The sequence below is a fragment of the Leuresthes tenuis genome, unplaced genomic scaffold (assembly GCF_036924035.1).
Source record: "Leuresthes tenuis unplaced genomic scaffold, fLeuTen1.0.hap1 SCAF_1, whole genome shotgun sequence".
Taxonomy (NCBI): domain Eukaryota; kingdom Metazoa; phylum Chordata; class Actinopteri; order Atheriniformes; family Atherinopsidae; genus Leuresthes; species Leuresthes tenuis.
In genome coordinates, this window is record NW_027325355.1 from 37,541,903 (window position 1) to 37,613,161 (window position 71,259).

The following is a 71,259-nucleotide window of genomic DNA, read 5'->3' on the forward strand; positions in this document are numbered from 1 at the left end:
AAGTTTACGCACTGTTAACAGGAATGTTGCAGAGTAAGAGTTTTAAACAGGATCAGCAAACCAACATGCCAGGGAACTCCCGCAGGTTCTGAATCACACCCCAACATGTTCATTTAAGCCACAACAAGCTGCTTCATGTCAGAGCTCAGCCGCACCCACACACGGCGCAGGCTTCACATACCAAGCTGCTCACAGTCATCATCCTCCTCCATGTCGCTGCAGAGGATTTAAAAGAAGAAGCCTCTCGGTGTGTTCCAGCAGTACAATCACTGGAAACTGTTCAGTCCACTGTTGGCTGTACATTTACACAGGTTACCGGCTTGTGTTGCACCCACAACACAAGGGCTCAAGCCCCGGGGCCCGACGATGTAGGGGACCAGACGCAAGGCTCGAGAACTTTTTTTGTTTTAAAAAGGCGGAAAAAAAATCATTCACGTGTAATAGCCTATGTGGATGTTTTGTGGTTTTTTTACATTTATGCTCCTGTGTGACCGTTCTGTGTATTAGAGGGCTGCATTGGGATCGGGTCCCACCGGGTCCCGTGGGACCCAACTCAAATCTCGCGGGCGGCTAAAAAAAAAAACACTGCGGGATCGGGATGTATCCTAGCAACAGGATGTCAATAAGTGATGTGTAAAGGAAGCTCAAAGAAGGTCTTTACAGCACAAAGTTTCTCAACTGTCCATGAATCTCTTTATTAAAAGCCTATAAAATGACGTATTTTCTCCTGCGGGACGGGAGAAGACACTAAATCAATGCATTTCTATTATTGTGCGGGCATAAATTCTCAAAGTTTTGCGGGTGGTAATGGTCAGAAATTTAGCGGGAGAGGGATGAAGAAAACAGTCCTGCGCAGGACTCTGAGTATTTTAAAAGAACTTAAAGCGCTCATAGTGTGTCATGAGTTTGTTCATTCAATTTCTGTATAGAGATATGTAGAGCTATGTAAAAATCTTTGACATTAAAAGTATGTTTTGTTATACTGCAGTGATTCTTGAAGCATTATTTTATGTTTTATAAGTATGTGTTCCCGGTGGTGGTGGCGTGGAGGGCCTTGAGAAAGTGGTTAGCCGCGGGGCCCATGGTGCTTTAATGCGAAACTGGTTGCACCTGTGGGAATATTTCTCTGATGGATTGTGTCTTAGCTTGAGCCACAGTCACAAAGTATCAGTGTGATCCAGAATAAATGACCAAACCCAAGGACACAGGGTGTCACTGAATCAGTTTACCAGCAGGTTTGAGCCGTCCTGTTTGGTTGGTTTCATGTTCCCTCTAAGGCTCACCAGAGGTGCACACATCCCATATGTGGTACTTTCACAAGCCAGGCTTATAAAGACAGCATCGTGGCCGGCAGTCTGTTGTTCTTCAAGCCCAACACGTAAACCTAACCATGTTCCTTATTCCCTCTCTGTAACCATTAGTGGGACGCAGAATGGCAGAAGCAGAGTAGGAGAGGATTTGACCCAAAGAGTTTCAGGTCAGAAGTTTACCAGCAGGAGCAGGAGTGGAAATATCATCTGTAGTTTGAGGGGAGCTGTGTTGCCTTTATTGTGAACTTGTTCCATAAGGTTTGGTCCTTTTGACCCTCATAACAAAGGGCTGCCACCCGTTTCTCCTGCAGTAAATATTCAACCTGCTCAGGGCGTAACAGATGATGCTAAATGGCTGTGTGTGACCATTAAATGAATCTGAAATGATTGCACATATTAAGGACTGTGTGTCTGATTTGAAAATGTTGCTTTTTAACGTTTCCATTCATCTATCCACACCTGCTTAGTCCAGTTGTGGGCCGAAGGCAGGGGGCCCCTCTTATGTCCAACGCTGGTGTGGGACACTTTCCACATTAAAAGCTTTCTTCACAGAGAGGACAACGGGTGGGTCCACTCACCTATCTAACTTCTGACAAGGCACAATTCTGCTCATGGTTGTGGTTCTGTTTATTGGCACCGAACACTTTTTGCCTTGACACCAAAAGTCCCAGACCCGGTCCGTGCTGGCTGCTGGGTAATGATAGGTGGGTAGTTTGTTGCAGTGTTGCCACTAGATGTCAGTGAAGCAGAGGAAGTATCTGCTTACCGCTCGCTGGCACAAGTGTTGTGGTTGGAGAGAACCCTGTGGCTCATCCGTGTGACCCCCAGTGTCACCTTTATGGTCCATGGTGACTAGTTTTAGCTAACAGCCACAAAAGCAGAGAATCTACTGAAACATCATAAGAAGCTCAGCTCATGATAAAAAGGTTCAGAAATGATTCAAATGTGATTAAAACAGAAAAATCATTAACCTTCAAAGTCTGTAAAATAAATGTCTGAGAGGGGTGCATGCTGCCTTCATGGACCGATAATAAGCTGGGGAAATCTCATAACATCTTTCACACACAAAAGTAAAAGCGATTTCTGTGCATGGCTCAGTTGAAGAGTGCACGAACTGAAAAGAAACTAAAGGAAACAAGTTAAGGAGTGCGTGCGATCAGCTGCAGGAACAGCTGTTTGTGGGACTGAAAAGAAGAAGCTTCACAGCTCTGAACTAAGGATGGGTCTGAAGCCAACAGCACACACACATCTGAACATCAGCCTGGCTTCGTAGCTTCAGTTTCCCCACAGAACCAGCATCCTACTAGGCTTTGCTCAGAAAACTGTTGGTCATGAGCACATAAATTCAAGCAGGAAAACCAAGTGAATGAGAGAAAGTGAGGTGCACACAGTCTTCCTTTATAAATGAGCTTTAAACCTGCAGTTCACCTGAGCTGCAGAACAACAGAGAGGAGAAGAAGGGAAACGACAACACTGTGAGGAGACATGATTTATTATGTTCTAACACACACACATTTCACTAACATTATGCTGTGTGAGCTTTGCCTCTACAATTAAATAATGAAATATCATATGTGCTGATCCCATCCAATCACAGCTGGTTACATCAGACGCTGTGGTGTTAGGGTTAGGGTGGGACGGTGCACCCAATACATGAAGCTTTAAAAAGGGTTAGGGTTAGGGTGGGACGGTGCTCCCAATACATGAAGCTTTAAAATGGGTTAGGGTGGGACGGTGCACCCAATACATGAAGCTTTAAAAAGGGTTAGGGTTAGGGTGGGACGGTGCACCCAATACATGAAGCTTTAAAAAGGGTTAGGGTTAGGGTGGGACGGTGCACCCAATACATGAAGCTTTAAAAAGGGTTAGGGTGGGACGGTGCACCCAATACATGAAGCTTTAAAATGGGTTAGGGTTAGGGTGGGACGGTGCACCCAATACATGAAGCTTTAAAAAGGGTTAGGGTTAGGGTGGGACGGTGCACCCAATACATGAAGCTTTAAAAAGGGTTAGGGTTAGGGTGGGACGGTGCACCCAATACATGAAGCTTTAAAAAGGGTTAGGGTGGGACGGTGCACCCAATACATGAAGCTTTAAAATGGGTTAGGGTTAGGGTGGGACGGTGCACCCAATACATGAAGCTTTAAAAAGGGTTAGGGTTAGGGTGGGACGGTGCACCCAATACATGAAGCTTTAAAAAGGGTTAGGGTGGGACGGTGCACCCAATACATGAAGCTTTAAAAAGGGTTAGGGTTAGGGTGGGACGGTGCACCCAATACATGAAGCTTTAAAAAGGGTTAGGGTGGGACGGTGCACCCAATACATGAAGCTTTAAAAAGGGTTAGGGTTAGGGTGGGACGGTGCACCCAATACATGAAGCTTTAAAAAGGGTTAGGGTTAGGGTGGGACGGTGCACCCAATACATGAAGCTTTAAAAAGGGTTAGGGTGGGACGGTGCACCCAATACATGAAGCTTTAAAAAGGGTTAGGGTGGGACGGTGCACCCAATACATGAAGCTTTAAAAAGGGTTAGGGTGGGACGGTGCACCCAATACATGAAGCTTTAAAAAGGGTTAGGGTTAGGGTGGGACGGTGCACCCAATACATGAAGCTTTAAAAAGGGTTAGGGTTAGGGTGGGACGGTGCACCCAATACATGAAGCTTTAAAAAGGGTTAGGGTGGGACGGTGCACCCAATACATGAAGCTTTAAAAAGGGTTAGGGTTAGGGTGGGACGGTGCACCCAATACATGAAGCTTTAAAAAGGGTTAGGGTTAGGGTGGGACGGTGCACCCAATACATGAAGCTTTAAAAAGGGTTAGGGTTAGGGTGGGACGGTGCACCCAATACATGAAGCTTTAAAAAGGGTTAGGGTTAGGGTGGGACGGTGCACCCAATACATGAAGCTTTAAAAAGGGTTAGGGTTAGGGTGGGACGGTGCACCCAATACATGAAGCTTTAAAAAGGGTTAGGGTGGGACGGTGCACCCAATACATGAAGCTTTAAAAAGGGTTAGGGTTAGGGTGGGACGGTGCACCCAATACATGAAGCTTTAAAAAGGGTTAGGGTTAGGGTGGGACGGTGCACCCAATACATGAAGCTTTAAAAAGGGTTAGGGTGGGACGGTGCACCCAATACATGAAGCTTTAAAAAGGGTTAGGGTTAGGGTGGGACGGTGCACCCAATACATGAAGCTTTAAAAAGGGTTAGGGTGGGACGGTGCACCCAATACATGAAGCTTTAAAAAGGGTTAGGGTTAGGGTGGGACGGTGCTCCCAATACATGAAGCTTTAAAATGGGTTAGGGTTAGGGTGGGACGGTGCACCCAATACATGAAGCTTTAAAAAGGGTTAGGGTTAGGGTGGGACGGTGCACCCAATACATGAAGCTTTAAAAAGGCATACAGTCACAGCTCCTCGTCCGAAAAGTAAAGAAGGCATATTACTTCACAGGGTTAGGTCTAATATATTCAGGTTATAGTATAAATCACACTTTGATGGCTTATCATTGGAAGTGATGAACTGAACAAGACGTAGAACAAATCAGGAATGATAGTTCCTGTGCCCATGGCTTTATAAGAAATCCTTTGTTTAAAAGCTAAGCAGGTGCGAATGCTCTGAAAACCACCGCTTTGCACCATGAGACAAGGTAATATGAGCTTTTCCGTTCAGCTTGTGGGCGCGGGAGTCCCTGCATGAGGGAACATGCAGTGTCCAGTGAGCTCAGACTGCAGCATCAGGAGGTCAGAGCTGCTGCCACCAGTCCTCATGCGTCCAAAGACATCCAATCCAGAGCGGTTCAGGACCACCCAACTGCAAACGGTTGTGACGTAAGAAACTGACGACAGGATGAACTGCAGGAATAACCAGTGGCTTCTGCTCCAGTGTGAATAACATACAGTGGAACTGCTGCATCTTTAGTAATAAAGAAGCTTTCCTTGAAAGGTGTGGTTAGATATGAAGTTTCACATCTTCTGATAACTATCATTATACCGGGTTCAATCAATCACATGAGAGTGAGCAGACTTTCCCCGAATCCAGCAACAGATTTCCACTCAGTTTTAGTTCAAATTCATTTAACACTTCAGTCCAGTTCATACGGAGCCAATTAAGATAAGGTTTCCCAGCCCAGGAAACCAACAGATTGCACAGAAACTTCTCCCTGACCCAATCCCCCGTCCTGAGCGTGCACGAGGCGACTGTGGGAGGAAAAGCCTCCCAACAGTAATGAAGCTAATCCCTGCATCTAAAATGCACGTGTAGCTGCTCACTCATGCACTGCAGCAACACCAGAGCTCAGTTTAAGGCCATTCACGTGTTTTTCCTACACCACCAAGGTCAACTTTACAGCCCTCCAACTGGAAATGCAGCCCAGAGCGGCTCCACGCCACCACTCAATCCCACAAAAAGATCCATTTTTCACTTCCAAGGGTACAAACTGGGGCGGGGAAAAGGCTCCGTTGCCTGGAGCGCACTGCAGAAAGACCTGAAACTTCATGACATGGTCCCGTTGGAGCCTTTAAATCATCCGTTGGTAGATGTCCTGCTGCTTTTCAGGTTGGAGTCAGTTTGTGTGGGTGCTGACACTGTTGAAGCAGAGATTTTCAATCTCAGTGAGGCTTTTCCTGGTTAAATGATAATAAAAGCAAATGTAAAGTTACATTTACTAATCCTGAAGCATTCCATAGTTAAGCTGCTATAGCCTTAGACTGCTGGGGGACCTCATCTGTCACACCTTTCCTCACTTTGCTCTCTTTTCCCCCTGTTTAATTTCAAAATTGATTTTATGTACATGTGACATTATTGTGGTTATTAACTTGTGTTTCCCTGTTCCAACAGGTATCCTTTGAATGGAGTTATGGTGTTTTTCCCCCCTCTTTTCCCTCTTTTCTGTCTTCTCAAACCCCAGCTGGTCGAGGCGGATGGCCACCCTTCCTGGTTCTGGTTCTGCCAGAGGTTTCTTCCTGGTTCTGGTTCTGCCAGAGGTTTCTTCCTGGTTCTGGTTCTGCCAGAGGTTTCTTCCTGGTTCTGGTTCTGCCAGAGGTTTCTTCCTGTTAAAGGGAGTCGTTCCTTTCCACAGTCCCTCAGGCTCAGGACGGGAGATTGGACTGAAGACAAGTTTCGGTGCAATCTGTTTTTGAATTGGCTCTATATGAATGAATTGGATTATGATTACAATTAATTGAATTCCAATTGGCTTGAATTGGACTATATCATTTAAGTGCCTTGAGATGACAATTGTTGTAATCTGGCGCTATATAAATAAAATTGAATTGAATTGAATTTCTAAACGGTTACTTTGGTGTAACTCATGGTTACTTCAATCAGAGGGAGCCTTTTACGCCTTTCCACTGAACATTTGGACAAAACAACTCGTACTCAGTGTGCTTTCATCTCTGCTCAGTGTGGCACTGATCTGTGAAGGTGAAGCCAGATTTAGAATGGACAGCCAGGCCAACACACCAGCTCCCATGGTCTGCCATAGCCGTGGCCTGAGGATTGAGCTTGTGGCTGGAAGAAGCTGAGTGGAGGTCGGGGAGGTTTAGGGACGGGGCGCCTCCGTCCAGCTCACATTCAACGTGTGGCTGTGGTCACAGGACATCTGATCACTGCTGTAATGTGGACACTGAGGTGGAGGACGTGGAGACAGCAGCTGATTTCAGAGCTGCTCTGTCTGGAGCTCAGCTTACAGAACCATGTTTTTCTCTTTCATTTGGTGAATGACTTTCGTGCCTTTAAACACAGAAGATGAGTGACAGCTGCGAGCTTCTCTCTTTTTGTTGGAAAATGGAATTAGATTTTTTTACACTATCTGTGTGAACAGAGGTGGAGCATCCAGTGGAAGGTGGTGACGTGATGACGGAGGAGGATGTGGAGCGTCCAGCGTGAGGCTGCGTCAGGCCTCCTGAAGGCCCACCAGCTCGCAGCTCTTTTTCCACAGCCGTGCCTGCAGCTCAGAGTCGTAGGAGAGGTCAGAGGACCGCGTCCTCTGGCCGTTGTACAGGTAACAGCCGCCCACCCCTTCCATGTCAGGAGCAGCTGCAGCATAGACGGATATGGATGCTCCCTCTGCTGGCGTCTGAGGGGCACACGGGAAACATACAGCACAAAGTCAGTGGGTCTGTTCTGGAGGACGTGGTCATCACTGCACAGCCACACAGCTCAGTGAAAGAACACGTGCTCCCTGCTTTGTCTTTGAGAAGCGTTTGGATGTGAGCAAGATTAACAGATACACAATCTAAAGTCATGACAGCAGAATTCAAGAAACAGTAAAGCCTGGCCATCCTAAGTGCAGAGCTGAGCTGAACAGAGCCACAGCGATCACTGAGGGAACACGTACCCTGAACAGCGTCTTGGCCACCGGTCTCTTCATCATCTGTGCGAGGGTCCACAGGTTATCGTACAGGGCCGTGTCCACCATGCCGGGGTCCACAGCGTTTACGGTCACGTGGAAGCCGCCGCCCGTCAGCTGCTCCTGCAGGTGGTTGGTGAAGAGGACCAGAGCCAGTTTGCTCTGGGAGTAGGCAGAATGGGAACTGTACTGGACCCTGAGGACAGCAGGGCAGGCTGAGGTCAGATTAGACTTTATTGTCAGTCATCTCAGGGCACTTTGTAATAATCAAGTACCAATTTAACAAATGAGCATCTGAGAAGAAGCTGTAAACTGTATACTCCAAAGGCAGCAGAAGTCTCCCCAGCACACATTTCCTGAGATGTGATACCATACCATAGCACTTTATTTAGAAAGCACCTTTAACAGGGTGCTATACATAAAACCAGAACATAAAAGCCAGTAAGAACATATAACTAAAGAATGTAAGAACAACATAAAAGAGACAACAAAACATAATGAAACAGGTCATTTAAAATAGCTCCCTCGGTGTGAAAAGAGAGTACGTTTCTAAAAGCAGAATGGGAGGCAGAGCCTTCAGTTATCAGGCCCCTAAAAGCAGAATGGGAGGCAGAGCCTTCAGTTATCAGGCCCCTAAAAGCAGAATGGGAGGCAGAGCCTTCAGTTATCAGGCCCCTAAAAGCAGAATGGGAGGCAGAGCCTTCAGTTATCAGGCCCCTAAAAGCAGAATGGGAGGCAGAGCCTTCAGTTATCAGGCCCCTAAAAGCAGAATGGGAGGCAGAGCCTTCAGTTATCAGGCCCCTAAAAGCAGAATGGGAGGCAGAGCCTTCAGTTATCAGGCCCCTAAAAGCAGAATGGGAGGCAGAGCCTTCAGTTATCAGGCCCCTAAAAGCAGAATGGGAGGCAGAGCCTTCAGTTATCAGGCCCCTAAAAGCAGAATGGGAGGCAGAGCCTTCAGTTATCAGGCCCCTAAAAGCAGAATGGGAGGCAGAGCCTTCAGTTATCAGGCCCCTAAAAGCAGAATGGGAGGCAGAGCCTTCAGTTATCAGGCCCCTAAAAGCAGAATGGGAGGCAGAGCCTTCAGTTATCAGGCCCCTAAAAGCAGAATGGGAGGCAGAGCCTTCAGTTATCAGGCCCCTCTCTGTGGAACCAGCTGCCAGTTTGGCTTCAGGAAGCAGACACCCTCTCTACCTTTAAGATCAGGCTGAAACTTTCCTTTCTGATAAAGCTTATAGTTAGGGATGGCTCAGGTGACCCTGAAACAGTGAGTGTCCTGCAGAAGCTTCCCAGCACATCTGATCTGTTGACCTAAGTGAGCGTGACAGTGCGTCAGGGCGTAGCGTCAGGGCGTAGCGGGTCAGAGATAAAACGACCTGAGTGAGCGTGACAGCGCATCAGGGCGTAGCGTCAGGGCGTAGCGTCAGGGCGTAGCGGGTCAGAGATAAAACAACCTGAGGGAGCGTGACAGTGCGTCAGAGCGTAGGGTCAGGGTGTAGCTGGTCAGAGATAAAATAACCTGAGTGAGCGTGACAGCTCGTCAGGGCGTAGCGTCAGGGCGTAGCCTCAGGGCGTAGCGGGTCAGAGATAAAACGACCTGAGTGAGCGTGACAGTGCGTCAGGGCGTAGCGTCAGGGCGTAGTGGGTCAGAGATAAAACGACCTGAGTGAGCGTGACAGCGCGTCAGAGCGTAGCCTCAGGGTGTAGCGTCAGGGCGTAGCGGGTCAGAGATAAAACGACCTGAGTGACTGTGACAGTGCATCAGGGCGTAGCGTCAGGGCGTAGTGGGTCAGAGATAAAACGACCTGAGTGAGCGTGACAGCGCGTCAGGGCGTAGCGTCAGGGCGTAGCGGGTCAGAGATAAAACGACCTGAGTGACTGTGACGGTGCGTCAGGGGGTAGCGTCAGGGCGTAGCGTCAGGGCGTAGCCTCAGGGCGTAGCGGGTCAGAGATAAAATAACCTGAGTGAGCGTGACAGTGCATCAGGGCGTAGCCTCAGGGCGTAGTGGGTCAGAGATAAAACGACCTGAGTGAGCGTGACAGCTCGTCAGGGCGTAGCGTCAGGGCGTAGCCTCAGGGCGTAGTGGGTCAGAGATAAAACGACCTGAGTGAGCGTGACAGCGCGTCAGAGCGTAGCGTCAGGGCGTAGCGGGTCAGAGATAAAACGACCTGAGTGAGCGTGACAGCGCGTCAGAGCGTAGCGTCAGGGCGTAGCGGGTCAGAGATAAAACGACCTGAGTGAGCCTGACAGCGCGTCAGGGCGTAGCGTCAGGGCGTAGCGGGTCAGAGATAAAACGACCTGAGTGACTGTGACAGTGCATCAGGGCGTAGCGTCAGAGCGTAGCGGGTCAGAGATAAAACGACCTGAGTGACTGTGACAGTGCATCAGGGCGTAGCGTCAGAGCGTAGCGGGTCAGAGATAAAACGACCTGAGTGACTGTGACAGTGCGTCAGGGCGTAGTGGGTCAGAGATAAAACGACCTGAGTGAGCGTGACAGCGCGTCAGAGCGTAGCGTCAGGGCGTAGCGTCAGGGCGTAGTGGGTCAGAGATAAAACGACCTGAGTGACTGTGACGGTGCGTCAGGGGGTAGCGTCAGGGCGTAGCGTCAGGGCGTAGCCTCAGGGCGTAGCGGGTCAGAGATAAAACGACCTGAGTGAGCGTGACAGCGCGTCAGGGCGTAGCGTCAGGGCGTAGCGGGTCAGAGATAAAACGACCTGAGTGAGCGTGACAGCGCGTCAGGGCGTAGCGTCAGGGCGTAGCGGGTCAGAGATAAAACGACCTGAGTGAGCGTGACAGTGCGTCAGAGCGTAGGGTCAGGGTGTAGCTGGTCAGAGATAAAACGACCTGAGTGAGCGTGACAGCGCGTCAGGGCGTAGCCTCAGGGTGTAGCGTCAGAGCGTAGCGGGTCAGAGATAAAACGACCTGAGTGACTGTGACGGTGCGTCAGGGCGTAGCGTCAGGGCGTAGCCTCAGGGCGTAGCCTCAGGGCGTAGCGGGTCAGAGATAAAACGACCTGAGTGACTGTGACGGTGCGTCAGGGCGTAGCGTCAGGGCGTAGCGTCAGGGCGTAGCGGGTCAGAGATAAAACGACCTGAGTGAGCCTGACAGCGCGTCAGGGCGTAGCGTCAGGGCGTAGCGGGTCAGAGATAAAATGGAGCTGCACAGGTAAGAGACTTAAAGTGGATCCTAAAATGAAGAAGTGAAGTCAGAAGCTGAGAACTGTCCTGTTTCTTGAACTTGAGTCATTTGGAATTGATTGGAGTCTGTTTGCGTTATAATTAATTGGTTTGAATTGGACTGTATCTTTGAAGTGTTTGATTCAGCGAACTGACGCCTAAACTCTCAGGAAATAGTACATGAAATAGTACATTGATATCAAAGAAAGAAGTTGGAAGTTTCACCAAAACAGATGAAATCTGATCAGTAATGGGCTGAAGGCTTCCAGTCAGCCACCTGCTACATCCTCCTGAATCACAGGGAAAAATAATGAAGATAAAGCCACCGAGGTGTCACAGCGAGGGTTCAGATCGGCTGATTGTTGGGACGTCACAGCCAGAGCTCAGACTGAACCCCCCTCCTCTGCTCTCCCTGATCTTCACCTTCAACCTCAGCTTGTTACTCCCATGTCTTTAGATGGATTCAGAATCAAACAGCTGTTTAACTGTCTGACTGATGCTCATACCTCTTGTTTAGGTCCTCCAGGTTTACAACTCCGGCATAGTGTGTGGCTGAGGACATATTGATGATTCTGGAGCAGCAGCCCTGTCTTCCTGACCTCTTCAGCAGGTCCAGCAGCAGGTTGGTCAACAGGAAGTGGCTGAGGTAGTTGAGGCAGAAGTGGAGCTCGAAGCCTTCCTCCGTCCGTGTCTCAGGAACCAGCATGGTTCCAGCTACATGAGAGGACACAGCAGGAGAGGAGGCTCAGCGGGTCTGATGGAGGGAGGATTCAAAGCGCTCATAGTCACTTCCTGTCTGCTCGCACTGCTCAGCTCATCAGTCCTGGCTCTAAGAAGCTCAGTCTGGCCATAAATCAAGCCTGTTCAGAAGCAGCAGCCTCGTCTTTTTATGAGCTTTTACATTGTCTTACACTGGACATTTTGCTTTGGACTCTGTAACATTACAGAGCTTTGGCAAACAACAGCTGCACCTGGAGAATAAAAACCTGGACGCATAATATGATAGTTCCAACATAATAATGTGGTTATGAGTCTGGCTTTAAACAACTATAAATATCCAAATAGAAAGCCAATTTGAGACATTATTCCCAAATAATGTCTGAATAAGATCATTCACACCCCCCAAAACCCAAAAGACATGCTTTTATTATTAGTAGAGTTCTTCATCCTACCGTTGTTCACCAGAACATGGAGTGGAAGACCTCTGTCTTTGAACGCCTGCACAAACTGCCGCACAGACTTCAGCGAGGTCAGGTCCGCAAACACAAACTCAGCTGGAAGCAGAACAACAAGCAAGTTAGCTCCGAGCCGTGCACACAGCGTCCACACGTGGAACACGGAGGAACTGAGCCCCACACCGTGTGGTTAGTGACATGCAAAACATCCCTTCTGCTTCGCACTGATCCCAGCAGCAGGTGGGCTGGACTCCTGTTTGGTGATGTGCTGGGATGCTGCACAGCTGTGGTCAGAATGCATCACACTGCTGACTTGGGATTTAAAAACAAAGAGCTGCTCAGATCATAAAAACTACAAGAAATAATGACAAAAGAAGATCTGCTGGGATGATGAAGGCTGGGAAGCAGAGACGGCTCTGAATGCCTCAGCACTGGGAGCTGATCTGATAGAGGGAAGCTGCTCCATAATAAAGCAGCAGCGACTTTGAAAGCTGGTTTTGCTTTTAGCCTGGTTCTGGTTCTGCGCACATCAACAAGCAGCTGGTTGGCTGACCACAGCTCGGAAGCTGGGGTTTGTGCATTTCAGAGCTCGACAAAGTAAGTTTGAGCCTGTCCTCCAAAGGCAACAACAGAATTTCAAAATCAACCCTCTGAACCCTGAGGGACCCCACAGGTTAGAGGAGCCTTTCCAGGGGGGTAAACCCACCCAAGTGGACTTCTGTCTGATAAGGAGGACTGAAACCACCTGAGTGCATCAACTTTTTCAAGATGATGGAACGATCTACAGCATCAGAGGCAGCTGTTCAGTCCAAGAGTGCCGGGATGGACGAGTGTCCTGAAGCTACAGTTAGAATCAAATCATCAGGAACTCCTGTGCTGTGGAGGCACTTCAAACCGGACCGGAACGTTTCATTTACATCACGATTAAGTAAAAACTACTTTCTCCAGAATTTTTGATAAAAAGGGGAAATGAGAGGCGGACCTAAAGTCAGAGTAGACAGAGCTCATGGTCCGGCTGGATCAGAGGCATCAGGCCAATGATTGGCTCGGTCACGCTGCCCCTGTCTTAGGTAGCTACTGCCACTCTTGCACTAAGATGCAATGAAATCTTATGTTAGCTGCGGTCCTCTCAGCAATGGTAGACATCAGTTCTCTATAAAGGTGGTAAAATGGGTCGAAAACCATCTGTTGTCATTCTTAAGCAAGTCATAGAGCTGAAGCACACATTTTCAACCACAGCCACCTCCTTCTATTCTTACTCATCCTTCCTTTGTCTCTTTACCATCTGTTCGTGCAGGTAAAGGCTTTGTTCTATCACCTTTACTCCCAGGAAGCTCCTTTGGTACCCCCTCAGTCTGGCCTTTTGTCCCTGTTCAGTGTGTGCTGTGGGTAGAAGCACCACTAACCACTCCTAACATACTCCAAATGCTGGAGGAAAAGTGGGCTTCAATTTCCAGCCCAGTAAAGTGTTAACATGGAGACTGGAGGTCCTGGAATGGAAGCAGCGACTGCCGTTCCTCCTGAGCTGCAGCCCCCACCGCTCTTGAAACCCACCTGTAAAGTGACTTTCCTTTAACTGCAACTGTTTATCAGAAAGGAAAGTTCTAGCCTAGTCTTAAATGTTAGAGCTTATAGTTCGGGATGGCTGAGGTGACCCTGAAACATCAGGTAGATGGCTGTGCTTCCTGGTTCTGATGGAGGTTTCTTCCACTGAAACGGACTGGGTTTGACTGAATCGTGACTGGACTTGAACAGAGTTACAGTTTTAGATCTTTTTTTTTTTTAAGACACACAGCTTTCCATTTGTAGGAACTTTCCCATGTCACCCTGAACCTCTCCATGACTCCACAGGAACAACATCTTTTCCTTTTGAAGTGAATCTGAGGCACTTGGGAACATAACTCACAGAGAGTGAGACACAGATTTGAGCATGAATCCCTGACTATATCTCAGTTTTTTCCTGATCAAACTCAAACTAAATGTTACTCTGGGAGGGAGTTTCTTCACTTTCTACAGCTCTAAGCTCTCTTACTCTTCAATCATACAAAGTTCCCGTGATCTGAATGCACGAGGCGCACATTATCACCACGCAGGACACCAGTTTATGTGCTGGAAAAGGCCCCAGATGTGTTGGGTCTGTAATGTATGCGGCTGCAGCTGGAGTATTTCGCTGTGTGGAATTACCTTTAATTGGGCTCCCTTTTAAACCCTGAAGCAGCAGCTTCTGTGAAATACGGTGACACAGACACACGGTTACCTCTGTCTTGGCCGCACTCTTGGTTAATCTTCCTCATGGCTGTTGAGCCCTCTTCTCTCTCGTTCCCAGCTGGAGATGATGCAAATCAGACAGAAGCTTGTTGGGCTATGAATCCATTTAACCCTCCTGGTTACACTGACATCTGTCCACATCCTGAAACGGACTGACTTCCAAATCTGACCCCTCAGCTAAAGTAAAAACACTGAGTGGATACTAATGATTTGGGAACGTAATAACAAGCATTATTTGGTTGAAATATCACTGCATTTCTTCAGTTGATTTGAATTAGAGCCAACGGTCATTGCATGCAGGGTTACAGATTCTGTGAAGGGAATTTAGATAGAAAACATCCTGTAGACTAAACAAAATGAAGAAACACGCAGATACTGTCATTAAAACTGGACAGGGGAGACGTTAACGGGGGAACTACTGAGCGAGTAAAGGCCTACCTATGATAACACGCATGCCAAGACTTGCCAGGTGCCTCGCCGTCTCAAAACCCATTCCTCTGGTGCCCCCAGTCACAATGGCAACCCTTCCATTTTGCCTGGGTAAGACTGTGTTGGAGGAGAGAGGGCACCACATGAGAAGCTTTCATTTCCAACTCTCATCCAGCAGATAAATACATCAGTGTGAGCAGAATACATTACGACTGGTTTTGTACAGATTGACTTTATTCCATTACATCACACTTTCTGCAAAGACGTGCTGAACTGGAGACGGGCAAAAACTGCAACTACACATAGAAATGAGCCATTCAGAGAAATCAGGGACAGTTAAAACATTCGTTCTGTTCACAGTTAAAATATTAACATGCTGATGAGGAAGTAATGTAGAAAAGGTAAAAACACCCTCACAGTAACAGCAACACAGGACATATGACAGTCTCATTACTTATGAGACACAGAAGCACTGAGGGTTCACTTAGTTTTTCGTAGGTGGTAACTCATTTTAAGGACCTGATGATTTCCGCTATGTTCTGAAACCTAAAAAGAACATGCTCTCTTATGGACTGCAAAATGTACACTATACCTGTGTGATCAGCGCCAATGCCACAGTTTTACATGGTTTATGGACACATTAATACCTGCAGAACCTAAGGCAGACTGTTTGTCAGGATGAGGACCAGCGGAATTGTGTGTGCATTGTAAGCCTTTACATAAATTACATTTTAAACAGGCCCATCACACTGAACACGGCATCTTTCTGTTAATGCCCTACAGTATGCAGGTATGCAGAAACTCTTGGTTACTCTGGTGGCTGCCCCAGAAACCTGTTGCTTTCGCCAACATTGTCCAAATCATCCTCACAGGGTTCTGGATCATGGAGGTCTCGCAAGTTCTCATACAGGAAGACCTGCTGATCCACCAGAGATGGAGCTATGCAGTTCCTTTTCCCACACAGAACAGCCCCCGATGAGCTGAACAGCCTGTGACAGGGAACACTGGTGGCAGGGACACACCAGTACCTCTGAAGCACCTTGGGAAGTGTGGGGAACAAGAGTGCATGACTGGACCACCAAAGCAAAGGGTCCTCGTTCAGACCTAACACCCTCTGTGACTTGTAGTTGCTCAGCTCCTCTACCACCTGAGCATGCAGCTCCTCCTGGCTCTGGTCTGCATCTGACTGGCAAAATATGGCAGCCAGCGGGTTGTCTTGGGTCGAAGTGCTGGTGCCAGATTCTCTGAGAGGTGCCTGCTTTTTGCTGGGTGGCTCGTCAGCTACCAATGACAAATCATCAAGACACGACTGCTCTGAAATTTGCCTCTCCAGGATTGCTTTGGCCTCCTCGATGATGCTGGTCTCAACTTTGGATCGTTCCTGAGTGGTCAGAAAGGGAAGCTTCTTGTAACGGGGATCTAAGAATGATGCGATGTTCAGAAACATTGAGATCTCTTGTGACTGTGAATTCTGTGAATATGTGCTGGACAGGACCTTGGAGATGACCTCTTTGGTCATGCTGATCTCTTTGAGATCCCCCTCTTTAACTTTCAGGGTGGTGTTTAGCAGCATATGAAGCACAGGTCTCACCATGCTAATGGCTGGATGCCTACATGAAGCTACCATGTTTGCAACAACTTTAAATGGCTGAAGGACTTCAATCAAGCCCTCCATCAAGGACCAGTCATTGTCATCAAAGCTGAACTGGTGGCTGCTGGGGACATCCAGGAGCGTTGCAGTTACAGCGACTTGCTGCTCTTTCAGTCTTTGTAACATTGCCAGCGTGGCCAACCAGGGCCTGCCTCTGTCTGTGATGAGGGTGCACTGAGCAAGACCGTGCTGCTTCTGTTTGTCTCTCAGAATGTACATTCCTGGTTCTCTGAAATGATCGATAAGTCTGCGACAACTACCCAAAAAGCTGTCAACTCGAGGCAGCTGGAAGGCTTCATCCACTGCGCGGTTGATGGTGTGCCCAAAGCAAGGCATCTTCACAGACAGCTCCAGGAGCGAGCACGCCTTCACGATGTCCACGGAACCATTTGTGGTGGCTCCACTCACTTTATGAGTTATTCCCCACTCAACAAAGGCTTCATATATTGCTCTGGTGATATTTTCAGCCGTGTTGTCCTCTTGTACCTCAAATGTTTTGAGGCACTTGTCAATCATTGAGAAGCCAGTTGAACTGTTGTAATTAACTGAATGAACAGAGAGTGAAATGTATGTTCTGTTTTGGGTCTGGCTTTGCCAGAGATCAGTAGTGACTCCACAGTTCACGACTGCACCGAGCTCAGTGAATACTACATCCCTGGTACGGCAATATGTCTCAGGAATCATTTTACCTGCAAGGTCTCGTTTGCAAGGGGGCGAATATCCAGGATCGACAACACTCATCAAATTCTTGAACGTAGGCTCTTCAACTATAGACACGGGGTACAATCCCTGACAGATGAAGGTAATGATAGCTCCTGTCAGATCATTATGTCGCCTGTTTTCAAAGCTTAAGTTTGGCCTTAAATTTACATCATGGGACTGCTGCTGTGTATGTGGACCTGTGGGTTCTGTCTTTATTCTTGAAAATGCTGTGGCAAACGCCTCACGCATCTGATCCGTGTTGCTTTTGACAAACTCACTGAACTCTACGGGGTGGTTCTTTTCAAGGTGGTACGACAGGTTGGAGGTGTTTCCAGAGTAGGCGATTTGGCTCATGCATACACGGCAGTATATCCGTTTCCAGTGCAGTATGCACCCATCTGCATCGGTGTCAAAGCCAAAGTACTTCCACACTTTGCTTTTTGCTCGTGGATGTGCAACAAGATTGAGTCCAGAGCATGACGGTCCTGAACTTTTACCCTCCATTGGTTCCCTTGTATGCAATCCCCGTGGGTGCCTTCACTTACAGAGGACCTAACAAGGATAGTGAAATAAACATTTGAGGATTCTGGGAAGAACATTACATGCATGTGAAAGCCTACACTGAGACACAAATGCTAACGTTAAGGAAAGTACTTCCATGATAACAGCTACCCTCAGAAGTTAATTTATTTTAATTTTATTTATATAAAAAAAGCTGGGTGTGCTCATGTTAATGTTTGTTGCACTGATGGCCAGCATTTGTCAACCAAAAATCACTTTAAAGCCATATCATAATATAACAAAGCATGAAAAAACAGGAAATGCTTGTAATGCATGTAAAATGACATTTGTTTTTGGTATCACAGTTTCTACACAGCTTATTTTGTTTTGAGTTTTTAAAGTAAATTAATTTATTTTGAGGGATATGTACAGTTCTACACATGTTACAATAAGGTAAAATCAAAGTATTTTTACTGTATAGAAGGGATGCACCAAATTGCAAATTTGTGATCGAAGCTCTATATAACTGAGTTCAGAAATTTCTACTCTGTAGGCCTTCAAACAAAACCTGCAGTAGAAGTGCATTCCCCAAAAAACTAAAGTGCATAAAAAGTGGATAAACTCACAACAAATTAATTGTCCTTTTGGCACAAGTCTACTTAGTCACAGTAGGCTAACAATGTAAACAGAAAGCTCAGGTAAATCCCGACATGTCTGCTGCATCCTCCCAGCCGGACCGGTAAGGGTCTGCTGCATCTCCCCCACCAGACCAGTAGGGGTCAGACATGTCTGCTGCATCCTCCCCGCCGGACCGGTAAGGGTCTGCTGCATCTCCCCCACCAGACCAGTAGGGGTCAGACATGTCTGCTGCATCCTCCCAGCCGGACCGATAAGGGTCTGCTGCATCTCCCCCACCAGACCAGTAGGGGTCAGACATGTCTGCTGCATCCTCCCCGCCGGACCGATAAGGGTCTGCTGCATCTCCCCCACCAGACCAGTAGGGGTCAGACATGTCTGCTGCATCCTCCCAATCGGACCGGTAGGGGTCCGACAGAGGGTCGGTACATTTTTACTCCCTCTTACAAAGAGCCAGATCGGGGAGTCTGAGCTTTTTGATGACGACAAAAAGACCACAACATAAGTTGAATCCAGACGTTTTTTTATCCACTTCCGAAAAAGACAAAACCTTTGTTTTCTCACTCAATGAGTTTCGGGTCAGTTAGGATCACCAACATGTTTTATCTTTGTTAAATTTCAGAATAAAAACCAACTTTATTCTGTCTTTAAACATTCCAGTCTGAACTTTAGAAGCTTCTAATTGGTTCATTGACATCGTTTGAGTTCATTGGTGACACACTTGTGGATGTATTCTAAGGCACTCCTCCATCACAGAGCTTTTTTATGTGACATCATGGGAAAAATCAAGAGTCTGGTTGAATTTCCAGATGCCTGAATGCCAGCATCATACCGCTAATGAAGGAGACACATTCTGAGTCCTAGAGATGAACGGCTTTTGAGGGAAAAGACCTTGTGAAGATGCTGCTGAAACTGGTCGGATAGGCTCATTATCCAGAGTAAAACATGAGCTGAAAGGCCACTGAGCCATGACTACAGTGTGCAGCTGCACATGGGGACAAAGATCTTCATTTCTGGAGACATGTCCTGTGGTCTGACGAACCTAAAACTGAACTGTTTGGCCTTAATGATCAACGGTATGTTTGGAGGAAAGCTTGCATTACATTAGACCTTATTATTCCATTCAACTGACAGAACAAATGAGTCAATTACAGATTTAAGTTAAAAGATGTTTATATATCGGTCATTTCCTAATAATTCTTTAATAAATGGAGAACTGATCTAATTCCTGCTCCCACATAATTATGTACATATTCTATCTTTATTTATTCATGTTGAGTTTGTGGTTAAAGCATTGGGTTCTTGTTCTGTGTGGACTTATTGCAGCAACACACAGTCAGAACCCAGAGAGCACAATCAGGCTACCACTCCTCCCCCACCCCCACTGACCAGCTAAACATTCTTTGGGAGATTAGAGGCGTATAAACCTAAAATGACCACAAACAGTACTCTTTGTCTGCTTCTTTCTTATGCATTAGGGTTGGCTTTCTCACATGTTCACATTCACATTTACATTCACCCTCTCCTTTACATTCACATTCATGCTAACATTCACGCTCACATTCATGCAAACATTCACGCTCACATTCATGCTAGCATTCACGTTCATGATAACATTCGCGCTCACAGTCACATTCATGATAACATTCGCGCTCACATTCATGCTAACATTCACGTTCATGCTTTGATTTACGCTCACATTCACGTTCATGATAACATTCACGCTCACATTCATGCTAACATTCACGTTCATGCTTTGATTTACGCTCACATTCACGTTCATGATAACATTCGCGCTCACAATCACATTCATGCTAACATTCACGCTCATGCTTTGATTTACGCTCACATTCACGTTCATGATAACATTCGCACTCACATTCATGCTAACATTCACGCTCATGCTTTGATTTACACTCACATTCACGTTCATGATAACATTCGCACTCACATTCATGCTAACATTCACGCTCATGCTTTGATTTACACTCACATTCACGTTCATGATAACATTCACGCTCACATTCATGCAAACATTCACGCTCATGCTTTGATTTACGCTCACATTCACGTTCATGATAACATTCGCACTCACATTCATGCTAACATTCACGCTCATGCTTTGATTTACACTCACATTCACGTTCATGATAACATTCGCACTCACATTCATGCAAACATTCACGCTCATGCTTTGATTTACGCTCACATTCACGTTCATGATAACATTCGCACTCACATTCATGCTAACATTCACGCTCATGCTTTGATTTACACTCACATTCACGTTCATGATAACATTCGCACTCACATTCATGCTAACATTCACGCTCATGCTTTGATTTACGCTCACATTCACGTTCATGATAACATTCACGCTCACATTCATGCAAACATTCACGCTCATGCTTTGATTTACGCTCACATTCACGTTCATGATAACATTCGCGCTCACAATCACATTCATCCTAACATTCACGCTCATGCTTTGATTTACGCTCACATTCACGTTCATGATAACATTCGCACTCACATTCATGCTAACATTCACGCTCATGCTTTGATTTACGCTCACATTCACGTTCATGATAACATTCGCGCTCACAATCACATTCATGCTAACATTCACGCTCATGCTTTGATTTACGCTCACATTCACGTTCATGATAACATTCGCACTCACATTCATGCTAACATTCACGCTCATGCTTTGATTTACGCTCACATTCACGTTCATGATAACATTCACGCTCACATTCATGCTAGCATTCACGTTCATGATAACATTCGCGCTCACAGTCACATTCATGATAACATTCGCGCTCACATTCATGCTAGCATTCACGTTCATGATAACATTCGCGCTCACAGTCACGTTCATGATAACATTCGCGCTCATGCTTTGATTTACGCTCACATTCACGTTCATGATAACATTCACGCTCACATTCATGCAAACATTCACGCTCACATTCATGCTAGCATTCACGTTCATGATAACATTCGCGCTCACAGTCACATTCATGATAACATTCGCACTCACATTCATGCTAACATTCACGCTCATGCTTTGATTTACGCTCACATTCACGTTCATGATAACATTCACGCTCACATTCATGCAAACATTCACGCTCACATTCATGCTAGCATTCACGTTCATGATAACATTCGCGCTCACAGTCACATTCATGATAACATTCGCGCTCACATTCATGCTAGCATTCACGTTCATGATAACATTCGCGCTCACATTCATGCTAGCATTCACATTCATGATAACATTCGCGCTCACATTCATGCTAGCATTCACGTTCATGATAACATTCACGCTCACATACATGATAACATTCACGCTCATGCTTTGATTTACGCTCACATTCACGTTCATGATAACATTCGCACTCACATTCATGCTAACATTCATGCTCACATTCATGCTAACATTCACGCTCATGCTTTGATTTACGCTCACATTCACGATAACATTCACGCTCATGCTCTGATTTATGCTTATATTCACGCTCTCATTCACGTTAACAATCACGTTCACTTTCACATTAATGCTAACATTCACGTTCACATACATGATAACATTCACGCTCATGCTTTGATTTACGCTCACATTCACGTTCATGATAACATTCGCACTCACATTCATGCTAACATTCATGCTCACATTCATGCTAACATTCACGCTCATGCTTTGATTTACGCTCACATTCACGCTCATGCTCTGATTTATGCTTATATTCACGCTCTCATTCACGTTCACAATCACGTTCACTTTCACATTAATGCTAACATTCACGTTCACAATCACGTTCACTTTCACATTAATGCTAACATTCACGTTCACATACATGATAACATTCACGCTCATGCTTTGATTTACGCTCACATTCACGTTCATGATAACATTCACGCTCACATTCATGCTAACATTCATGCTCACATTCATGCTAACATTCACGTTCATGCTCACTTTCACGCTCACGTTTTTACAATTGGTTTTTGGTGTTAAACTGACTAAAGCTGAAAGAATATTTTAATTTAAGATCCACTTAAGCATGGCTTTTAATCCCATTTTAGGGCTGTAAAGTCCTCGTCCACTGCTCAACTTTCTTGGTCGACCAAAATTGTGATGGTCGATTTTTTGCCGTGCTAATTTCATACAGTCTATGGTTAATTTCACCAGGAAGAAAGGACCAAGTGCTAATGGGGAAGTTTTCAGAGCACCCCTGTTTCACAGGCCTGTCTTAGAGAACACCCCCCTTGTTTTCACAATATTGGATTAGCCCAACCCAGGTAGATTGAAGAACCTTCACGTTATTCAACGTCCGGTGGTTTGCTGAATATTTATTTTGAGTGTTTCATTTACAGTGAATCCTCCTCTACCATACATGTCAGAGACATGGCAATGTGGCAGAATTTTACCAAAACAGTGGGAAAAAAGTTGAATGCGCAGTTTACATGTCACAGCTCGAATACAAACATGGCGTATCGTATAAAATCGGTAATATTTCAATATTATAGACTATTAATATCATATTAAACATATTTCAATATTTTAGTCTAATAATCGTTTATTGGTTTTATAACTGCAGGCTCGCAACAACAGCAGCATCCCTCAGATACACCCAGACCACGCTGGATGTTAGGCCTCCTCCATCATCCAAACGCAAGCATGACATCACAGAAGGAATTGTCAATTTTATTGCTCCGGATATGAGGCCCATTGGTGTCGTGGAAGGCCAGACAATCGATTCAATGGACGTTATCTGAGTAGACTGATACCAGTCAAATTGGGTGCATGCATGTACTAATCGCAAAATAGGAGGGAGTCAAAGAGAGAGTTAATACAACACAGCGAGGCACGGGGCTTGACGTTTCTTCAAATGGAGTCCTATAGGACAGTGACTGCCCTTTTCATTGATGGAGACTGGAAAGCACAGAGTCTTGTGCTTGAGACAAAACCAATAGAAGAGGCGCACACAGGAAGAAACATCGCTGCGCGACTGTTGTATGTGACAACAGACACGAATATGGCACTCTGTGTGGAAACACTAAAGGAGTCACCTGAACGGTTGGAGACGCAGGGCGTCAGGTGCGCCGGGCACACTGTGCAGCTCTGTGTTAATGCTGCGCTCAAACGGCACATTTTAAAAAGGCACAAAGCGAAAACTGGGCGAAAGCACAAGCAGGAGCAGCAAAATGTCCCTCAGCATCAACTTATTCCACACCTTGGAACTCAGCATTTTCAATGTTGGAGCGACTGCTGGAGCAACGCTGGCCCATTACCGCAGTGCTGTCTGATCCAAAGTTTACCAAGAAGAGCGACAGCAGTACACTGGAGCTCACTACAACACCCCGGAATGCAGCAGAGCTCACTGACAATGTGCTGAAACCTATGAGAACCCTGCCGGAGCTGCTGACGCGTCCTGTCTGCAACAGTATGCTGGCAAACGTCACCTTCACAGATAAAGACCGCCCCATCACTGAAAACATGAAAAGCAAGCAGGTGAATGATGGGTGTCTACATTACAGCTGCAGTAGGAGACCCTCGCTCTCAGCAGCTGTCTTTTCTGGGTGATGCCAGACGAGGCGAGGCCGATCCAGAAGTTGCACAGGCGGCAGACAGACCGAGTGCACGGCGGCGAGGAGCCCCGTGTCCAACAAACAGAAAGCCGACAGAGACAAGGAGATAGCAACGCTGCTGTGCAGAGATGAGGAAGAAGTGCTTTCTGCAGCATCAGATGGGAGAAAACGGTCTGCAGGACAAAACCAAAGCGGACTCTGGACCATTGGGGTGGTGGAAAAACCCAAGGCGAGCCTGGCCCGAGTAGCAAAGCGACTGCTCTGCACCCCTGCTGCACCCACGCCCCCCGAAGGCATCCAGCCCACGGCAGGACTCCCTGGTCAAGAAGCCGTGTCCTTAGAACATGGATATGCTGGCGTCTGACCCAACTCTCCATTTCATGGTTTTTACATTAATAACATTTGAAAAATACTTGGATTTATTTTTGTATTTGTCCATGTTACTACTTTATTTCCTTTCAGTTTATTGCTAAATAACAAACGTTTATGGTCCCCTTTTATTATTGTGCACATTTATTTCTATTTGGGCACTTTTTGTTGCGTTCACTGGTTGTAGGCTATTGTTTTGAGCCTACGCTTTATCTTTCAGTAATGTACAGCTTTATTTCGTTATTTCGCTTTGACCCGGGATGTTTAATAAAGAGATATTAGTACATTTTCGCTAATCGTGGGCTGGATGCAGGCGCTTTTAGACGACATGTCAGGGCTTCAGTCGAAGCACTTCTTTGGTTGATTACAGCCCTACCCATTTCACAGTCTTCAGCCGCTGAAAACTGGGGCAGCTTAGTGGACTTTGTTTCTGATTTAATACTTTCACAGATCTCCTGATTAAGGACTTCATCAAGCTGGGTGCCAATGAAAAGAGGTGTTAGCAGTTCCTCTGTGAATGACCAAGTTGTGCAGATTAGCAGCAAAAAGCAGAAGAAATCTCTGCATCAATCCATCCTCACAAAGCAGCAAGAGAGAATTAACCCCCCCTGAAACAATCAGGAGGACATGTTTTACACCTGCATACATGAAGCTACGGGAAGAGGAGATGTGCAGGCATTAAGAACTCCTTTTAGAAGATCTTAGCTGCAGGAGCGCACAGACAGGCTGGGAAAAGGTTTCCATGTTGGTCCTCCACCCCTCTCAGGACAGTAGTAATAAAGACTGACACACATCATTTCCTGTGAGCAACGCTACATCTACCTAAAAAAATACGTCCTGTATAAATCAAACGTGCATTTTTATTTCCGGCGTCCAAACGGCACATTTCACCACAGGTGGAGAAATTCTTTTACCCTGCACAGAAAGAGACTTTAGTGAAAGGGAGGGCTGACCTGGGAGCGTGAAAGACTTGTTGAACAGCTGATAGACGAGCACTCTGATTCCGCACAGATACAGCCTGAGGAGAGGCACCAACACCGACTGCAGCCACATCTTTCTGCTTCCGTTCAGGAGCTCGGCGCTACGCCGTAATGAGTCCGGCTCAGACCCTGCTTTACATACACGTGTCCGTGGTTCCGCCTCTACGGGACTGCGTCATGTCACGGCGGTCAGCCGAAAGAAGAAAGCCAGAAAAAAATCCCAGAAGGGGTAACTATAGTTTAAAACCTCCTGCCTTCTGTTGGAGGGCAGCGCAAGCTTTACATAGCCGTTCATTTCTACAGTGGCGAATGGAGAAGTAACACTAAACTACTGCTTTTACGTATGTTCAATTCACCTCTGTAGTGACCAAATGAATAATACATTTTATTTGTAGTGCCCTTTACGTCGCAAGATCTCAAAGGGCTATGTATGGAAAGAGCTTTCATCTTTCATCAGCAATCATCTTACTGCATTCAGAGCACCACAAATGAACATGTATATATTTATCTTTGTATTTGTGGATGGTGTGTCCAAGGCCGCGCATCAGAAGATGTTTCTGTAACTGCTATGTTTTAAATGATTGAAGAACCAATATTAAGAACAAATCTGAGTTGCCAGGTCTTTTTATTTGTATTCATTTAACCAAGGAAAGCCTAATTGAGATTAAAAATCTCTTCTACAAAGTGGCCAAAGTGGCCAAGACGCAGTTAAAAAGTACACACATACATATCAACACACATACTTGTGTCACAAGCAAAACCTGAAAAAAAGGCGGAACATCTATTAACAGATGTATCTGCCTCCAAGTCATTCAGCATTTTCTTAGAAGCCTCCAACAGGACCATGTCATGACATTTCAAGTCTGTTTGCAGTTCGTTCCAGCGTACATGAAAGCCTTTTCCCGTTTCAGCTTGTACCCTTGGAACTGAAAATAATTTTTAAAATATCCTGTGAACGAAGGCTACAAGGTCCGGAAGAAGGCGGAAGAAGGTCGAGAGGTAAGAAGTGAGTAGACCAAGAACAGCCTTGTTAACAGGAATATGCCAGAATCTTAGCCTACGCATTCACAAGGAAGACCATTCAACACGTTCATACAATAAACAGTGATGGGCGAGAGATGTAGAATTAGGGATGAACCTCAGAGCCGCGTGATGCACATTAAACCCCGAGAAGAGGCATGGATGTACAAAACATCCCATCAACCCTAACCCTAGCTGACAGAAAGATTGCAGTAAACAACCTGTTTTCAAAAAGAGGTTGGGATAAGAGGTGTGGTGGTCAACACCCTCGCCTCACAGCAGAGGGTTCCAGGTTCAATTCCCAGCTGGTTCTTTCTGTGTGGAGTTTGCATGTTCTCCCCGTGGTTCTCCGGCTTCCTCCAAAAAAGCCTTATGGTATTATAAAATCATCATGATGTTCCAAAAATAAGCATGACTCGCATGCTTGTATCTTCCATAATTGCAATTAGATTCATATGGGCAGAATTAAAAAGTGCAGGAGCTGAAACATCACATGGACTTTTGTGATTAAAAGCATGTGGAAACAGTGGCTCTTTTTATTCTATATAAGGGCTCATGGTCACATGGACACTTTGTGACCCCAAACTGAATGATTAGAGGGATATGGATTCTGCCAGAAGCAAGGGGTCATATGTTTGCATCATTCCATGTTTTCACTTGTCATATTGATCATGAAGGTCACACTTCTTACTCAATTTCATCAGCAATAGCATAGGATTAAACTGAGTGTCAGTTAATGGTCCTCCTTCGAGTTTAAAAGTCCAATATAGAAGCATAGAAAACCACTGGTTTCACAGCAAGAGAGCAGAAGCCAGATCCAAAGCAAACTGGGGTAAAGCTGAAGGTGAAACCAGAGAAGCCAGTGAAGGCAGAACTATCAAAACTAAAGAAAACTCGTGATATTCCCATCTGACAAACCTCAACACTGAGAAGGTGTCGGCAACTGTTCAGTCTGTCTACCAGTCACACAGTGTTGTTTTCATGCTTTCGCATTCATCATTTTAAAGACAGCACGGTGGATTAAAAGCAATCAGTGAGATTCAGGTGTAAACTGCTCCTCCCACCACATCATTTTTACCAAGATACTGGCAGAAAAAAGCAAGAAAACAAAAACAAGCGGATGACAACTTTGACCTTGAAGACAGTTGTACTTTGGTACAGAGAATAAATAAATACAGAACCCTGTATTGTGCATGGGGAGTTCCTGAAGAGAGCAAACACATTTGTTTGAATAAAAAGTGGTTACCAACTTATTTTGGAGCTTATCAGTTGGGTGAACTCAATTCAACAGTCCTGTAAACTTGGACAGGTTCTGGCCCATGCCCGTTGGTGCTCATGAGTAAAGTAGCCCAAAGAGCAAGTGGCTGAAAAACCTTAATGTAGCGGCCTTGTTTGAGCTGGATTATAATCATGTGCATATTTCCAAGGCTCACATTCTTTGGATTCAGTGTACTGTGGAGCACTGATTTTAGATCCTACTACTGCTGCTTTTTGTATGCTTGTAGTGGATGGTCACAGATAGACATCCGAAATCTCATTTTAATCCTTTAAACAGTGGGAGTTATTTATTAAAAAGAGGGGGTTGGCTCTACCAGCATTATCACCCTACTACCCAACCATGACCAAAATAAACAGAAGAACCACTCAAAAAAAATGTCTGTGAAGGGTCACCAACTTAGTACAAAGAGCTCAAACACATAAGCTACGCCTGGAAAGACTGAACACAAAGGTGCAAAGGACACAAGAAACCCAGGAGTATAAAGGATGTGATGAAATCAGATACCAGGAGCAGAGTAATCTGAAAAAAGTAAGTTTCTGAAATGAATAAAAACAACTGTCCATGTTGTAAATCATCAAATTTAATGTGTGAAATCACTGCAGCTGAAACATAATGCATACCCTGCAGCTATCAGGACACAAACAGAGATCGTCTTTACTCTCTAACCACACAAAAAAACCAAGAATGTTCACGACTATTAAAGAGCAGTTTCACTCCATCACAGTGCTGCAGCACTTTCTCTTTCCTCCAATCAGCTGTTGCTGGAGTACGACCCAGATCCTCAACCTGTGCACCCCCCCACCGCTGGTCTGACCAGGAACATGTCGAGTAAACTTATCACAGAACACTTTTTGTTTTTTGTGGGATTCTTTGCCAATTTTAAGCCAATGTTCTTTAACCAGTAAAACTAGACACACAAATAGCTACATGGATATTATTTCATTTTGTCATTGATCCCCGAACAGTTTTAGTTTTTGTACCTTGTCTTGTTTTATTTTGAATGTTAACTTCTCCTCTCATTTCGGTGAACTTGCCCTTCCTTCCGTGTCATGTGTCTGTGTGTCTCCCCTGATTACCCAAGTGTTTCCACCTGTTCCCCTTGGTCCCTCATGTGTCATATAGTCTTCGTCTTCCCTTGTCTCGTTGCCAGTGTGTCGTACCTTACAGTCTTCATCCTAGCCTCTGAAACCTCTAGCCTGATTCCTTGTGTTCCAGATTCTTGACCGTTGTGGTACTCAGTATTTTGATCCTTTGTCTGATCACTGAAGTCGAACGAATATCCTTCAGAGTTTTCATTTGGTTAATGTTTTGTGTAGATTCTCAGTTTAGCCTTGACTAATTTTCATAGTCGATTTTGGTTTCCTCCTTTTGAGTGATTTATGTTATAATGTTTCTTAGCTCCTCTGTTATAGGAGTGGATGCTTGATTTTTGTTCTTTGTCGAATTCTGTAGTTCCTCCATTAGAAGGAGAGTTTTCTTTGTTCACCTCTTTAGAAGAGTTTTGCCAAATTTAAATAATAATCTGGGACTGGATAGTATAGGGTTCTCTCCGGGTTCCTCCCACCGTCCAAAAACAGCATGTCAGGTTAATTGGTGACTCCAAATTGTCCGTAGGAGTGAGTGTGAGTGTGCATGGTTGTTTGTCTCTGTGTGGCCCTGTGATGGACTGGCGACCTGTCCAGGGTGTACCCCGCCTTTCGCCCAATAACTGCTGGGATAGGCTCCAGCCCACCCACTATCCGATTAATGGATTGACGGTATAGAAAATGGATGGATGGATGGATAGTATAGTGGTAAGATAGCCACCCTTCATGTGGGTGACCTTGGTTCAAATCTCCTACATGAAAGGTACTATCTCCAGCAAGGCCCCCTTACCCTATCTGCCTACCTGTAAGTCGCTTTGGATAAAAGCATCTGCTAAATGCAGAAACATACTTTTCATAGACCTTTTGTTTTCCTCCTAGAGTGGAGAGACTGTTTCTTTTGATTAGGTTTTATACTGGAATCTGTCTCTGCTAAAGTTATAGTGATCAGTGCCTTAGATATTTTCATAGTGTTTATTTCTCATGATAAAAGATATCCAGTTTCAGTTTTTTTAATCAGGTTCTCTATGTGAGATCTAAAAGAAAGTTGATCATCAGACAAAACACCAACTTATAACAAGGCACTACATCAATTGCGTTCCCTTGTAAGGAGAACACACTTGGATTTTACACACAATTTGGTTTTAGAAACATTTAAGACAAATTTCAAATCTATAAACTGACGCTCCACAAGGTTAAAAGCTGTCTGCAAGTAGCCAAGGGCCTCTCCAAGGGCGGAGCCACAACAGTAAAGGACCGTATCGTCAGCATAGAAATGGGATTTAGCATCTATCAAGTGCGTCCATGTAAATACTAAAAAAGATTGGGCCCAAAACAGAGCTCTGGGGCACCCCCAGAAGACATATTTAACATTGTAGAAGAACTACCATCAAAATGTATACATTGCAATCTGTTTGACAGATAATTAGCAAACCAGCCAACTGCTTGATTTGACAGACCAATATTCAACAATCGTTGTTTCAACACAGAATGATCCACAGCGTGAAAGGCCTCTGAGAGGTCAACAAAGAGGGCTGTGCAGAATTTTGTTGTTGTCGTTTGTGACTTTTAGGGAGGCTGTGATGGAACTGGGCTGTTTCCTGAAACCAGATTGATATGGGGAGAGAATGTTGTTTGTTTGGAGACAGTCCTTCAACTGATTATTTATCAACCATTCAAGGACCTTGAAAGGATGATAAATGATACCCCCCCCCCCCCCCCCCCCCCCAGTTTAAAAGAGGAAGAACATGAGCAATCTTCCAAATTGCAGGGTTGTGATTTGTAGTGATGGTGAGGCTAAAACTATGTTGGAGAGGTTTAGCGATGAAGTCAGCAGCTAGCTTGAAAAACTGAGGTTCTAAAAGATCTGGGCCTGCAGATTTCATAATATCCAGAGAAAGGAGAGTTCTATGAACTTTTTCCGCTGAGAACAATGTAAACCAAAAAGCTGATTTGCAGGTATGAGACCAGCATCTGGACCATAATTAAACTGGCCTGGGGGCTGGCAAATTGGAAAAGAACTAGAAGCAATGAAGTACTTTTTTAAAATATACAGTAGTGTCATTGTAAACTATGCTGGGTGGGAGGTCATTATGATTCTCATAGGCTGAAATGGATTTAATCACCTTCCAAATTTTTTTGGGGTCATTTAAATTTTCTGTGGTTGCCGAGAGATAAAATCAGATGTGGCTTTTTGATAAGAAAAGTTAGGCGATTTGTGAGTTGCCTGAAAGTGAGCCGATCTCCTCGGACAGATGAGAAACTTTCATGGAAGAATTCCTTTGCAGTCTGTACATCATTACATAGTTCAATTAGTTTCTAGTCAAAATCATACAAGTCATGACGGAATCCCTCTTCAACAAATGCCTTCATGTTACATTTGATCACAAAGCGAGGTTTAGTTTTTGGAACCTTTGCATTTCTTACTGCAGCAATTACACAGTGGTCACTTTTATCATTGGCAAAAGTACCTGCCATAGAGTACTTGTGTGGAGCGTTTGTCAAGAACAAGTCGATAAGGGCAGATTTATCTGGGAATTTTAGATTGGGGTGTGTGGGACTCTCAATAAGCTGCATAAAGTTGAGTGAGACACTGATATGTCTGAAAGCATCAGAATTAGTCAAAGTTTTGCCTGAGGCATACAGAGCTACCACATTTGTATCATTGGAGGTCTGGAACAACACCTGTGGAATGGTAGACCAGGTTGAAAGAGGTCAAAGGTCACCTGTGAAATTAGTTTGATCGAAGGATGCTTATTTGTTTTTTTATGTGGTGACATAACCAAGTATTAAGAAGCTTAGCTGCAGGTATTGAAGATAAACGAAGGCAGGTGAATTTAGGAGGGTCTAAGGTGAAGAGAGTGGCAATTCAGTTTGTTCAAGAGGGGGAGAAAATTAATAAGACAATAAGGAGACAAGGCAGCTTAGATGATGCTTATGATTGGGAGATGCAGGTAGACTTAAGAGGGAAGCTTGTTGTTCCCCAGGAAATAGCTTCTACAAATCTAAGACCTGATATAGTCTTGTGGTCTAGGAGTAGAATGAAAGTCTATTTCATAGAGCTGACTGTTCCTTGGGAGGAATTAGTGGCAGAAGCATATGAAAGGAAAAAGCTTAGGTATGTGGAGTTAGGGGCAGAAGCAGAGCAGCGAGGATGGAACGTTAGGATCTGTCCAGTGGAAGTAGGAAGTAGAGGATTTGTTGTAAAGTCTGTTGTCTCATTGTTGAGGGAGTTGGGTGTAAGTGGACAGAGTGAGAGGAAAATAGTGAAGAGGAGCCAGTTAAGTTCAATCAGTGAATTTGGATCAGAAGAAGCAATAGTAACTGGGGGCCCAGCAGGGGGAGCACTTAGGGTAAACAGACTTTTGGAAGAAGCAAGGAAGAAATCCATGATATATTTAAGTGGAGGGTGTGGCCCATGTGAGACTTTTGAAACCAGGCGGTCATTTCAGGTGAGTTGGCCTGTATGGCCTTGTATTTGCTGGCATTTTTAGTGACTGTAGGACTGTTTAGGTGAGTTTGTCTGCTGAATCTCCTAGTGTGTCTTGTCCTGCCTCCACCTCTGGCACCCTCTATACTTTCATTACCCCCTACCTGAACCAGGGTTTGTACCCCCACCCCGCTATGACTGGTGTGAAGTTAGTCAGAGGATAGGGTAGCTTGTGGTCTCAGAAGGCCAGTTAACTATGGTTAAGGACATCCAATCAGAATGCATGAAGCATCGAGTACCGCTGAAGAAAGCTTCAGGTTTGTGAGTTCGGGGTGTCCAGACAGGAGATGAAGAATGGTAACCATGAACATCTGGAGAAACACCACATGCTTAATTCCCACAGTTAAGAATGTCCAGGATAGCCAGACTATTGAGCCCACCCAGGTTCAACCCCATAGGGAAAGGTTTTACCCAATATAAGGGGAGAAGCGCCCCCAGTGAGGGAGAGATGATACAGACTTTTTGGCTTCAAAGATCTCTCCAGACTTGATGCATCTATCTGTAATTCTGATACGGACCTGGTGACCAATAAACTACCTCACTGTTCGACCAAGTCTGTGTCAGCAGAGTTCTTCCTGTACCATCTACACATCGGCTGTTTGAAGACGACCATCCCTTATACACCACACTTAAAAAGGGAAACATGAACACAAACTCATGGACTGAAAATCAGCAAGAGAGCAAACCTATAATTGGAAGTCATTTAAATTAGGTTCACGTGTCTAACTCTGAGAATGAAACTGTACAAAGCAAAAGAAAGAGCTCATGTCTCTTACCTGATCTGACAACCCTTGTACAGTTGAAAGATCAAAACAGGGAGCAAAACTAGATGTAGTTCTTAAATAGTGCCATCAGGTGAGTAAGGGTGTGACAAGAAGCAATGAGGTAGTTTAGGAAAGGCAAAGGAAGAAAGAAGGGATACAAATGACTATAAAGTTAAATTTAAAGCACCCTTTGGAGAGTACTGCTTTATTCTTCTGCTCATGTTTCTTTGTAGTCAGACGTACAGATGGATGGATGGTGAGGTGCTCTGATATGTGTTCCACTTTGTTGGGTCCAGCAGCTGTTTTGAATGACCATTTACAGTAATGAATTTAACATTTAAGTCTAATAATCCTCCAATCAAGGTATTTGTTCATACCTTGAAATAGGACTTGCAAGGGTGTCCTTTAAGGTACCACCCATACCATCTTCCAGTGGTAAATGTGGCTCAGATTGTGTTAGATTGTGATAGTGTTTCCCCACTAGAGTGATGTTGTTCCCTTTAACAGGCTGTGGTTGGATGGCGTGCTTGTGTGCAGAGCTTCCTCTCAGCTGTGAATCATGTGTTTAAACCAACATATTGTTGGGTTTAGGCAATAATATGACTTGGTTAGGGAGCATCACATGTTTTTATAAAACTACCATCACCCTGATGGATGCTGATGTCACATGCAGCTGCTAACACACCCAGTCAAGTTTTTTTCCATCAGAGATTTCTTTTCTATTCATCTCTGGTCGAGACAAGAACACTATTCTAATGTCACAGTCCAGCTCTTGCTCATTTACTTTTATCATTTGCTATAAAAACATAGATTCATACTGAGAACAGCAATGAGGTTTAAACACAAGTTTACAGACACCCACTTTAAAATGCTGAGGGTTAACACAACACTGGTCCCCCAGAGCTCTCCCATGGGGTATGATTCTGTAAAGTAAGACACGAAGGGAAGTGACCGGTGATAATCAGTATCTCATCCAGTTGAGCCCCGCTTTACTGCGAATGAAAAACTGACCTTTTTCTTTCTAATAAAGATTTCTGAAGACAAGGGAACACCCTTTCTTACAAGCTGACACGGTTTCCTGGTGTCTTAATGGAATGTCTGCAACATGTTGCTGATATATTATGATCTGTTCGTGTAACATGTTGAGTGAGATGCACAGAGATGAGTGCATGTTCAGGCAGATGTAGAAACCAGCCAGGATTCAGTTCAAGTCATTGAATGTTTGGCATTTATTAGCAGAAGGGTTTTCAGGTGGTGGCTGTGACATTATCTGACGATATATGTGGTCTTAAAAAAGCCTTTTGAAATGAGTGAAATAAACCTCGAGTTATCTGTTCTTCTATGCTCTGATTCAGTCTGGAAGTTTTAAAGGTGCAGCCTGCAGGGCTTAAAGGGTTTGTCAGTAACTTCTCAGTGGGTGGGGTATATTATGGTTCGTGTCAGCTTACCACAGGGAGGCTCCTCATTTAGTTAATGACGCATGACAAATAATTGCTGAATCTCTTTGGCCACTAATTGTTCTTTTCTTTTGAAACACTCTGTTTGGATCCGGGTCAGTGGCATCTTTTGTTCACACACCTGTGACAGTGACACACCCAGTCTGCTCTTTAAAAGCAGTTGTGAGCCTGAATGCACCCCGCTCCTCTTCTGTGTGCCAGCGCTGTGATAGAGTGTGAAAGCATCATGATGAAGCTGGCCGTCCTTCTGTTTGTGGCTGCTGGAGCGGTGACAGTGAGAGGTAAGACTGCTCAGCTGCCAGGCTCTGCAGCTCTGTGACAGCCAGCAAAGAGCGGCAGCTGATCCAAACTGAGCATCACAGCTGATGTTTCACTGTAGCTTCTCAACACTGGGCTCTGCTGTCTTCCTCCCACAGGAGGAGATCTGGCTCGACACTTTGATGATAATGATGATGGTGAGTGACCTGTACAAATCAATACAGGGGGCCAGATATTAAATGTGCAAACATGACGGTGGCGTGACAACTTGACAGAGCTGAACAAAAGCTAAATGTAACATGTCAGGGATTTTATTGTGAAGCCACCACAGAGCACAGAGGCACATCGACTTCTTGGTGCCAAAATGTTGCAGAAGAACAGGGTTTTAAAGGATAAGTGTGCCACCCAACAGTAGACAGCTACTGACACAGTTTAAAGGTTGACCGGGAGCTACAGAAGTCATGTATGGAACAACGGGTAAACGCAAACCCTCTGCATGTTTAGGTGAAGGCTCATTATTGTTGTCATCTGGTGGGATGATAATGTCGAACAGCTTTTGAATGCAGCAAAACACTTGGTGGGATTGCTGTAAACTGACTCATAGTTTTGAATTGGTAAATGTTGACTGTATGGTCAATAATGCCTTTTTCTTGTGTTTGAATGGAAAAAATTGAATGTAACAGCAGAATCTTTGTTTGTTGCTTCCACTTTGGTGGAAGAAAACAGATGTTCTTATTTTTCATAGCTGATAAACCCTGCGGTTGTCCTCTCTTCTGCTCCCCTGGAATCAATCTGACTCTTTATGCAAAGATGATGCAAAGTGACATCTCATAGTCATAAATACAGTATGTGCTCCGTATAAACACTGAAATGACTCTCGACAGTTAATAAAAGAAACAAAACTGTCTGATTTAACCTTTTTATTTATTATTATTATTTTTTTCTTCTTATAGGTTTAGATTTTTTTGGTTAGTTTTGTAACATGTGGGTCAAAGCACATTTGTAATCATATTATGTACACTTGAACAGAATTGAATTTGTTTAGATTCAATTCAATTCAGCTTTATGTATACAGCACCAAATCCCAACAAATGTCATCTCAGGCACTTAAAAGATACGGTCCAATTCAAACCAATGAGAAGAGATTAGCACAAGTTATATACCTGAGCTCTGGTCCTTAAACTAACCATTTTAGTGGCTGTAGTTTGGCTTATATTAGCTGAATTAAAAATGTTGGATTGTCTGGTTTAGTCAAGGCCGGTGCAGGGATGATAGACATTGGAAATTATGATCATATGCTCCATCTAAACAGACCAACAAAGGATTTATAGTCATTAAAAAGGCACAGGCAGGACATGTGGAGGAGGAGATGCTGAAAGAGCTAGAGAACAGTCAGGACTCAGACAGGTTGAGGATGGGAGGAGCTAACCAAAGAGCAGAAAAGCCCAGGAGCACCATCACTCCCTGCTGCACATCTGTTCCTGCACCCACAGTTTTACGTCACAGCCATCAGCCCTGTCACATGAACTGGTCCTTCAGTCTCCTGTATTCATCCACGTCTCTTTCCTACGGTGTCCCACAGGGTTCAGTTCTTGGGCTTTTAGTGTTCCTGTTATATCTGCATAGCAGTGAGAGGACATATCCTCTCACTGCTATGCAGATGCCTTTCAGCTGTATTTCTCTGTCAGATGTTTATAAGCTGCAGATCTTTCTCAGCTGCTCAAACTCTGTCTGACAGCTTCCTCCACCTTAATGAAGAGGAAACAGAAGATCTGCCCCACAGATCTGTGTCTAAGCTCAGGGAAACTGGGTCCTCGTGCTTCTTCTGATAAATCCTCTATCAGGAACCTTGGGCTAACTGTCCTCTCAGCTTTTCTCATCTTCTCCCTGCATCTATTCCATCAGCTCTGGATTATTGGAATTCTTTGAATTCTCTGGAACTCTCTCCCTCTGAGCCTGAGATCTGTGCTGTGTGATCTATTTTAAAAAGCAGCTAAAGAGAAAAGGGTTAAAGGGCTCGACACACAGCAGCTCCTGATTAGCACATCCTTTCTCTTCAAGGCCAGATAACTTCATTCCAAAAGAAAAGTCAGTAAGCTGTTCATGTAGTGCGTGACATCATCAGAAATAGCTGTCTTCTTCTGTTTCTGTTGTGTTTTTCTACTCATGGAAGTACTGAATGTGGCTTCACCCACAGATCTCCATCAGGAAACGCTGGTGAGTCGACCCAAGCGTTGGAGCGGTGAGTGAGCAAAGACTCCACTCTCATCACCTTACAGTCATGCAGCCGCATGTAATTCAACTCCACACTGAGAGGATCATTTCACTGCTGTTGTTACTGACATGTTCAACAGTGACTGACACAGACAGACCTCAGGTCTAAGGGGGAATTTCAACATGTGTGTGCTGATTTTTGTCAGATTGTTAGATCTGTCCCAAAGCTCGATGTGACGTTGCACAACAGAGTGGCTCTGTGGGTGTTAACTGCGTCTTCTTTCTGTGTCTCAAACAGTCTTCGATACTCTCCGTGGCAAAGGTGAGTGACCTCAGTGGTGCGATGTTGAAACTGGGCTTGAAAGCAGCTACAGAAGTTCTTCTTGGTTCGGTATTTACTGTGGTGATTCTAATAATATCGTTGCCTTTAATCATCTTATCTTACCATTGTGATCTCATTTTGATCATTTAGGTGTTTTTCTCAGTGTTGTCTGAGAGGGTAATCCTCAGGTCAGGCTTAGGGTTAGGGACCCTGACCTAGATGACTGATGACTATCCAATGCTCCCCTCCACAGGCTGACTAAGTCGTCATCCTGTTATATGTTCATTCTTTTTTCTTTTCCATGTCTTTAATCTTTCTCCTCCGTGTTTGACTCCTTCTGCTACATCTCAGAGACAAATATCGTGCATATTTCTTTGCTACATTCATACATTACCAGCGACTGTATGAGTTATGATTTTATACGCAGTATGTACACATCACATTTCGGCATTCAGCACACACTTTTATCCAAAGCGACTTACATGTGAGCAGATTAGGGCCTAACGAGGTGGTGCACAAGATTTACAACATACAAACAAACAGTTAGCTTAGCTTTGCATAAAGGGTTAGAAAGTCATGTTTCATCTGCTGAAGCTGAGAATCATGACAGCGGTGTAGATCATTTCTTCTTCCACTTCTTCTTCTTCCACAAAATGTTGAGATGTTTCTTGAAGACCTGATTATCTTGTAGGAGGCTCCGCTGGGACAAAACCGCCAAGGCCCACCGGAGGAGGTGTGTGTTTACCGCTGTATCACAGCAGTAGTATTATATGTGTGTGTATATATACAGTATATATACAGGTATTTGTCACTTTTTTTTAGATGGAAATGGGTTCAACCTGGCAGATGCTCTTCGTCCAGGTAAACTCTGTCATTGATATAATGTGATACCAGCACATTGGTTTGGTCCAAACAGTTTATGATCTGACACAGTCTGATTTTGTCGGAAGGAGCTTTTAAAGCTGAACAACACAGACGTGCTGTTAGGTCTTATGGCTCAGATCATGCTCAGAACTGGGGAGTGTTTTCAGACAAAGCCTTGCAGCTGTTTGGATGAGCATAATGTAACAGTGACGTCCTATTTCTGTTGGTCTACAGGCCCTCAGACCTCCAAACCAGCTGGAGGAAGTAAGTAAACTTCATGTTAGCCTGCAGACATGTGACACATCTAAGCATAAAGGTCATGCAGACCAGGAGAAAGTAGGCTAACTTCCATTTTTTGTTGCTTTCTTTTCATTCTTAGATGATGCTGGATTCAGACTGGAGGATGCTCTCCGTCCAGGTAAAACTGGCCATGGTACAGCTCTGATATGACACCAGAAATTCTACCAAAAGCTAGGCTCAGACTTCCTTTTTCTTTCCCTTACTTACAGTTGCTATTTTATGTTTTAGAGCTCTTACATAGTTATTGCATGTGTATAAAAGGAGTTGCACCTGCAGTAATGTTTCATCAGGATGTCTGTCTAGTTGCAGCCTTTTCCATCTTTCTGTGTGTTTGCATATGGCCCAGTGGTTGCTAAACTCTGCTGCTTGCGACACCCAAACAAATGAAAGTCAGCCTGCAACACCACCTGTCACATGTCATGGCTTCAGAGGGGAGCAGAGCCACAAAGCGTTCAGACAGAGAGCCATCTTTTCCCAGAGACGGAGGATTTCTGGTGGCATCCTTTAAAAAAGAAATGACTCAGAAAGAGTGTTTCTTTTCCCTTTAGTTACCTTGTCCTAGAACACATCCTGGTACGTTAACAGCTGGAACCACTGTCAGAGACAACAGATGGAATGTTGAGTAAAGAGCGCCGCCATGTGGCCATGTGTAAACATGTGAGAGAAATGGAGCTTTGACTTTGTGTGTGTATTATAGAGGTTACACCCAAAGAGATGATGTGTTCATGATCTGTTCTGTGTTGTTGTTCCACAGCTGTAACACCCACTGATGAACCCAGAGCAGGAGGTGAGTCAGCTTCTCTTTATGAGGAACAGCAGGATTTAACATCGTTCAGCAGTGACACACACATGGATGCATGTAGCTTGGTCTTCCATAGTTTTCCTCCCATTTTTCTGAAGAATCTTCAAGTCGTAAAACTACACCGTAGCTCTCTGTTTTGAGTTCATGAAGACATCACTGATGTCTGCACTGAGCATGCTCATTTGGTACTTTCTGTTCTTCATGCTGCTTGTTCACAAACACATCTGCATCAAAGCCTGGATCACATGTTCATATTGTCATCTGATTCTCAGACTGCCAGGGAAGCGTGGTCCAAAAGCTGAGCACAGTCATTCAGAACCAGAACCAGCAGCTGCGCCTGCTGCTGCAGCTGCTGGCTCGCTCCTCATCAGCTCCCATGGGATGAAAGGTAGGGTGGGAAGTTTGTGTTTGCCTCCTTCTGTTCACGGTTTTCTCAGTTTTGCTGATGAAGCTTTGTTTGTGTTTTCAGACAAGAAGACACCCGTCGCCATGACGATGATACCATCCTGAATATGTCTTACCTTGTCTATCATCTTCCCGGATCAGTTGAAAAGCATTTAGACAAACAATTTAATTGGAATATACATAAAAATTCCTTATTTTAATCATACCTGTCCATTGTAAATCTAAAATAATGATGTAGAGAGCAATAAAGCTGTCTGCTGACAGCACGGGGAGCGGATCAGCTCGGAAACACTTAATAAACATTCAGTAAAACAGGATTTGTGTACTTTCATTTGCATGGAAGTAATTTTGGTGTAATCAGTGGTGAAGACTCCGTGATTCTGTCAGAATCTGAATCTGAATGAAACACATTTGACAGTAACATCTGCTTTATTACAGTTTTTCTCAGTTGCTTTGGTACATTTCTCAGTAAGTGCATTTCTCAAAACAATGCACACAAACACCATGCATTACCTGCAAAAGCCAGTCTCTTGCTCAAACTACTTAGTTCGTTTCTCAAAAGCGAATATCTGTGTCAGTGAAGATCAGAATGACAAGTCCTTGTGTACGGATAAGACAAGTCAAACTGCTTAGTCATGTTGTCAATATAAGCGTGTACTCTGGAGGGAAGGTCTGACGTAAACTATGGCTAAACTTTGGATGACAATTATTGTAATTGTGGGAGATTGATTGCAAGAGACTGGAAAAGATTCACATTCACTGTTTGTACAGTAATTTGTTGACAGACCATGTCACTGCGACACAGAAAGGAAAATAAAGTAGAAATGTGAACATAGGACAATCTCCTGAGGGAAAACTGTTCATGCAGTGCTGTAGGAATCACAGTGCAGGCTTCCTAACCCTCCTGACGTTCCTGTCTGTTGGGCCACAAATTCTCATCCACATCACAACAAATATCTTCTCTTGCGATGCAGCGTGGAAAGAACCTGTTCTGTCGACGAAAAGTCTGAATGATTGAGGACACCGTTGTTCTCCCAACATCTGGCTGCACCCTTTGACCAGCCTCGGCCATTGTAAGCCCATGATCATGTATGCCCAGGTCAAAATACAAGCACTGGGGTGACCGAGCCTTTTCCGTTGCTGCCCCCAGGCTCTGGAATAAGCCCCCCCCCCCCCCCCCCCCCCCCCCGAGATGCGTCTTATTTCTGACCTGGCCTCTTTAAATCTAGGCTAAAAACATATTTATTTCAGATGGCTTTTAATACCCAGTAGTATGGTGACTCTTTTATATTATCTTATTCAATTTTGCTGTATTTTATTTTATTGCGTTTACTTTTATTTTATTGTTTTGTACTTATTCTTTTCTTTATTTATTATCTGATGTAAAGCACTTTAGTACACCGAAATGGATTGTTGTAAAGGGCTGTATAAATAAACTTCGCCACGCAGCAATGCAGCCACACTGCCACGCATCTGTAAAGGTGCCACGCAGCCACGCATGTGTAAAGGTGCCACGCAGCAACGCAGCCACGCATGTGTAAAGGTGCCACGCAGCAACGCATGTGTAAAGGTGCAACGCTGCCACGCATGTGTAAAGGTGCAACGCTGCCACGCATGTGTAAAGGTGCAACGCTGCCATGCATGTGTAAAGGTGGCACGCAGCAACGCAGCCACGCATCTGTAAAGGTGCCACGCTGCCACGCAGCCACGCAGCCACGCTGCCACGCATGTGTAAAGGTGCCACGCAGCCACACTGCCACGCTGCCACGCATGTGTAAAGGTGCCACGCAGCCACACTGCCACGCTGCAACGCATGTGTAAAGGTGCCACGCAGCAACGCTGTCACGCATGTGTAAAGATGCCACACTGCCACGCATATGTAAAGGTGCCACGCTTCCACGCATGTGTAAAGGTGGCACGCAGCCACGCATGTGTAAAGGTGCAACGCTGCAACGCTTCCACGCATGTGTAAAGGTGGCACGCAGCCACGCATGTGTAAAGGTGCAACGCTTCCACGCATGTGTAAAGGTGCAACGCTGCCACGCATATGTAAAGGTGCCACGCTTCCACGCATGTGTAAAGGTGCAACGCTGCAACGCTTCCACGCATGTGTAAAGGTGCAACGCTGCAACGCTTCCACGCATGTGTAAAGGTGCAACGCTGCAACGCTGCCACGCATGTGTAAAGGTGCCACGCATCTGTAAAGGTGCCACGCAGCCACGCATGTGTGAAGGTGCCACGCTGCAACGCATGTTTAAAGGTGCCACGCTGCCACGCATGTGTAAAGGTGCAACGCTGCCACGCATGTGTAAAGGTGCAACGCTGTCACGCATATGTAAAGGTGCCACGCTTCCACGCATGTGTAAAGGTGCAACGCTGCAACGCTTCCACGCATGTGTAAAGGTGCAACGCTGCAACGCATGTGTAAAGGTGCCACGCAGCCACGCATCTGTAAAGGTGCGACGCTGCAACGCAGCCACGCATGTGTAAAGGTGCAACGCAGCCACGCATCTGTAAAGGTGCGACGCTGCAACGCAGCCACGCATATGTAAAGGTGCCACGCTTCCACGCATGTGTAAAGGTGCAACGCTGCAACGCTTCCACGCATGTGTAAAGGTGCAACGCTGCAACGCTTCCACGCATGTGTAAAGGTGCCACGCAGCCACGCATCTGTAAAGGTGCGACGCTGCAACGCAGCCACGCATGTGTAAAGGTGCCACGCTGCCACGCATGTGTGAAGGTGCCACGCATGTTTAAACGTGCCACGCAGCCACGCATGTGTGAAGGTGCCACGCTGCCACGCATGTTTAAAGGTGCCACGCTACCACGCATGTGTGAAGGTGCCACGCTGCCACGCATGTGTAAAGGTACCACGCGGCAACGATGCCACGCATGTGTAAAAGTGCCACGCTGCCACGCATGTGTGAAGGTGCCACGCTGCCACGCATGTTTAAAGGTGCAACGCTGCAACGCAGCCACGCATGTGTAAAGGTGCAACGCTGCAACGCTTCCACGCATGTGTAAAGGTGCAACGCTGCCACGCATGTGTAAAGGTGCAACGCTGCCACGCATATGTAAAGGTGCCACGCTTCCACGCATGTGTAAAGGTGCCACGCTTCCACGCATGTGTAAAGGTGCAACGCTGCAACGCAGCCACGCATGTGTAAAGGTGCCACGCTGCCACGCATGTGTAAAGGTGCCACGCTGCCACGCATGTTTAAACGTGCCACGCTGCCACGCATGTGTGAAGGTGCCACGCTGCCACGCATGTTTAAAGGTGCCACGCTGCCACGCATGTGTGAAGGTGCCACGCTGCCACGCATGTGTAAAGGTACCACGCGGCAACGATGCCACGCATGTGTAAAGGTGCCACGCAGCCACGCTGCCACGCATGTTTAAAGGTGCCACGCTGCCACGCATGTTTAAAGGTGCAACGCTGCAACGCAGCCACGCATGTGTAAAGGTGCAACGCTGCAACGCTTCCACGCATGTGTAAAGGTGCAACGCTGCCACGCATGTGTAAAGGTGCAACGCTGCAACGCTGCAACGCATGTGTAAAGGTGCCACGCAGCCACGCATGTGTAAAGGTGCGACGCTGCAACGCAGCCACGCATGTGTAAAGGTGCAACGCTGCAACGCTTCCACGCATGTGTAAAGGTGCAACGCTGCCACGCATGTGTAAAGGTGCAACGCTGCAACGCTGCAACGCATGTGTAAAGGTGCCACGCAGCCACGCATGTGTAAAGGTGCAACGCTGCCACGCATGTGTAAAGGTGCAACGCTGCAACGCTGCAACGCATGTGTAAAGGTGCCACGCAGCCACGCATCTGTAAAGGTGCGACGCTGCAACGCAGCCACGCATGTGTAAAGGTGCCACGCTGCCACGCATGTTTAAAGGTGCCATGCTGCCACGCATGTGTGAAGGTGCAACGCTGCAACGCTTCCACGCATGTGTAAAGGTGCAACGCTGCCACGCATGTGTAAAGGTGCAACGCTGCCACGCATATGTAAAGGTGCCACGCTTCCACGCATGTGTAAAGGTGCAACGCTGCAACGCATGTGTAAAGGTGCAACGCTGCCACGCATGTGTAAAGGTGCAACGCTGCAACGCTTCCACGCATGTGTAAAGGTGCAACGCTGCAACGCATGTGTAAAGGTGCGACGCTGCAACGCAGCCACGCATGTGTAAAGGTGCCACGCAGCCACGCATCTGTAAAGGTGCGACGCTGCAACGCAGCCACGCATGTGTAAAGGTGCAACGCTGCAACGCTTCCACGCATGTGTAAAGGTGCAACGCTGCCACGCATGTGTAAAGGTGCAACGCTGCCACGCATATGTAAAGGTGCCACGCTTCCACGCATGTGTAAAGGTGCAACGCTGCAACGCTTCCACGCATGTGTAAAGGTGCAACGCTGCCACGCATGTGTAAAGGTGCAACGCTGCCACGCATATGTAAAGGTGCCACGCTTCCACGCATGTGTAAAGGTGCAACGCTGCAACGCTTCCACGCATGTGTAAAGGTGCAACGCTGCAACGCTTCCACGCATGTGTAAAGGTGCAACGCTGCAACGCTGCAACGCAGCAACGCATGTGTAAAGGTGCCACGCAGCCACGCATCTGTAAAGGTGCGACGCTGCAAAGCAGCCACGCATGTGTAAAGGTGCCACGCTGCCACGCATGTGTGAAGGTGCCACGCTGCCACGCATGTTTAAACATGCCACGCAGCCACGCATGTGTTAAGGTGCCACGCTGCCACGCATGTTTAAAGGTGCCACGCTACCACGCATGTGTGAAGGTGCCACGCTGCCACGCATGTGTAAAGGTACCACGCGGCAACGATGCCACGCATGTGTAAAGGTGCCACGCAGCCACGCTGCCACGCATGTTTAAAGGTGCCACGCTGCCACGCATGTGTGAAGGTGCCACGCTGCCACGCATGTTTAAAGGTGCAACGCTGCAACGCAGCCACGCATGTGTAAAGGTGCAACGCTGCAACGCTTCCACGCATGTGTAAAGGTGCAACGCTGCCACGCATGTGTAAAGGTGCAACGCTGCCACGCATATGTAAAGGTGCCACGCTTCCACGCATGTGTAAAGGTGCAACGCTGCAACGCAGCCACGCATGTGTAGAGGTGCCACGCTGCCACGCATGTGTAAAGGTGCCACGCTGCCACGCATGTTTAAACGTGCCACGCAGCCACGCATGTGTGAAGGTGCCACGCTGCCACGCATGTTTAAACGTGCCACGCTGCCACGCATGTGTGAAGGTGCCACGCTGCCACGCATGTGTAAAGGTACCACGCGGCAACGATGCCACGCATGTGTAAAGGTGCCACGCAGCCACGCTGCCACGCATGTTTAAAGGTGCCACGCTGCCACGCATGTTTAAAGGTGCAACGCTGCAACGCAGCCACGCATGTGTAAAGGTGCAACGCTGCAACGCTTCCACGCATGTGTAAAGGTGCAACGCTGCCACGCATGTGTAAAGGTGCAACGCTGCAACGCTGCAACGCATGTGTAAAGGTGCCACGCAGCCACGCATGTGTAAAGGTGCCACGCAGCCACGCATCTGTAAAGGTGCGACGCTGCAACGCAGCCACGCATGTGTAAAGGTGCCACGCTGCCACGCATGTTTAAAGGTGCCACGCTGCCACGCATGTGTGAAGGTGCAACGCTGCAACGCTTCCACGCATGTGTAAAGGTGCAACGCTGCCACGCATGTGTAAAGGTGCAACGCTGCCACGCATATGTAAAGGTGCCACGCTTCCACGCATGTGTAAAGGTGCAACGCTGCAACGCTTCCACGCATGTGTAAAGGTGCAACGCTGCAACGCATGTGTAAAGGTGCAACGCTGCCACGCATGTGTAAAGGTGCAACGCTGCAACGCATGTGTAAAGGTGCAACGCTGCCACGCATGTGTAAAGGTGCAACGCTGCAACGCTTCCACGCATGTGTAAAGGTGCAACGCTGCAACGCATGTGTAAAGGTGCGACGCTGCAACGCAGCCACGCATGTGTAAAGGTGCCACGCAGCCACGCATCTGTAAAGGTGCGACGCTGCAACGCAGCCACGCATGTGTAAAGGTGCAACGCTGCAACGCTTCCACGCATGTGTAAAGGTGCAACGCTGCCACGCATGTGTAAAGGTGCAACGCTGCCACGCATATGTAAAGGTGCCACGCTTCCACGCATGTGTAAAGGTGCAACGCTGCAACGCTTCCACGCATGTGTAAAGGTGCAACGCTGCCACGCATGTGTAAAGGTGCAACGCTGCCACGCATATGTAAAGGTGCCACGCTTCCACGCATGTGTAAAGGTGCAACGCTGCAACGCTTCCACGCATGTGTAAAGGTGCAACGCTGCAACGCATGTGTAAAGGTGCCACGCAGCCACGCATCTGTAAAGGTGCGACGCTGCAACGCAGCCACGCATGTGTAAAGGTGCCACGCTGCCACGCATGTGTGAAGGTGCCACGCTGCCACGCATGTTTAAACATGCCACGCAGCCACGCATGTGTGAAGGTGCCACGCTGCCACGCATGTTTAAAGGTGCCACGCTGCCACGCATGTGTGAAGGTGCCACGCTGCCACGCATGTGTAAAGGTACCACGCGGCAACGATGCCACGCATGTGTGAAGGTGCCACGCTGCCACGCATGTGTAAAGGTACCACGCGGCAACGATGCCACGCATGTGTAAAGGTGCCACGCAGCCACGCTGCCACGCATGTTTAAAGGTGCCACGCTGCCACGCATGTGTGAAGGTGCCACGCTGCCACGCATGTTTAAAGGTGCAACGCTGCAACGCAGCCACGCATGTGTAAAGGTGCAACGCTGCAACGCTTCCACGCATGTGTAAAGGTGGCACGCAGCCACGCATGTGTAAAGGTGCAACGCTTCCACGCATGTGTAAAGGTGCAACGCTGCCACGCATATGTAAAGGTGCCACGCTTCCACGCATGTGTAAAGGTGCAACGCTGCAACGCTTCCACGCATGTGTAAAGGTGCAACGCTGCAACGCTTCCACGCATGTGTAAAGGTGCAACGCTGCAACGCTGCCACGCATGTGTAAAGGTGCCACGCATCTGTAAAGGTGCCACGCAGCCACGCATGTGTGAAGGTGCCACGCTGCAACGCATGTTTAAAGGTGCCACGCTGCCACGCATGTGTAAAGGTGCAACGCTGCCACGCATGTGTAAAGGTGCAACGCTGTCACGCATATGTAAAGGTGCCACGCTTCCACGCATGTGTAAAGGTGCAACGCTGCAACGCTTCCACGCATGTGTAAAGGTGCAACGCTGCAACGCATGTGTAAAGGTGCCACGCAGCCACGCATCTGTAAAGGTGCGACGCTGCAACGCAGCCACGCATGTGTAAAGGTGCAACGCTTCCACGCATGTGTAAAGGTGCAACGCTGCCACGCATGTGTAAAGGTGCAACGCTGCCACGCATATGTAAAGGTGCCACGCTTCCACGCATGTGTAAAGGTGCAACGCTGCAACGCTTCCACGCATGTGTAAAGGTGCAACGCTGCAACGCTTCCACGCATGTGTAAAGGTGCAACGCAGCCACGCATCTGTAAAGGTGCGACGCTGCAACGCAGCCACGCATATGTAAAGGTGCCACGCTTCCACGCATGTGTAAAGGTGCAACGCTGCAACGCTTCCACGCATGTGTAAAGGTGCAACGCTGCAACGCTTCCACGCATGTGTAAAGGTGCCACGCAGCCACGCATCTGTAAAGGTGCGACGCTGCAACGCAGCCACGCATGTGTAAAGGTGCCACGCTGCCACGCATGTGTGAAGGTGCCACGCATGTTTAAACGTGCCACGCAGCCACGCATGTGTGAAGGTGCCACGCTGCCACGCATGTTTAAAGGTGCCACGCTACCACGCATGTGTGAAGGTGCCACGCTGCCACGCATGTGTAAAGGTACCACGCGGCAACGATGCCACGCATGTGTAAAAGTGCCACGCTGCCACGCATGTGTGAAGGTGCCACGCTGCCACGCATGTTTAAAGGTGCAACGCTGCAACGCAGCCACGCATGTGTAAAGGTGCAACGCTGCCACGCATGTGTAAAGGTGCAACGCTGCCACGCATATGTAAAGGTGCCACGCTTCCACGCATGTGTAAAGGTGCCACGCTTCCACGCATGTGTAAAGGTGCAACGCTGCAACGCAGCCACGCATGTGTAAAGGTGCCACGCTGCCACGCATGTGTAAAGGTGCCACGCTGCCACGCATGTTTAAACGTGCCACGCTGCCACGCATGTGTGAAGGTGCCACGCTGCCACGCATGTTTAAAGGTGCCACGCTGCCACGCATGTGTGAAGGTGCCACGCTGCCACGCATGTGTAAAGGTACCACGCGGCAACGATGCCACGCATGTGTAAAGGTGCCACGCAGCCACGCTGCCACGCATGTTTAAAGGTGCCACGCTGCCACGCATGTTTAAAGGTGCAACGCTGCAACGCAGCCACGCATGTGTAAAGGTGCAACGCTGCAACGCTTCCACGCATGTGTAAAGGTGCAACGCTGCCACGCATGTGTAAAGGTGCAACGCTGCAACGCTGCAACGCATGTGTAAAGGTGCCACGCAGCCACGCATGTGTAAAGGTGCGACGCTGGAACGCAGCCACGCATGTGTAAAGGTGCAACGCTGCAACGCTTCCACGCATGTGTAAAGGTGCAACGCTGCCACGCATGTGTAAAGGTGCAACGCTGCAACGCTGCAACGCATGTGTAAAGGTGCCACGCAGCCACGCATGTGTAAAGGTGCAACGCTGCCACGCATGTGTAAAGGTGCAACGCTGCAACGCTGCAACGCATGTGTAAAGGTGCCACGCAGCCACGCATCTGTAAAGGTGCGACGCTGCAACGCAGCCACGCATGTGTAAAGGTGCCACGCTGCCACGCATGTTTAAAGGTGCCATGCTGCCACGCATGTGTGAAGGTGCAACGCTGCAACGCTTCCACGCATGTGTAAAGGTGCAACGCTGCCACGCATGTGTAAAGGTGCAACGCTGCCACGCATATGTAAAGGTGCCACGCTTCCACGCATGTGTAAAGGTGCAACGCTGCAACGCATGTGTAAAGGTGCAACGCTGCCACGCATGTGTAAAGGTGCAACGCTGCAACGCTTCCACGCATGTGTAAAGGTGCAACGCTGCAACGCATGTGTAAAGGTGCGACGCTGCAACGCAGCCACGCATGTGTAAAGGTGCCACGCAGCCACGCATCTGTAAAGGTGCGACGCTGCAACGCAGCCACGCATGTGTAAAGGTGCAACGCTGCAACGCTTCCACGCATGTGTAAAGGTGCAACGCTGCCACGCATGTGTAAAGGTGCAACGCTGCCACGCATATGTAAAGGTGCCACGCTTCCACGCATGTGTAAAGGTGCAACGCTGCAACGCTTCCACGCATGTGTAAAGGTGCAACGCTGCCACGCATGTGTAAAGGTGCAACGCTGCCACGCATATGTAAAGGTGCCACGCTTCCACGCATGTGTAAAGGTGCAACGCTGCAACGCTTCCACGCATGTGTAAAGGTGCAACGCTGCAACGCTTCCACGCATGTGTAAAGGTGCAACGCTGCAACGCTGCAACGCAGCAACGCATGTGTAAAGGTGCCACGCAGCCACGCATCTGTAAAGGTGCGACGCTGCAAAGCAGCCACGCATGTGTAAAGGTGCCACGCTGCCACGCATGTGTGAAGGTGCCACGCTGCCACGCATGTTTAAACATGCCACGCAGCCACGCATGTGTTAAGGTGCCACGCAGCCACGCATCTGTAAAGGTGCGACGCTGCAACGCAGCCACGCATGTGTAAAGGTGCCACGCTTCCACGCATGTGTAAAGGTGCAACGCTGCAACGCTTCCACGCATGTGTAAAGGTGCAACGCTGCAACGCATGTGTAAAGGTGCAACGCTGCCACGCATGTGTAAAGGTGCAACGCTGCAACGCATGTGTAAAGGTGCAACGCTGCCACGCATGTGTAAAGGTGCAACGCTGCAACGCTTCCACGCATGTGTAAAGGTGCAACGCTGCAACGCATGTGTAAAGGTGCGACGCTGCAACGCAGCCACGCATGTGTAAAGGTGCCACGCTGCCACGCATGTTTAAAGGTGCCACGCTGCCACGCATGTGTGAAGGTGCAACGCTGCAACGCTTCCACGCATGTGTAAAGGTGCAACGCTGCCACGCATGTGTAAAGGTGCAACGCTGCCACGCATATGTAAAGGTGCCACGCTTCCACGCATGTGTAAAGGTGCAACGCTGCAACGCTTCCACGCATGTGTAAAGGTGCAACGCTGCAACGCATGTGTAAAGGTGCAACGCTGCCACGCATGTGTAAAGGTGCAACGCTGCAACGCTTCCACGCATGTGTAAAGGTGCAACGCTGCAACGCATGTGTAAAGGTGCGACGCTGCAACGCAGCCACGCATGTGTAAAGGTAACACGCAGCCACGCATCTGTAAAGGTGCGACGCTGCAACGCAGCCACGCATGTGTAAAGGTGCAACGCTGCAACGCTTCCACGCATGTGTAAAGGTGCAACGCTGCCACGCATGTGTAAAGGTGCAACGCTGCCACGCATATGTAAAGGTGCCACGCTTCCACGCATGTGTAAAGGTGCAACGCTGCAACGCTTCCACGCATGTGTAAAGGTGCAACGCTGCCACGCATGTGTAAAGGTGCAACGCTGCCACGCATATGTAAAGGTGCCACGCTTCCACGCATGTGTAAAGGTGCAACGCTGCAACGCTTCCACGCATGTGTAAAGGTGCAACGCTGCAACGCATGTGTAAAGGTGCCACGCAGCCACGCATCTGTAAAGGTGCGACGCTGCAACGCAGCCACGCATGTGTAAAGGTGCCACGCTGCCACGCATGTGTGAAGGTGCCACGCTGCCACGCATGTTTAAACATGCCACGCAGCCACGCATGTGTGAAGGTGCCACGCTGCCACGCATGTTTAAAGGTGCCACGCTGCCACGCATGTGTGAAGGTGCCACGCTGCCACGCATGTGTAAAGGTACCACGCGGCAACGATGCCACGCATGTGTGAAGGTGCCACGCTGCCACGCATTTGTAAAGGTACCATGCGGCAACGATGCCACGCATGTGTAAAGGTGCCACGCAGCCACGCTGCCACGCATGTTTAAAGGTGCCACGCTGCCACGCATGTGTGAAGGTGCCACGCTGCCACGCATGTTTAAAGGTGCAACGCTGCAACGCAGCCACGCATGTGTAAAGGTGCAACGCTGCAACGCTTCCACGCATGTGTAAAGGTGCAACGCTGCCACGCATGTGTAAAGGTGCAACGCTGCCACGCATATGTAAAGGTGCCACGCTTCCACGCATGTGTAAAGGTGCCACGCTTCCACGCATGTGTAAAGGTGCAACGCTGCAACGCAGCCACGCATGTGTAAAGGTGCCACGCTGCCACGCATGTGTGAAGGTGCCACGCTGCCACGCATGTTTAAACGTGCCACGCAGCCACGCATGTGTGAAGGTGCCACGCTGCCACGCATGTTTAAAGGTGCCACGCTGCCACGCATGTGTGATGGTGCCACGCTGCCACGCATGTGTAAAGGTACCACGCGGCAACGATGCCACGCATGTGTAAAGGTGCCACGCAGCCACGCTGCCACGCATGTTTAAAGGTGCCACGCTGCCACGCATGTTTAAAGGTGCAACGCTGCAACGCAGCCACGCATGTGTAAAGGTGCAACGCTGCAACGCTTCCACGCATGTGTAAAGGTGCAACGCTGCCACGCATGTGTAAAGGTGCAACGCTGCCACGCATGTGTAAAGGTGCAACGCTGCAACGCTGCAACGCATGTGTAAAGGTGCCACGCAGCCACGCATGTGTAAAGGTGCCACGCAGCCACGCATCTGTAAAGGTGCGACGCTGCAACGCAGCCACGCATGTGTAAAGGTGCCACGCTGCCACGCATGTTTAAAGGTGCCACGCTGCCACGCATGTGTGAAGGTGCAACGCTGCAACGCTTCCACGCATGTGTAAAGGTGCAACGCTGCCACGCATGTGTAAAGGTGCAACGCTGCCACGCATATGTAAAGGTGCCACGCTTCCACGCATGTGTAAAGGTGCAACGCTGCAACGCTTCCACGCATGTGTAAAGGTGCAACGCTGCCACGCATGTGTAAAGGTGCAACGCTGCAACGCTTCCACGCATGTGTAAAGGTGCAACGCTGCAACGCATGTGTAAAGGTGCGACGCTGCAACGCAGCCACGCATGTGTAAAGGTAACACGCAGCCACGCATCTGTAAAGGTGCGACGCTGCAACGCAGCCACGCATGTGTAAAGGTGCAACGGTGCAACGCTTCCACGCATGTGTAAAGGTGCAACGCTGCCACGCATGTGTAAAGGTGCAACGCTGCCACGCATATGTAAAGGTGCCACGCTTCCACGCATGTGTAAAGGTGCAACGCTGCAACGCTTCCACGCATGTGTAAAGGTGCAACGCTGCCACGCATGTGTAAAGGTGCAACGCAGCCACGCATATGTAAAGGTGCCACGCTTCCACGCATGTGTAAAGGTGCAACGCTGCAACGCTTCCACGCATGTGTAAAGGTGCAACGCTGCAACGCTGCAACGCATGTGTAAAGGTGCCACGCAGCCACGCATCTGTAAAGGTGCGACGCTGCAACGCAGCCACGCATGTGTAAAGGTGCCACGCTGCCACGCATGTGTGAAGGTGCCACGCTGCCACGCATGTTTAAACATGCCACGCAGCCACGCATGTGTGAAGGTGCCACGCTGCCACGCATGTTTAAAGGTGCCACGCTGCCACGCATGTAAATGGTAAATGGTAAATGGACTTGTACTTGTATAGCGCTTTTCTAGTCTAGCTGACCACTCAAAGCGCTTCACTACATGCCGCATTCACCCCACTCACACACATTCATATAGCACGTCTTAGGGGATAACTACGTGCTTTCTAAGCATTCACACACATTCATACCCCCAATGATACACTGGGGGAGCAACGTGGGGTTCAGTGTCTTGCCCAAGGACGCTTCGACATGTATCCTGGGGAAGCCAGAGTCGAACCACCGACCTTCCGATTGGTGGGCGACTGCTCTTCCTCCTGAGCTACAGCCGCATGTGTGAAGGTGCCACGCTGCCACGCATGTGTAAAGGTACCACGCGGCAACGATGCCACGCATGTGTAAAGGTGCCACGCAGCCACGCTGCCACGCATGTTTAAAGGTGCCACGGTGCCACGCATGTGTGAAGGTGCCACGCTGCCACGCATGTTTAAAGGTGCAACGCTGCAACGCAGCCACGCATTTGTAAAGGTGCAACGCTGCAACGCTTCCACGCATGTGTAAAGGTGCAACGCTGCCACGCATGTGTAAAGGTGCAACGCTGCCACGCATATGTAAAGGTGCCACGCTTCCACGCATGTGTAAAGGTGCAACGCTGCAACGCAGCCACGCATGTGTAAAGGTGCCACGCTGCCACGCATGTGTAAAGGTGCCACGCTGCCACGCATGTTTAAACGTGCCACGCAGCCACGCATGTGTGAAGGTGCCACGCTGCCACGCATGTTTAAACGTGCCACGCTGCCACGCATGTGTGAAGGTGCCACGCTGCCACGCATGTGTAAAGGTACCACGCGGCAACGATGCCACGCATGTGTAAAGGTGCCACGCAGCCACGCTGCCACGCATGTGTGAAGGTGCCACGCTGCCACGCTTCCATGCATGTGTAAAGGTGCAACGCTGCCACGCATGTGTAAAGGTGCAACGCTGCCACGCATATGTAAAGGTGCCACGCTTCCACGCATGTGTAAAGGTGCAACGCTGCAACGCAGCCACGCATGTGTAAAGGTGCCACGCTGCCACGCATGTGTGAAGGTGCCACGCTGCCACGCATGTTTAAACGTGCCACGCAGCCACGCATGTGTGAAGGTGCCACGCTGCCACGCATGTTTAAAGGTGCCACGCTGCCACGCATGTGTGATGGTGCCACGCTGCCACGCATGTGTAAAGGTACCACGCGGCAACGATGCCACGCATGTGTAAAGGTGCCACGCAGCCACGCTGCCACGCATGTTTAAAGGTGCCACGCTGCCACGCATGTTTAAAGGTGCAACGCTGCAACGCAGCCACGCATGTGTAAAGGTGCAACGCTGCAACGCTTCCACGCATGTGTAAAGGTGCAACGCTGCCACGCATGTGTAAAGGTGCAACGCTGCCACGCATGTGTAAAGGTGCAACGCTGCAACGCTGCAACGCATGTGTAAAGGTGCCACGCAGCCACGCATGTGTAAAGGTGCCACGCAGCCACGCATCTGTAAAGGTGCGACGCTGCAACGCAGCCACGCATGTGTAAAGGTGCCACGCTGCCACGCATGTTTAAAGGTGCCACGCTGCCACGCATGTGTGAAGGTGCAACGCTGCAACGCTTCCACGCATGTGTAAAGGTGCAACGCTGCCACGCATGTGTAAAGGTGCAACGCTGCCACGCATATGTAAAGGTGCCACGCTTCCACGCATGTGTAAAGGTGCAACGCTGCAACGCTTCCACGCATGTGTAAAGGTGCAACGCTGCCACGCATGTGTAAAGGTGCAACGCTGCAACGCTTCCACGCATGTGTAAAGGTGCAACGCTGCAACGCATGTGTAAAGGTGCGACGCTGCAACGCAGCCACGCATGTGTAAAGGTAACACGCAGCCACGCATCTGTAAAGGTGCGACGCTGCAACGCAGCCACGCATGTGTAAAGGTGCAACGGTGCAACGCTTCCACGCATGTGTAAAGGTGCAACGCTGCCACGCATGTGTAAAGGTGCAACGCTGCCACGCATATGTAAAGGTGCCACGCTTCCACGCATGTGTAAAGGTGCAACGCTGCAACGCTTCCACGCATGTGTAAAGGTGCAACGCTGCCACGCATGTGTAAAGGTGCAACGCAGCCACGCATATGTAAAGGTGCCACGCTTCCACGCATGTGTAAAGGTGCAACGCTGCAACGCTTCCACGCATGTGTAAAGGTGCAACGCTGCAACGCTGCAACGCATGTGTAAAGGTGCCACGCAGCCACGCATCTGTAAAGGTGCGACGCTGCAACGCAGCCACGCATGTGTAAAGGTGCCACGCTGCCACGCATGTGTGAAGGTGCCACGCTGCCACGCATGTTTAAACATGCCACGCAGCCACGCATGTGTGAAGGTGCCACGCTGCCACGCATGTTTAAACATGCCACGCAGCCACGCATGTTTAAAGGTGCCACGCTGCCACGCATGTAAATGGTAAATGGTAAATGGACTTGTACTTGTATAGCGCTTTTCTAGTCTAGCTGACCACTCAAAGCGCTTCACTACATGCCGCATTCACCCCACTCACACACATTCATATAGCACGTCTTAGGGGATAACTACGTGCTTTCTAAGCATTCACACACATTCATACCCCCAATGATACACTGGGGGAGCAACGTGGGGTTCAGTGTCTTGCCCAAGGACGCTTCGACATGTATCCTGGGGAAGCCAGAGTCGAACCACCGACCTTCCGATTGGTGGGCGACTGCTCTTCCTCCTGAGCTACAGCCGCATGTGTGAAGGTGCCACGCTGCCACGCATGTGTAAAGGTACCACGCGGCAACGATGCCACGCATGTGTAAAGGTGCCACGCAGCCACGCTGCCACGCATGTTTAAAGGTGCCACGGTGCCACGCATGTGTGAAGGTGCCACGCTGCCACGCATGTTTAAAGGTGCAACGCTGCAACGCAGCCACGCATTTGTAAAGGTGCAACGCTGCAACGCTTCCACGCATGTGTAAAGGTGCAACGCTGCCACGCATGTGTAAAGGTGCAACGCTGCCACGCATATGTAAAGGTGCCACGCTTCCACGCATGTGTAAAGGTGCAACGCTGCAACGCAGCCACGCATGTGTAAAGGTGCCACGCTGCCACGCATGTGTAAAGGTGCCACGCTGCCACGCATGTTTAAACGTGCCACGCAGCCACGCATGTGTGAAGGTGCCACGCTGCCACGCATGTTTAAACGTGCCACGCTGCCACGCATGTGTGAAGGTGCCACGCTGCCACGCATGTGTAAAGGTACCACGCGGCAACGATGCCACGCATGTGTAAAGGTGCCACGCAGCCACGCTGCCACGCATGTGTGAAGGTGCCACGCTGCCACGCTTCCATGCATGTGTAAAGGTGCAACGCTGCCACGCATGTTTAAACGTGCCACGCAGCCACGCATGTGTGAAGGTGCCACGCTGCCACGCATGTTTAAAGGTGCCACGCTGCCACGCATGTGTGATGGTGCCACGCTGCCACGCATGTGTAAAGGTACCACGCGGCAACGATGCCACGCATGTGTAAAGGTGCCACGCAGCCACGCTGCCACGCATGTTTAAAGGTGCCACGCTGCCACGCATGTTTAAAGGTGCAACGCTGCAACGCAGCCACGCATGTGTAAAGGTGCAACGCTGCAACGCTTCCACGCATGTGTAAAGGTGCAACGCTGCCACGCATGTGTAAAGGTGCAACGCTGCCACGCATGTGTAAAGGTGCAACGCTGCAACGCTGCAACGCATGTGTAAAGGTGCCACGCAGCCACGCATGTGTAAAGGTGCCACGCAGCCACGCATCTGTAAAGGTGCGACGCTGCAACGCAGCCACGCATGTGTAAAGGTGCCACGCTGCCACGCATGTTTAAAGGTGCCACGCTGCCACGCATGTGTGAAGGTGCCACGCTGCCACGCATGTGTGAAGGTGCCACGCTGCCACGCATGTGTAAAGGTACCACGCGGCAACGATGCCACGCATGTGTAAAGGTGCCACGCAGCCACGCTGCCACGCATGTGTGAAGGTGCCACGCTGCCACGCTTCCATGCATGTGTAAAGGTGCAACGCTGCCACGCATGTGTAAAGGTGCAACGCTGCCACGCATATGTAAAGGTGCCACGCTTCCACGCATGTGTAAAGGTGCAACGCTGCAACGCAGCCACGCATGTGTAAAGGTGCCACGCTGCCACGCATGTGTGAAGGTGCCACGCTGCCACGCATGTTTAAACGTGCCACGCAGCCACGCATGTGTGAAGGTGCCACGCTGCCACGCATGTTTAAAGGTGCCACGCTGCCACGCATGTGTGATGGTGCCACGCTGCCACGCATGTGTAAAGGTACCACGCGGCAACGATGCCACGCATGTGTAAAGGTGCCACGCAGCCACGCTGCCACGCATGTTTAAAGGTGCCACGCTGCCACGCATGTTTAAAGGTGCAACGCTGCAACGCAGCCACGCATGTGTAAAGGTGCAACGCTGCAACGCTTCCACGCATGTGTAAAGGTGCAACGCTGCCACGCATGTGTAAAGGTGCAACGCTGCCACGCATGTGTAAAGGTGCAACGCTGCAACGCTGCAACGCATGTGTAAAGGTGCCACGCAGCCACGCATGTGTAAAGGTGCCACGCAGCCACGCATCTGTAAAGGTGCGACGCTGCAACGCAGCCACGCATGTGTAAAGGTGCCACGCTGCCACGCATGTTTAAAGGTGCCACGCTGCCACGCATGTGTGAAGGTGCAACGCTGCAACGCTTCCACGCATGTGTAAAGGTGCAACGCTGCCACGCATGTGTAAAGGTGCAACGCTGCCACGCATATGTAAAGGTGCCACGCTTCCACGCATGTGTAAAGGTGCAACGCTGCAACGCTTCCACGCATGTGTAAAGGTGCAACGCTGCCACGCATGTGTAAAGGTGCAACGCTGCAACGCTTCCACGCATGTGTAAAGGTGCAACGCTGCAACGCATGTGTAAAGGTGCGACGCTGCAACGCAGCCACGCATGTGTAAAGGTAACACGCAGCCACGCATCTGTAAAGGTGCGACGCTGCAACGCAGCCACGCATGTGTAAAGGTGCAACGGTGCAACGCTTCCACGCATGTGTAAAGGTGCCACGCAGCCACGCATCTGTAAAGGTGCGACGCTGCAACGCAGCCACGCATGTGTAAAGGTGCCACGCTGCCACGCATGTTTAAAGGTGCCACGCTGCCACGCATGTGTGAAGGTGCAACGCTGCAACGCTTCCACGCATGTGTAAAGGTGCAACGCTGCCACGCATGTGTAAAGGTGCAACGCTGCCACGCATATGTAAAGGTGCCACGCTTCCACGCATGTGTAAAGGTGCAACGCTGCAACGCTTCCACGCATGTGTAAAGGTGCAACGCTGCCACGCATGTGTAAAGGTGCAACGCTGCAACGCTTCCACGCATGTGTAAAGGTGCAACGCTGCAACGCATGTGTAAAGGTGCGACGCTGCAACGCAGCCACGCATGTGTAAAGGTAACACGCAGCCACGCATCTGTAAAGGTGCGACGCTGCAACGCAGCCACGCATGTGTAAAGGTGCAACGGTGCAACGCTTCCACGCATGTGTAAAGGTGCAACGCTGCCACGCATGTGTAAAGGTGCAACGCTGCCACGCATATGTAAAGGTGCCACGCTTCCACGCATGTGTAAAGGTGCAACGCTGCAACGCTTCCACGCATGTGTAAAGGTGCAACGCTGCCACGCATGTGTAAAGGTGCAACGCAGCCACGCATATGTAAAGGTGCCACGCTTCCACGCATGTGTAAAGGTGCAACGCTGCAACGCTTCCACGCATGTGTAAAGGTGCAACGCTGCAACGCTGCAACGCATGTGTAAAGGTGCCACGCAGCCACGCATCTGTAAAGGTGCGACGCTGCAACGCAGCCACGCATGTGTAAAGGTGCCACGCTGCCACGCATGTGTGAAGGTGCCACGCTGCCACGCATGTTTAAACATGCCACGCAGCCACGCATGTGTGAAGGTGCCACGCTGCCACGCATGTTTAAAGGTGCCACGCTGCCACGCATGTAAATGGTAAATGGTAAATGGACTTGTACTTGTATAGCGCTTTTCTAGTCTAGCTGACCACTCAAAGCGCTTCACTACATGCCGCATTCACCCCACTCACACACATTCATATAGCACGTCTTAGGGGATAACTACGTGCTTTCTAAGCATTCACACACATTCATACCCCCAATGATACACTGGGGGAGCAACGTGGGGTTCAGTGTCTTGCCCAAGGACGCTTCGACATGTATCCTGGGGAAGCCAGAGTCGAACCACCGACCTTCCGATTGGTGGGCGACTGCTCTTCCTCCTGAGCTACAGCCGCATGTGTGAAGGTGCCACGCTGCCACGCATGTGTAAAGGTACCACGCGGCAACGATGCCACGCATGTGTAAAGGTGCCACGCAGCCACGCTGCCACGCATGTTTAAAGGTGCCACGGTGCCACGCATGTGTGAAGGTGCCACGCTGCCACGCATGTTTAAAGGTGCAACGCTGCAACGCAGCCACGCATTTGTAAAGGTGCAACGCTGCAACGCTTCCACGCATGTGTAAAGGTGCAACGCTGCCACGCATGTGTAAAGGTGCAACGCTGCCACGCATATGTAAAGGTGCCACGCTTCCACGCATGTGTAAAGGTGCAACGCTGCAACGCAGCCACGCATGTGTAAAGGTGCCACGCTGCCACGCATGTGTAAAGGTGCCACGCTGCCACGCATGTTTAAACGTGCCACGCAGCCACGCATGTGTGAAGGTGCCACGCTGCCACGCATGTTTAAACGTGCCACGCTGCCACGCATGTGTGAAGGTGCCACGCTGCCACGCATGTGTAAAGGTACCACGCGGCAACGATGCCACGCATGTGTAAAGGTGCCACGCAGCCACGCTGCCACGCATGTGTGAAGGTGCCACGCTGCCACGCTTCCATGCATGTGTAAAGGTGCAACGCTGCCACGCATGTGTAAAGGTGCAACGCTGCCACGCATATGTAAAGGTGCCACGCTTCCACGCATGTATAAAGGTGCAACGCTGCAACGCATGTGTAAAGGTGCCACGCAGCCACGCATGTGTAAAGGTGCCACGCAGCCACGCATCTGTAAAGGTGCGACGCTGCAACGCAGCCACGCATGTGTAAAGGTGCAACGCTGCCACGCATATGTAAAGGTGCCACGCTGCCACGCATGTGTAAAGGTGCCACGCTTCCACGCATGTGTAAAGGTGCAACGCTGCAACGCTGCAACGCATGTGTAAAGGTGCCACGCAGCCACGCATGTGTAAAGGTGCCACGCAGCCACGCATCTGTAAAGGTGCCACGCTGCCACGCATGTGTAAAGGTGCCACACAGCCACGCATGTGTGAAGGTGCCACGCTGCCACGCATGTTTAAAGGTGCCACGCTGCCACGCATGTGTGAAGGTGCCACGCTGCCAAGCATGTGTAAAGGTACCACGCGGCAACGATGCCACGCATGTGTAAAGGTGCCACGCAGCCACGCTGCCACGCATTTTTAAAGGTGCCACGCTGCCACGCATGTGTGAAGGTGCCACGCTGCCACGCATGTTTAAAGGTGCAACGCTGCAACGCAGCCACGCATGTGTAAAGGTGCCACGCAGCCACGCTGCCATGCATGTGTAAAGGTGCCACACAGCCACACTGCCACGCAGTAACGCTGCCATGCAGCCACGCAGCCACGCAGCAATGCAGCAACGCTGCCATGCAGCCACGCAGCGTAGCCTAATTCCTCTTCCTCTTTTTCTTCTCTCTGGCTGTTGACCCCGTCCTATTCCTTGTCCTTACATTGTAACATTGTGTTGTGCTCTGGCTACATACAGTATATACTTGCCAGTTGATGGTTCATGAGATGCACCTTTGAGCTATTTCAGAAAACTGGGTGATCATTTATCGATTTACACATTTACACACACATTTCCCTTCATTACAGGACGAGCAATTTACAGAAATATGTTTGACATATTATGACTAGTTCAACATTTTACATGTAAAGACTAATGGGATGAAGCCATGCCTAAATGTTGTGGGGGGTGAGAACAGAGAGCCATTATAATATATTTTGATAATGTCGGAAACAGAAGAGACTTGTACGTAATCATCTACATGGAGGTACCAAAGCATTTGCAACTTGTTCAATGAAATGAGAAACTGCTCTGTTGATATGGACGAATGACACAATGATGTGAAGACTCAACAAGCCGTTTTGAGAATTTCAATTCTAATCTGAGAAACGTACCAAAGCGACTGAGAAAAACTGTAACAGGTCAGTGCTCAGATATCAGGATTACATGTGAACAGTTAAAGAAACAGATCTGGTCTATTTGAAGGTGTATTTCATGCAGAGATGAATCTGAATCTGAATCTGAATCTGAGCTGCATGTATCAGGAATATGGAGCCTGAAGTAAACCTGACTCATTCCGAAACTTTCATTTTCACATATAAAATACAGATGAAAAAGACTCTATTCACAGAAAAACAGACAGATAGAGAAGGATAGATAGATAGATAGATAGATAGATAGATAGATAGATAGATAGATACATAAAAGACAGACAGACAGACAGACATATACATAAAAGACAGACAGACAGATAGATAGATACATAAAAGACAGACAGACAGATAGATACATAAAAGACAGACAGACAGACAGACAGATAGATACATAAAAGACAGACAGACAGGCAGATACATAAAAGACAGACAGACAGACAGATACATAAAAAGACAGACAGACAGACAGACAGATACATAAAGACAGACAGACAGACAGACAGATACATAAAGACAGACAGACAGACAGGCAGATAGACGTCAGAACCACTAACTATGAGCTCTAAGCACCCCTGCGGGTTCTGTTCCATCGGAGCAGAATGTGTGTGTGTGAGACCGCGCCTCCCCGTGCTTAATATGCCTCAGATGTGGGCCTGCTGGCACTCCGCCCTCGCAGGGGCCCCACCCAGGCACGGCTGAGTCATTCTGTAACAGGACACCAGCAGGAGCCTGTCCCACCGCAGGAGACAGGCCGGGTCCGCTGCTACTCACGCGACGGAGCTCCGAGGTTGAAACCCAGAGAAACTTTGAGTAAAGCCGGAGAAAAGCCAGCTCTGACTGCCGCCATGAAGCTCGCGCTGAGGACCCTTTCTCTCCTTCTACTTCTTTCGGGAACCCTGACGCAGGACGGTGAGTTTGGAACTGTTGTATCAGTACAGGCTGTGGAGGTTATGTTGGGCCGGAGTTCGGGTGGACTGTGTTGTGTCCCCTGCAGCGGCGGTAGGGGCTGCGGGGGCCGCCATGTGAACACTGTGTTCCGCTGCTTGTCAGAGGGTCCGCCCCTGCAGGCCCACGGCTGCTAACAACAGCAGCCTGGAACGGGTATTTATAAAGCCTTTATTACAGTGTTATGTAGGAGTTTTCCTCTTTGGGAACGCTGAACACTTTGCCACAAAGTTAAAAGGTTTTCATCCTCAAACCAGGGACACCACACAGATAAACCCCTCAGATCAATCAATAGGTTCAGAGTTTTAGACAACCAAATTCCCTGATAGCTGCAGATCATCTGTGATCTGTGGATGGACTTCCTGTTGAGGCAGATGAACCACAGGCATGAGACCATGAGACCGTGGCATGCTGTTAAACTGCAAAGAATGGTGGCACGCTCACTGAAGAACTGAAGACTGCCAGGGAACGATGTGGTTCTGAACAGCAGATGTTTACAGGTTCCTGTAAAAGGGACACTGAGGAAAGACAAAGACATGGCAAATGTGGAGGGTGGACTGGTGAATAACCATGAAAGCGTATCTGAGGTGTAGAATGACTTCTGTCCTGTAAAATCAGAGCGTGAGGAGGTTATCTGCCTGCCAAACACAGAGCAGAGCAGAGCAGCATGTGGGAACTTCTGATGGAAAACATGTTCCTGTGCGGCTGCTTCACTCATCAAAGCAGCGCCCGTTCCCTCCACGTGCACGGCTTCATTTACGCTGTGCGCAGGCTACCCCCCGCCGGCCCACAGGCTCAGTGGGTGGGGGGAACCTGTCCTTGAGCTGGTATGCAGGAGTGACTCATGCTGCGCAGCGTGTCACTCAGCGCTGCCACGGCAGCCAGCAAATAAGTGTATGACTTCCTGTTTCCCAAACACAGACCTGTTTCCAGGAAGAAGCTCAAATCAGAGAGCACAGGGTAGTCTGCCTGTGGCGCCAGCAGCTTCAGTGTGGCCATGTTGTTGTGTGTCTTGTTGAATTGTAACGGCGCTCTTGGTGTCCTCCTCATGCAGAATTTAACCTGGGAGATGCCCTCGGTGACCCAGGTGAGTGGCCCTCTGTTGGTGGACGTTTTACTGTCGATTCATTCTCTTGAAAGGAGCCCCAGTAACACTGTTCTCCTTCCCTTAGATCCAACCCCTGCACAGCCCAGAGAGCAGCCAAAGGCCCCAGAGACAGACAAAACTGGTGGTTAGTATCTTTTCGCTGTCCTCCCGTTCCCCTCGAATGATGCCATCCCATTTAGTGACGTCTTTGCTTTGGCTGCACACCTGAGATTTCTGCCCACGTCACACACTCGCACACACTCTGCTGGTGGCGCGCTGTCCTGATTCCACTGGGCCTGGCTCGGTACCTGTAGAAAAAGTGTGGACGGTAGTTTTTCTCAGCACAGATGGTTGAATTTGGCCCGCTGAAAATGGAGCGATCTCTCCAGCCAGTGAAGCCTGACTCAGCGTAAGCTCCGCCTTTAGTACTCATTTGGAAGCGAGGCTGCGTGCAGATGAAGAGAAGGACTGCCACCCGGTCCTTTCTGCGCGCCCTGACCCAGATGTGGTCCCGCAGAAGATGGCGTTTCCTCTGCTGTGGCTGCTGTCAGGCGTGTGCACCTGGTGGGGCTCTTTTACATAGAAAGCTCCCTCTGCTGTGCCCACACAGCTTCCTCTTACAGACAGCTGTTCTGACTCTGTTTCTGCAGTATTTGCATGTGAAGGATAATGGCGTCTGAACTGATCCGTGCCTCCTTCCTCCTCAGGTGAGCTGGACCTTTTCGATGCGCTTGGACCAGGTAAAACACACTCTGACACACCTGCTTACAAACCTGTTTTTTGTTTTCTAACTCAGTCTTATTTCCGCAGATGTTCCACCGACTAAAAAACCCAAGAAACCAAGTTCTGGAGATTCTGGTAGGTTGGATTCCCATCTGGCCTTACGGGTGTTGCGTGCTCAGTGTCCCTGTCAGCTGAAGTGACGCTTTGTAACTGATAATTACAGGTGGCTTTGATGGATTTGATCTGGAGGACGCCCTGAAGCCAGGTAAAGCTGTGAGGAAGCTGTGGGATCAAACGTTTAGCCTGGTTTGGATTTTAAGTGGTTCTGCTGTCAGGATTCTGTGATTCAAAGCTTTCTTACTTTGTGTCTTTGTATCCACAGACCCAAAAACTGACAAGCCTCCTGTCAAACCCCCAAAGAGTGGGGGAGGTGAGTCAGCTAATGCTTCAGCTCATTCACTGTGTGTGTTGGCTGGAATCAGCAGCTGTCTCTGGACAGATGTTGATTCATCCACATGAAAGCTGCTGATGTGGCGAAGACAGCCACGATGGGAGGGGCTCCAGGTCTAAGTGTTCAGGTGAAAGTGATGGAAACTGCATTATGCTGCTGGTTTCTTCCAGGCGGTGGGAGTTTTGATGACTCGGACCTGTTCGACGTTAGTGGAGGCGATTACAAACCTGATGGAGGTCGTTCAGGAGGTAAGACAGTTAAGATTCGATGTCATGCACACATATGTACAAACACAAGATTTGCTTTTAACACACACACAAGGTCACACAGTCCTAGATAGAGATGCCATACACTGGAGCGGTGGGCAGCCAATCACAGGGAGCATGGGGTATGGTGCTGCAGCAGCTGCTCCGTTAAGCTGCAGCAGCAGCTGCTCCATTAAGCTGCAGCAGCAGCAGCTCCATTAAGCTGCAGCAGCAGCAGCAGCAGCTCCATTAAGCTGCAGCAGCTCCATTAAGCTGCAGCAGCAGCTGCTCCGTTAAGCTGCAGCAGCAGCTGCTCCATTAAGCTGCAGCAGCAGCTGCTCCATTAAGCTGCAGCAGCAGCTGCTCCGTTAAGCTGCAGCAGCAGCTGCTCCGTTAAGCTGCAGCAGCAGCTGCTCCATTAAGCTGCAGCAGCTGCTCCATTAAGCTGCAGCAGCAGCAGCAGCAGCTCCATTAAGCTGCAGCAGCTCCATTAAGCTGCAGCAGCAGCAGCTCCATTAAGCTGCAGCAGCAGCAGCTCCATTAAGCTGCAGCAGCAGCAGCTCCATTAAGCTGCAGCAGCAGCAGCTCCATTAAGCTGCAGCAGCAGCAGCAGCAGCTCCATTAAGCTGCAGCAGCTCCATTAAGCTGCAGCAGCAGCTGCTCCGTTAAGCTGCAGCAGCAGCTGCTCCATTAAGCTGCAGCAGCAGCAGCTCCATTAAGCTGCAGCAGCAGCAGCTCCATTAAGCTGCAGCAGCAGCAGCTCCATTAAGCTGCAGCAGCAGCAGCAGCAGCTCCATTAAGCTGCAGCAGCTCCATTAAGCTGCAGCAGCAGCTGCTCCGTTAAGCTGCAGCAGCAGCTGCTCCATTAAGCTGCAGCAGCAGCTGCTCCATTAAGCTGCAGCAGCAGCTGCTCCGTTAAGCTGCAGCAGCAGCTGCTCCGTTAAGCTGCAGCAGCAGCTGCTCCATTAAGCTGCAGCAGCAGCAGCAGCAGCTCCATTAAGCTGCAGCAGCAGTAGCTCCATTAAGCTGCAGCAGCTCCATTAAGCTGCAGCAGCAGCAGCTCCATTAAGCTGCAGCAGCTGCTCCATTAAGCAGCAGCAGCTCCATTAAGCTGCAGCAGCAGCTGCTCCGTTAAGCTGCAGCAGCTCCATTAAGCTGCAGCAGCTCCGTTAAGCTGCAGCAGCTCCATTAAGCTGCAGCAGCTCCGTTAAGCTGCAGCAGCTCCATTAAGCTGCAGCAGCTCCATTAAGCTGCAGCAGCTCCATTAAGCTGCAGCAGCTGCAGCAGCAGCTGCTCCATTAAGCTGCAGCAGCAGTAGCTCCATTAAGCTGCAGCAGCAGCAGCAGCTCCGTTAAGCTGCAGCAGCAGCTGCTCCGTTAAGCTGCAGCAGCAGCTGCTCCGTTAAGCTGCTGCAGCAGCTGCTCCGTTAAGCTGCTGCAGCAGCTGCTCCAGTAAGCTGCTGCAGCAGCTGCTCCAGTAAGCTGCAGCAGCAGCTGCTCCGTTAAGCTGCAGCAGCAGCTGCTCCGTTAAGCTGCAGCAGCAGCTGCTCCGTTAAGCTGCTGCAGCAGCTGCTCCAGTAAGCTGCTGCAGCAGCTGCTCCAGTAAGCTGCTGCAGCAGCTGCTCCAGTAAGCTGCTGCAGCAGCTGCTCCAGTAAGCTGCTGCAGCAGCTGCTCCGTTAAGCTGCAGCAGCAGCAGCTGCTCCGTTAAGCTGCTGCAGCTGCTCCGTTAAGCTGCTGCAGCTGCTCCGTTAAGCTGCAGCAGCTGCTCCATTAAGCTGCAGCAGCAGCTCGGTTAAGCTGCAGCAGCAGCAGCTCCGTTAAGCTGCAGCAGCAGCAGCTCCGTTAAGCTGCTCCATTAAGCTGCAGCAGCTCCGTTAAGCTGCTGCAGCAGCTGCTCTGTAACTGAGGCAGGAGAGAACGGACAGAGCAGTTTCTCTGTCTCTGCTTCTCCAGGACTCCAGCTTTGGAGAAGTAGAAAGTAGAAAAGTGTCACATGGTTTCCAACATGAGCATTTTCCTTCTCGTTTTTCTTCCAGGCCGTGCATCAGACCCTGGCCATGATCCTCACGGTACGTCATCTGATGTTACTATTTTCTAACTTCTCTGTTAGTCACAGAGAGGAGAGACACACACTCTCTGTTCTCTTTTAGGTAGGAATGGTGGAATAAAGAATAAAGTTTGTATTGGCCTGCAGTGGAGCCCTTTCAGAGGTTCCCAGCTGTTAATGTCCCCGTGGAAACGTGACAGGCTGAATAATGCAGGGTGTTTGCTGAGCTAAGATGACGAGCCTGTGTAAGAAGATGTTAGCGTTGGCAGGAGTTCTCCTGCCGGGTGGATGGAGTCTGATCACTGCCATGTACACTGACTTCCACTGTGTTTCCCTCACAGGTCCTGCTGATCAGCCTCAAGGTGAGTCTCACTCCTTCTGGACTCTGTGAGCTTCCTCTGAATGTGAACTGTGAGGCCCTCCTTTCCTTCCTGAATCCATGGGCCCTTGACTCTTTGTTGGGAAAATCCTGTCTCCCGTCAGCAGGGGAACTGACCCCAGCTGCTGTTTACAGCTGGGGTTTTATTTCACACGCTGGTGGTGGGCTACCCCGTAGTGTTTTGGCCTGGCCTGTCGGTGCCGTTTCATCCAGCAGCCAGCGAGCCTGGGGTCGCTGTGGGGCCGTCACACGGTGTTCTGTTCTATGGAGCAGCTCCGGTCTGATGGGGTGTGGCTGGGTTTACTAAAGCAAGCCTCAGCCCTCTTCTGGCTGTAGTGTTGTGGTGGAAAGGATCCATTTTCATTGTCTTTTCAGTGGGTTTGCTTCTGTTAAAGCATTAAATGAACATGAATCCACAGCAAATGATGTTGGTTCCAGGTATTTAAAAGTCAGTCGGAGCACGTTAGTCAGTTCTGTGATGAAGGGTCGTCTCAGTTAAGGTGCTTCGCGGTGTCAGAGGTGGAGAGGGTTAGTCTGAGCCTGAGCTTAGCTCGTAGCACAGAACCCAGGCCTGGTTCCTCTGGCTAAAACTCTGCTACGATTGTGTGTCGTTGCAGATCCAGACCTTCTGTGGGACCAGATCCTGAAGATGCTTAATGCTAACACTCCAGAGGAATTCTATGTGTGGATTTCCAACTTAAAGCAAATGTTGAGTCCTCTGTTAGAGAGGGCCATGGAGCTCCTGCAGGCTCTGCCCTGAGCCGCTGCTCACGGGTCTCAGACTGAACTCTCAGAGTTAGTTCTTCCTGTTGCGGTGTTTCTTCGACTTCCCCGGTGTGCGTACACGGGGCTTTTCTTTCTGTTTCTGTGCTTTGGAATGACTGCAGGGTAACGAAGGAGCCGTGGCTGCGTCACACGCCTTGTTTTTGGGTGTGCTGGGACGCACACTCCACCCTGCCTTCTTGTCTGTGATGGCTCAGAAATGTTTGTATGTGGATGGGATAGTGAACATGTATTTTTGCTGAGTCATGCTGTCGTTCGGTTGTGGGTTCATGCAGATGTGAGCTGCTTCACACCTAGCTGCAGCTCTCCCTCAGTCAGCAGCATTCTTTGCATAGTCAGCATTCACAGCACTCTGCTGACAGAGGGACACCTTTACTTTCATCCCACTGTCTGTGCTGGAGCTCTACACTTAGGATCAGGTGATGTCTTTCCCTCCAGTAGTCCATGAATGCTTCTTTGTTTGCTGTGTGATAAGCATGTAGAGCTGAGCTGTATTTTTGTATGGAGTGTGTCCTGTTGCTGCAGAGCGTGGTGAATAAAGGAATGCTGTGGAATGGGCAGGTTCAGGGGAGACCTGAACTGAATTCCTGGCAGAAGAACAACACAAAGTCTTTCAGCTGTTGATTCTTGCATTATTTCATTTGCCATAACGTGAAGCTGCACATGGTTAAGACTTTCAGTCCCCCTCTCAGTCACTGAATGCACGGAAAGCAAACCCAAGCTGGCCCACAATGAGCTCAAGCACGTGCACACATCTGTGCACATCTGGAGATGGACTCCACGCCTGCGGCCGTGGTGCTCAGTGAAAAGGGTTTTTTCCTCTTGATTCTCCTGCTCTCATGAACCGGTTTAATGTTTCTTCTTACTGCCTGAGAGATGTGCTGTGTGTGTGTGCACGTGTGTGTGTGTGCACGTGTGTGTGCATCAGGTTGTGCAACATCCTGTCTTTATTTCTGGGCTTCTTATGTTCAGACCACTCCCTGTTTTCTACAAAGCAGCGCACGTGAGTCAGGACGGTTCTGACTCACGTGCGTGCGTATTACTCATGCAGTGCGTGCAGTCTCTGGGCTCTGGGTGTGCTCGCTGTGTGGCTTTAATCCAGCGTTTTGTCCTCTTCTGTGTCTTTGTTACTTTCCGCCGCCTCTGCTTCTCTTCGTTGGTGCGTTTCTGTTCATGGCTGCTGCTCTTTGCTCCGCCCACTTGTTGCCAGCTCCATTAGAAGCTGTTGACTGCCCCCTGGTGGACATCAGAGGTCACCACACACGGTGCCACCCTGAAACATCTGCTCAGCTGTTCTAGGCAGAAACAATCATATGATTAGTACCAGATTCAGTCTCTAAAATAATTCCAGCTCTATCTTCTGAGCATATTTAAGTTGATTTGTCTGCATTCATGAATATTTGCACATTAAAAGAAAGACACAGTTCATTCTTGCAACACTTGCACATCAATACTTATTTTATGAGACAATGCATCACCTGCATTTTTAACCTAAAGAGTTCTTTCTGCACCTCAGTAACCGTGCCATCATCTGACGTTATCTACCGTTCACACCTCTGCTCTGAAATGTTTCCTCAGTTGCACACATTCACATAGATCCTTCATCTGATTAAAGATTGCATTTCAGATCAGAGCGAATGTCTTAAGGTCATGTTTTCTGCGGGTGAGTAGACTTTGTGATCATGCACAGACACAGTTTTTCTCCCCGTGCAGCAGAGGCAGGATCCGGACAGATTGCAGGAATCGTCAGTGCCATCGGAGTGGCTCTGATGGGAGCCGTCTCCAGTTACGTCGCTTACCAGAAGAAAAAGCTCTGCTTCAAGCTGCAGGGAGGTCAGTGTCCGTCTCATCACAGAGACTATAAGTGTGCTGTCATCACAGCTTCGTCCTGATCAGAGTGTTGCTCATTCAGGTGCAGATCCAGAGAGCGGTAAAGGACACCAAGGGACTCACTCTGAGCCACAAGGTAAGTGTGAAACACACGCTTACCTAACCCAGAAACATATACCACACACACATTTCTCCGGCTGGAACAGAAAGAAGTGCCCGTGTGTGAGTGAGGGCTGCTGCTCTGTTCATCCTGTGAAACACACGCTTACCTAACCCACAAACATATACCACACACACATTTCTCCTGCTGGAACAGAAAGAAGTGCCCGTGTGTGAGTGAGGGCTGCTGCCCTGTTCATCCTGTGAAACACACGCTTACCTAACCCAGAAACATATACCACACACACATTTCTCCTGCTGGAACAGAAAGAAGTGCCCGTGTGTGAGTGAGGGCTGCTGCCCTGTTCATCCTGTGAAACACACGCTTACCTAACCCAGAAACATATACCACACACACATTTCTCCTGCTGGAACAGAAAGAAGTGCCCGTGTGTGAGTGAGGGCTGCTGCCCTGTTCATCCTGTGAAACACACGCTTACCTAACCCAGAAACATATACCACACACACATTTCTCCGGCTGGAACAGAAAGAAGTGCCCGTGTGTGTGTGAGGGCTGCTGCCCTGTTCATCCTGTGAAACACACGCTTACCTAACCCAGAAACATATACCACACACACATTTCTCCTGCTGGAACAGAAAGAAGTGCCCGTGTGTGAGTGAGGGCTGCTGCCCTGTTCATCCTGTGAAACACACGCTTATCTAACCCAGAAACATATACCACACACACATTTCTCCTGCTGGAACAGAAAGAAGTGCCCGTGTGTGAGTGAGGGCTGCTGCCCTGTTCATCCTGTGAAACACACGCTTACCTAACCCAGAAACATATACCACACACACATTTCTCCGGCTGGAAGAGAAAGAAGTGCCCGTGTGTGAGTGAGGGCTGCTGCCCTGTTCATCCTGTGAAACACACGCTTACCTAACCCAGAAACATATACCACACACACATTTCTCCTGCTGGAACAGAAAGAAGTGCCCGTGTGTGTGTGAGGGCTGCTGCCCTGTTCATCCTGTGAAACACACGCTTACCTAACCCAGAAACATATACCACACACACATTTCTCCTGCTGGAACAGAAAGAAGTGCCCGTGTGTGAGTGAGGGCTGCTGCTCTGTTCATCCTGTGAAACACACGCTTACCTAACCCAGAAACATATACCACACACACATTTCTCCTGCTGGAACAGAAAGAAGTGCCCGTGTGTGAGTGAGGGCTGCTGCCCTGTTCATCCTGTGAAACACACGCTTACCTAACCCAGAAACATATACCACACACACATTTCTCCTGCTGGAACAGAAAGAAGTGCCCGTGTGTGAGTGAGGGCTGCTGCTCTGTTCATCCTGTGAAACACACGCTTACCTAACCCAGAAACATATACCACACACACATTTCTCCGGCTGGAAGAGAAAGAAGTGCCCGTGTGTGAGTGAGGGCTGCTGCCCTGTTCATCCTGTAAAACACACGCTTACCTAACCCAGAAACATATACCACACACACATTTCTCCTGCTGGAACAGAAAGAAGTGCCCGTGTGTGTGTGAGGGCTGCTGCCCTGTTCATCCTGTAAAACACACGCTTACCTAACCCAGAAACATATACCACACACACATTTCTCCTGCTGGAACAGAAAGAAGTGCCCGTGTGTGAGTGAGGGCTGCTGCTCTGTTCATCCTGTGAAACACACGCTTACCTAACCCAGAAACATATACCACACACACATTTCTCCGGCTGGAACAGAAAGAAGTGCCCGTGTGTGAGTGAGGGCTGCTGCCCTGTTCATCCTGTAAAACACACGCTTACCTAACCCAGAAACATATACCACACACACATTTCTCCGGCTGGAAGAGAAAGAAGTGCCCGTGTGTGAGTGAGGGCTGCTGCCCTGTTCATCCTGTGAAACACACGCTTATCTAACCCAGAAACATATACCACACACACATTTCTCCTGCTGGAACAGAAAGAAGTGCCCGTGTGTGAGTGAGGGCTGCTGCCCTGTTCATCCTGTGAAACACACGCTTACCTAACCCAGAAACATATACCACACACACATTTCTCCTGCTGGAACAGAAAGAAGTGCCCGTGTGTGAGTGAGGGCTGCT

General features: G+C 48.8%; 3 protein-coding genes across 3 annotated transcripts in view; 1 reads left to right on the forward strand and 2 right to left on the reverse strand.

Moving 5' to 3' along the window:
• Positions 1-6,360: 6,360 nt before the first annotated feature.
• On the reverse strand, positions 6,361-25,238 carry dhrsx (dehydrogenase/reductase (SDR family) X-linked). Its single transcript, XM_072379304.1, has 7 exons — positions 25,117-25,238; positions 14,716-14,823; positions 14,267-14,335; positions 12,007-12,108; positions 11,341-11,548; positions 7,649-7,856; positions 6,361-7,387 (listed from the first exon to the last, which is right to left on the reverse strand). Exons 1-7 carry the CDS (start codon positions 25,214-25,216, stop codon positions 7,205-7,207), a joined length of 978 nt encoding a protein of 325 aa, XP_072235405.1. The 5' UTR covers positions 25,217-25,238; the 3' UTR covers positions 6,361-7,204.
• Positions 14,840-25,205, reverse strand: LOC140289860 (E3 SUMO-protein ligase ZBED1-like). The gene is made up of 2 exons (XM_072379303.1): positions 25,117-25,205; positions 14,840-17,611 (listed from the first exon to the last, which is right to left on the reverse strand). Exon 2 carries the CDS (start codon positions 17,561-17,563, stop codon positions 15,515-15,517), a length of 2,049 nt encoding a protein of 682 aa, XP_072235404.1. The 5' UTR covers positions 17,564-17,611; positions 25,117-25,205; the 3' UTR covers positions 14,840-15,514.
• A 20,780-nt stretch (positions 25,239-46,018) lies between the features above and the next one.
• Positions 46,019-71,259, forward strand: part of cd99 (CD99 molecule) — a 27,215-nt gene continuing 1,974 nt past the window's right edge. Inside the window, exons 1-13 of the mRNA XM_072379408.1 lie at positions 46,019-46,064; positions 61,197-61,460; positions 62,551-62,583; positions 62,669-62,728; positions 63,291-63,323; positions 63,394-63,441; positions 63,530-63,571; positions 63,689-63,736; positions 63,928-64,005; positions 66,039-66,071; positions 66,391-66,411; positions 68,925-69,044; positions 69,124-69,177. Of these exons, the coding sequence (XP_072235509.1) occupies positions 46,019-46,064; positions 61,197-61,460; positions 62,551-62,583; positions 62,669-62,728; positions 63,291-63,323; positions 63,394-63,441; positions 63,530-63,571; positions 63,689-63,736; positions 63,928-64,005; positions 66,039-66,071; positions 66,391-66,411; positions 68,925-69,044; positions 69,124-69,177 (880 nt within the window). The remainder of the gene's footprint in view (positions 46,065-61,196; positions 61,461-62,550; positions 62,584-62,668; positions 62,729-63,290; positions 63,324-63,393; positions 63,442-63,529; positions 63,572-63,688; positions 63,737-63,927; positions 64,006-66,038; positions 66,072-66,390; positions 66,412-68,924; positions 69,045-69,123; positions 69,178-71,259) is intronic.

Bases quoted from the DNA above. Each gene is read 5' to 3' on its own strand.
- LOC140289860 (XM_072379303.1), bottom strand. From the start codon at position 17,563: ATGGAGGGTAAAAGTTCAGGACCGTCATGCTCTGGACTCAATCTTGTT.
- dhrsx (XM_072379304.1), bottom strand. From the start codon at position 25,216: ATGTGGCTGCAGTCGGTGTTGGTGCCTCTCCTCAGGCTGTATCTGTGC. The intron at 12,109-14,266 runs GTAACCGTGTGT...TTCTGCTTCCAG, and splicing joins AGAGTGCGGCCAAGACAGAG to CTGAGTTTGTGTTTGCGGAC. The intron at 7,857-11,340 runs GTATGAGCATCA...TGCTGTCCTCAG, and splicing joins CTGGAGGACCTAAACAAGAG to GGTCCAGTACAGTTCCCATT.